Source organism: Erythranthe guttata, chromosome 14 (assembly GCF_056151865.1).
Source record: "Erythranthe guttata isolate IM_541 chromosome 14, IM_541, whole genome shotgun sequence".
Lineage (NCBI taxonomy): Eukaryota > Viridiplantae > Streptophyta > Magnoliopsida > Lamiales > Phrymaceae > Erythranthe > Erythranthe guttata.
The window spans coordinates 16,710,205-16,761,605 of record NC_142546.1 but is presented as its reverse complement, the minus strand read 5'-3'; the positions used below and the strand labels follow the sequence as shown (position 1 = coordinate 16,761,605).

The 51,401-nt window shown below is 34.6% G+C and overlaps 9 protein-coding genes across 11 annotated transcripts; 5 read left to right on the top strand and 4 right to left on the bottom strand.

The window, feature by feature from the left end:
- The first annotated feature begins 2,953 nt into the window (after positions 1-2,953).
- CAO (chloroplast signal recognition particle component (CAO)) lies at positions 2,954-4,876 on the top strand. Its single transcript, XM_012990195.2, has 2 exons — positions 2,954-4,260; positions 4,710-4,876. The coding sequence occupies exons 1-2, from the start codon at positions 3,171-3,173 to the stop codon at positions 4,733-4,735; spliced, it is 1,116 nt and encodes a 371-aa protein (XP_012845649.2). The 5' UTR covers positions 2,954-3,170; the 3' UTR covers positions 4,736-4,876.
- A 1,841-nt stretch (positions 4,877-6,717) lies between these two features.
- LOC105965613 (uncharacterized) lies at positions 6,718-10,055 on the top strand. Its single transcript, XM_088813949.1, has 6 exons — positions 6,718-6,876; positions 7,712-7,867; positions 8,345-8,419; positions 8,792-8,917; positions 9,040-9,132; positions 9,774-10,055. The coding sequence occupies exons 1-6, from the start codon at positions 6,771-6,773 to the stop codon at positions 9,851-9,853; spliced, it is 636 nt and encodes a 211-aa protein (XP_088670075.1). The 5' UTR covers positions 6,718-6,770; the 3' UTR covers positions 9,854-10,055.
- A 3,763-nt stretch (positions 10,056-13,818) lies between these two features.
- Positions 13,819-19,735, top strand: DIS2 (Arp2/3 complex, 34 kD subunit p34-Arc). Its single transcript, XM_012990194.2, is given in 12 exon segments — positions 13,819-14,081; positions 14,422-14,568; positions 15,257-15,323; positions 15,484-15,550; positions 15,553-15,690; positions 16,991-17,160; positions 17,577-17,654; positions 17,729-17,861; positions 17,948-18,039; positions 18,879-18,935; positions 19,190-19,270; positions 19,352-19,735. Coding segments are annotated over 11 exon segments (984 nt in total). The 5' UTR covers positions 13,819-14,081; positions 14,422-14,506; the 3' UTR covers positions 19,391-19,735.
- Positions 19,736-20,122: 387 nt separating this feature from the next.
- On the bottom strand, positions 20,123-22,301 carry LOC105965615 (F-box/LRR-repeat protein At3g26922). 2 transcript variants are annotated; one of them, XM_012990182.2, is made up of 4 exons: positions 22,270-22,301; positions 20,969-22,178; positions 20,733-20,879; positions 20,123-20,648 (listed from the first exon to the last, which is right to left on the bottom strand). In XM_012990182.2, exons 2-4 carry the CDS (start codon positions 21,860-21,862, stop codon positions 20,373-20,375), a joined length of 1,317 nt encoding a protein of 438 aa, XP_012845636.2. In that variant the 5' UTR covers positions 21,863-22,178; positions 22,270-22,301; the 3' UTR covers positions 20,123-20,372. The 2 variants fall into 2 exon arrangements, with proteins under 2 accessions (XP_012845636.2, XP_088670284.1); XM_088814158.1 differs by lacking the exon at positions 22,270-22,301 and having other exon boundaries at positions 20,435-20,648; positions 20,741-20,879; positions 20,969-22,155.
- Positions 22,302-22,341: 40 nt separating this feature from the next.
- LOC148765319 (uncharacterized) lies at positions 22,342-23,182 on the top strand. The gene is made up of 2 exons (XM_088812746.1): positions 22,342-22,551; positions 22,667-23,182. The coding sequence occupies exons 1-2, from the start codon at positions 22,342-22,344 to the stop codon at positions 23,180-23,182; spliced, it is 726 nt and encodes a 241-aa protein (XP_088668872.1).
- Positions 23,183-24,932: 1,750 nt separating this feature from the next.
- Positions 24,933-28,355, top strand: LOC105965632 (PITH domain protein (DUF1000)). The gene is made up of 8 exons (XM_088814661.1): positions 24,933-25,084; positions 25,169-25,255; positions 25,610-25,733; positions 26,708-26,756; positions 26,834-26,891; positions 26,980-27,026; positions 27,102-27,179; positions 28,029-28,355. Exons 1-8 carry the CDS (start codon positions 25,046-25,048, stop codon positions 28,075-28,077), a joined length of 531 nt encoding a protein of 176 aa, XP_088670787.1. The 5' UTR covers positions 24,933-25,045; the 3' UTR covers positions 28,078-28,355.
- Positions 28,356-28,513: 158 nt separating this feature from the next.
- On the bottom strand, positions 28,514-34,902 carry PNG1 (peptide-N-glycanase 1). Its single transcript, XM_012990193.2, has 17 exons — positions 34,607-34,902; positions 34,437-34,490; positions 33,919-34,086; positions 33,368-33,466; positions 33,060-33,146; positions 32,815-32,897; positions 32,261-32,374; positions 31,976-32,030; positions 31,810-31,896; positions 31,027-31,082; positions 30,872-30,931; positions 30,636-30,723; positions 29,768-30,523; positions 29,573-29,633; positions 29,196-29,298; positions 28,903-29,037; positions 28,514-28,831 (listed from the first exon to the last, which is right to left on the bottom strand). The coding sequence occupies exons 1-17, from the start codon at positions 34,682-34,684 to the stop codon at positions 28,729-28,731; spliced, it is 2,187 nt and encodes a 728-aa protein (XP_012845647.2). The 5' UTR covers positions 34,685-34,902; the 3' UTR covers positions 28,514-28,728.
- Positions 34,903-36,816: 1,914 nt separating this feature from the next.
- Positions 36,817-40,287, bottom strand: LOC105965606 (adenine phosphoribosyltransferase-like protein, putative (DUF2358)). 2 transcript variants are annotated; one of them, XM_088814117.1, is made up of 8 exons: positions 40,120-40,287; positions 39,890-40,026; positions 39,000-39,106; positions 38,363-38,428; positions 38,164-38,246; positions 37,988-38,034; positions 37,176-37,254; positions 36,817-37,059 (listed from the first exon to the last, which is right to left on the bottom strand). In XM_088814117.1, the coding sequence occupies exons 1-8, from the start codon at positions 40,174-40,176 to the stop codon at positions 36,970-36,972; spliced, it is 666 nt and encodes a 221-aa protein (XP_088670243.1). In that variant the 5' UTR covers positions 40,177-40,287; the 3' UTR covers positions 36,817-36,969. The 2 variants fall into 2 exon arrangements, with proteins under 2 accessions (XP_088670243.1, XP_088670244.1); XM_088814118.1 differs by lacking the exons at positions 36,817-37,059; positions 37,176-37,254 and adding an exon at positions 37,346-37,560.
- Positions 40,288-41,607: 1,320 nt separating this feature from the next.
- On the bottom strand, positions 41,608-47,638 carry LOC148765318 (peptide-N(4)-(N-acetyl-beta-glucosaminyl)asparagine amidase-like). The gene is made up of 12 exons (XM_088812745.1): positions 47,498-47,638; positions 46,433-46,501; positions 45,301-45,399; positions 44,095-44,181; positions 43,803-43,885; positions 43,411-43,524; positions 43,235-43,289; positions 43,057-43,143; positions 42,808-42,863; positions 42,260-42,319; positions 42,064-42,151; positions 41,608-41,973 (listed from the first exon to the last, which is right to left on the bottom strand). Exons 1-12 carry the CDS (start codon positions 47,636-47,638, stop codon positions 41,812-41,814), a joined length of 1,101 nt encoding a protein of 366 aa, XP_088668871.1. The 3' UTR covers positions 41,608-41,811.
- Between the last annotated feature and the right edge of the window lie 3,763 nt (positions 47,639-51,401).

Genomic DNA, 51,401 nt, shown 5'->3' with positions numbered 1-51,401 from the left:
AGAGAAGATCAGCCGTAAAAGTCGACCTTAGGGACAATTTTGCGATTTTGTGGGCAGCAACACGCTTACTTTCTCTTTTGACAAGGCAAACTTTGAAATCTTCAAATACCGACGAGTCTTTTGATATCGTCAATGAGCTGACCAAAGTTGGAAAAAGACCCTCATTTACATTGGATAGCTGCGACAATGGTGCTGGAATCGCTTTCTAAAACAACTCGATGCATATCATGATCGCGAGTAAACTCCATGGCTCTGAGTGCTGCCATTGCCTCTGTTGTAGTTGCGTATAGACGTTGACTGCAGCAAGAAGAGAACCAATCAACACATTTACCATCGAAAGATCTTGCTAATCCACCTAAACCGCAACTATTTTCATCTGAACCAAGGGAAACATCAAAATTTATTTTTAACACATCCCTAGGTGGCGCCTTTAAATGAATCAGCATTCTACCAATGGCTCGAGACGAATGTGGACTAAGAACAATTGAGAACGCTCATCGCAATTCCATGATGAACTTCTTGGCGAAAACAATGACATCCATAGCTGAATAATGTACTTCCTCGAAATAGCACTTATTTCTTTTATTCCAAATGGCCCAACACAATACAACACAATATTCAAATTGCGCATTATCCAGCTGCCTTTTCATGCGCATAAACCAATCGAGAAAGTTTTGCTCTCTCGGCCAATTTGTCGACCATGGCAGCACATTGGGCAATGGAGAATATCTTCGTCGTCATCACTGCATATGTCACATGTGCCTACCTGAAGTACCCTTCGTTGTACCAAATTCAACCGCATAGGAAGAAGATTTTTGCAACAACGCCGCATTTTCTACCTTCCCGCATCTCTGTTCGCCAACTACCCCTAGGAGTAAAAGGTTTAAAAGTAGTTACTCTCGGAAGCCATTTATCGCCCCATAATGTCACCTTTGCTCCACTTCCAATTCTCCATGGAATACCCTTATCTAACAGAGATATCGCACCCAAATACTTCTCCAAGTGTATGAGGGATTTGATCCTAACGTTGCGCAAAAAATATCAGATTGTGGGTAGTACTGCGCCTTGTATATCTTTTCTAATAAGCTATCCGCATAAACCCAAAAGACGCCAAATATTACTTTTATAATATCAATTGGGAGCAAGAATTTCCAGGAACATTTCGTTTCTGAGCAGAATAGCCGTTTTCAAATAGTGTTCGATCGATTACGTATTAATCTGTATTTTATATTATAATTTATGCCCGACAAAAAACTATAGATTTTCCGCCAATTGCGTCAACAAAATTCAATTTTGCAACAAGTTTTTTCCATTCTGATATGTCTAATTGGGCTGATCCAATGGGCTCACAATTTATCTAATAATTGGGTCCGCTACACGAAAGCCCAAACACCTTCAAAATATGGCTTGGACCCAACAAAACAAACTCAACCCAGTAAACGACATATAAATAGATGTTTTACCCATTTTGTTAAGTACGTTCTATTATTCACAAGTATTCTAGAGCACATATTTTCTCTACCATCTCCACAATATGTACATCTGACTTGAGCGTCGGAGGGGTTTCCGCCGGATCAACCCCCGGCTTAGTTCACGTGTGTTTATTTCACAGGGACCTCAGAACCATCTAATTGGCGAGCTACTGATCCGCTGTGCTATCTCAACTCATTTACCAAACTATCCCAGATGATCTAAGTAATTAGCATCATCACATTCAATTTCCGAAACTACGAATTTTAATCTTTACTAAATAGTTTTGAACATAATTTGTAACTGGGTTGGAATTTGAATAAGTATGAGATTCATATTTCATATTTGTTTTATTTTTTTTTAGGAATTTCATTTGTTTCCTCCAAATATTACTTTTATTATCAATTGCATTATGCATTTTATATTATAGCTGACCATAAACTGTAGATTTTTCCGCTAATTGGTAAAAAAATTAAATTTTGCAACAATCTTTTTTATTCAATTTCCGAAACTACGATTTCTGGTCTTTACTAAATAGTATTGAACCTAATTGTAATTTTTTTTTTCAAATTCGCAACAAGTTTTTTTATTCAATTTCCGAAACTACAATTTCTAATCTTTACTAAATAGTATTGAACATAATTGTAACTAGTTTTTCACCACTGAAAAAAATTAAAAACACTTTTCAGCCAATTGCACAATTTTTTTTTCAGATTTGCAACAATTTTTTTCATTCAATTTCCGAAACTACGATTTCCAATCTTTACTTAATAGTATTGAACATAATTGTAATTATTTTTTCAGTGCCGGAAAAAAAAATAAAAAATACTTTTCCCCCAATTGCGCCAATTTCTTTTTTCAGTTTTGCAACAAGTCTTTTCATTCAAAATCCGAAACTACGATTTACAATCTTTATAAATAGTATTGAACATAATTGTAATTAGGGAAAAAAAATTGCGCAATTTCTTTTTTCAAATTTGCAACAATTTTTTTTCATTCAATTTCCGAAACTACAATTTCCAATCTTTACTAAATAGTATTGAACATAATTGTAATTAGTTTTTCGGTGCCGAAAAAAAAATAAAAAATATTTTCCCCCAATTGCGCCAACTTTTTTTTCAAATTTGCATCAAGTCTTTTCATTCAAAATCCGAAACTACGATTTCTAATCTTTACTAAATAATATTCAACATAATTGTAATTAGTTTTTCACCACCGAAAAAAATTAAAAACACTTTTCCGCCAATTGCGCCAACTTTTTTTTTTCAATTTTGCAAAAAGTCTTTTCATTCATAATTCGAAACTACGATTTCCAATCTTTATAAATAGTATTGAACATAATTGTAGTTAGTTTTTCACTCTCGAAAAAAAATAACACCTATTGCCCCAATTTTTTCAAAATTCCAACAAGTCTTTTCATTCAATTTCCGAAACTACGATCTCTAATCGCTACTAAATAGTATTGAACATAATTCGTAACTAGTTTTTCACAGCCGAAAAACAAAAAATTTAAAAACATTTCCGAACATTTTAATTTTCAACCCGATCCGTCGGATTTGCACCCCATCCATCAATGGATGTGGTTTCTTATCTCCAACGATCTCCCTCCCTCCTTTCCTTCTTCTTTGTGCTTTCTCTCACCACTAACACCAAAACACCCTCCACTTTCTCTCTCTACACTCTAAAACCACCACTCTCCGATGAACATTCTTCCATCTCTCTCCCGCCTCAAATTCTCCCCCACCCCACTCTCCACCACCACCTCCTCCCTTCCTCCGCCGCCGCTCCACCTCCCTATTTCCGTCAGAACCACCACTTTCTCACTCTCCGCCATCCTCGACAGCCGCGATTCACCAGCAGCGGCACTTCCCACCGCCGAAGAAGTAGAACAATTCACCGACTACAATGAAGACGAAACCTACGGCGAAGTCAGCAGGATCATCGGCAGCAGAGCCGCCGCCGACACCGGCCGCGGAATGGAGTACCTCATAGAGTGGCAAGACGACCACGCCCCCACGTGGGTCCCCTCCGACTTCATCGCCAAGGACGTCGTCGCCGACTACGAAACCCCCTGGTGGACCGCCGCCAAAAAAGCCGACGCCGCCGCCCTCTCCCAGATCATCGAATCCTCCGACGGCAGGGACGTCGACGCCGTCGACGAAAACGGCCGCACCGCCCTCCTCTTCGTCTCCGGCCTCGGCTCCGAGCAGTGCGTCCGGATCCTCGCCGAGGCGGGGGCCGACGTCAACCGCCGCGACAAAAGCGGCGGCCTCACGGCGCTGCACATGGCCGCCGGCTATGTCAAACCCGCCGTCGCGAAACTTCTGGTGGAGTTCGGCGCGGACCCGGAGATCGAGGACGACAGAGGGAAGACGCCATTGTCGCTGGCGAGGGAGATCCTGAGCGTGACGCCTCAGCTGCAGTTCGCGAGGAGGATCGGCCTCGACGGCGTGATTAGGGTTCTGGAGGCGGCGATCTACGAGTTCGCGGAGGTGGAGGAGGTGCTGGAGAGGAGAGGGAAAGGCGAGAATGTGGAGTATCTTGTCAAGTGGAGAGATGGGAGCGACAACGAGTGGGTGAAGGGCGGAGTCGTGGCGGAGGATTTGGTGGCCGATTTTGAGGCCGGGCTGGAGTACGCGGTGGCGGAGGGCGTTTTGGGCGTCAGGGAAGGCGGGGATGGGAGGAAAGAGTATTTGGTGAAGTGGAGTGATATTGAGGAAGCTACTTGGGAACCGCAGGAGAATGTTGATCCCGATTTGATCAAGGTGTTCGATGAAATGCCTCAACCAAGTACGTTATTCGAGTCTTGATTCGCTAGTGTGTATATAGTTTCGATATTCGATCGTAGATTACTTCGAACTTAATTTTTTTTCCCTTGATTATTTGAAATCAGAATATGGTTATTGTTAAATTAGAGATGCTATCGAGAAATCACATCTTAGGACAAAGCCCAAGATGTTGTAAGTCTGCGATTCGAACGAAATGCCAAGTTAACAAGAAATCTGAACAACAACTAAGTTCAACGTACGGGCTTCATAATTGAGTCGCATTAGTTGAAGACGAATTTGTAGTTTTACTATATGATAAGGATCATGATTGTGTGGCTACTGAATCCTTTACAAAACGAGGTGAAACCGAATCGAGTCTCGGTTTTGTTGTCTTTGCGTATTTTTTTTTTAAAATTTATATCTTCAGTCAGCTATTAATATTGTTAAATTTGTTTACTATTTGATGTGCAGATTTTGCTGAGCAATCATCATCGTAACTCTGTTTTTCGAGAAAGATGTAGAAAAGAAATGTCCGAAACCCAAAACCTTATTCTGCCTCTGGAATGTAAACTTCACTTGTGCGTTTGTAGCCAGTTTTGCTAAATATTTTTGTGTGAAGGACATGGTTTTATTGTTCACATTGGGTCCAACGGTGCACACCATCTTCTGCACTTCTAATCTAATCTAATATCATTCGGGGTCAGAAATTGGAAAGGAATTTCTTACTTCCACCGATTTTGATCCGAAGTTTTTCAGATTTTGGGACAATATTAAGGATTTTCAGATTTTGGAACAATATTTTTCATTCCGAATCTCGAAAATTTGGATTTCGGTCGATTTCGATCTGAAGGATTTCAGATTTTGGAACAATCTTTTTCATTCCGAATCTCGAAAATTGGATATCTGATTTTTCAGAAACTTGTTGGATTGGAGTTTGAATTGCAATATATACGAGATTCCATATTTCCGATCAGGAAATAATTTGGAACATTCTAATTTTTCCCGAAAATTACACTAATAATATCAAAAAATTCATATATTTTAGAGAGATAAATGTTACGTTGGGTATATATACCTTAGGGGTACAAAATGTATTTTAGACTGAAAATCAAACTAAGTTACTCGATTTTTTTTTTATTAGATTGTTCGTTAAAGCTAATTACAACTTTATTTGTTACCATAACAAAAACAAGTACATATTTTCATTTGACAAGTTATGCAGCTCGAACTCGAGCGTTAGCTTTATTACACACAACAAAAAAACTATACAAATATGAACAAAAAGCGAAGTTATTCAATTTCGATTCGTGTTCGATTTGATTAAAACTCGTTCGAACTCAATTCGATTTGCTTATCAAACAAAGTTCAATGACAAAATAATTTTGAGAGCTTCGATAAAAAATTAAACAAAATGTAACATAAATGCATTTAATTCGACTCGATTCGTTATGCGTTCACACGCTCGAGCCTACGACTATATGAAATATTATCACGACAATGTTTTCCAAGTCAAGTCACATTAAATTGTAAGTCGACCTTCTAGATTCTCTTGTATTTCAAGTTTCACATCAGAAATTCACCTATTTTATACTTACTTTAATTTAATTGGAAGCTTCCATTTTATTTTAAAAAAAAATCCAGAAATTAAAAAGCAGCTTTCCATCTCTGACTATTTTGTACCAACTATGTATGAAAAGTCAAATAAAATCTAAACCTTAATTTATTACTATAGTCTATAGTGAAGAAAACGGTTTTTCTAGACAATGTTGTTTTTTCGTGTTGATTTCGTCTTTGGTGGTAATTCGTCAGTTAGTACTATTATTCAATTTTCTGCGGCGATTAAAGTTAAAGTCGGATGGAACAGATTGAAATTGATCTTTTCGTGAAATTTTTAATTTTTTTTGGTAAGTATAAAACTGATTCCAATTCCAATTTCAAATTCAAAATTTTCGCAATCTAACTCAATTTGTTTTTCTGCAGCGGTTAATTTTTTATTTTTTTCAGGAAAATAACTCAATTTTTTTAAAATTAATTTCGGAGATTAAATCGGATCGAAAATTAGAAATTCCAAATATCTTTTGTACAATTACAATTCCAATTTAAAAAAAAATCAAAAATATAAAAAATCAGAATGGAAAAAGTTGTTACAAAATTGGAATTTTTTTGATTTGAACTAGTTGAAATTCAAAATTCGATCCCAATTTTCACCCCTAGAAGTGGAAAATAAAATAAAAGAAAAATGAAAGTCTAGTCTAGTATGTACATATAAAGTAATAAAACTACATATTTACATTGTTGATAAAATAATACAAGAGAGAAGACTCTTGCTTACAAAAAAAAACTTTTGAAATTTGAGTGATATATTATATATATATAGCCGGACGAAGCTTCTATAGAGAATGAGTCAACCATGCAAACATAGTCCTCAATTCTTATATATATATATAATATATATACACACACACATGTGTATATATATATAATGTAAGTAAGATAACCAATTAGATTATTCATACACATTAATTATTTGAGATGGCTTTCTCTAATATGCAACTCTTTGTGGCGATTTTGTTGGTTTTGGTACCCATAGCAACCAAAGGGGATAACAACATTCCTCCTAGTCTCTCTCCCCTTTTCGGTACTTACTTTGCCCTTATTTATGTTACGCTCGATGAATTTTATCTGATTATATCTTACTATATACGTCGTGATGTAAATTTATTATGAAAATCAAACTATCTGATGTACTTTAATGAGTGTAAGCATCAAGATGATCCTCATCGATCTTACCTTCGTATTTTATGCATGTTATAATAACTATTGGAGATTATTAATAATTCTAATATATATGTAGCAAACTTTCATTTGATTCCTAGTTTCATGCTTACATGGATAAGATGGTTTGCTTTTAGCTACCTTGGATCAATCATATGTGGATTAATTTGAGGGTTTTTTGGTAATTAATCTCTCCAACCTAAAAAGTCTTCCATTGATTGTGACCAAACCTTAAAAGTCCTCTTAAGCATATATATCACACAATTCACTTATCCATGGATCAATCTTTAATTAGACTTTAGTTGAATGATATCGATTTATGTTCACATACACACATACATATATAGTTCGTCTTGTATGTATTCATCGCGAACTTAAAATCTTGATTGAATCGGGTATTCTGCTATTATAGTTACTCAATTTTAGATGATAAATATTGGAGGAAAAAAAAAACCAATCCGACGTCGTTCTTTTTTCTTATTTTTGTAAAGGAGGAATCCAGAATTTATTGTATATAGATGTGCACTGGGTAAAAATATAAACCCTTCTGATACAACATGATCGACTATTAAGCCAATGAGATTGATTTAATTATGTTCTTGCATCACAAAATAATTGTCTAATTAGTAGAGTATGATTTATGAATTAATTCAACCAATTTGATGGATATGTGTTTGTGGAAATTGGGGGTATTTTAGACAATATATGCAATGAGGTGGAGTGTGGAAAGGGAAGTTGTGAGGCAGCTCCCGGAAAACCTTTCAATTACAAATGCGACTGTGAGGATGGTTGGAAACGCACTCGTTTTGACAATGAACAAGATTTACAGTTCCTTCCTTGCACTATTCCTAATTGTTAGCTCTCTCTCTCTCTCTCTCTCTCTCTCTCTCTCTCTCTCTCCTTGGCTAATTACTTTTTTATTTATTAATTAGTGTTACATTAGATTAATGACAAGTTTGACTAAGCTTATTTTAAACAGTTGATAAGCACTTACGTTTGATAAGATGTTATAATAAGAGCTGATAAGCTGTTACAACTTATTTTTACAATTAATTTTTAAAGTGTTTTATAATCTATTTTTACTCATTATAAGATTTTAAATAAAAATGTGGGATAAATTTACTTTAAAAAAAAATCTTATTTTTGTTCTCCAACAGCTTATTTTTAAAAAAAATTAAGATATTTTCTTAGAAATTTACCAAACACTTTGGAACAGCTTATAAGCTCTTAAACATCTTATAAGCTCATTTTAACAACTTACAGCTTAATCAAGCACTCTATAATTAGAGTTTAATTTCCTTTTTTGGTATGTTTATACATTTGATATGCAGGCACACTTGATTATTCGTGCATGCCGGCAGCTCCTCCGGCTCCTGCTGTTCCGCACAATTCGTCCTTCTTCGATCGTAAATTTTCTTATCTTTAACCTTTGTGTTTTTTTTCTTTCTAAATTTTTATTTAGTGAGTTGATTTTACTTATGGAAATTGTGAGAGAAATCCATTACAGTGAAAATACATTACTATAAGGTGATTAAAAAATTAGTACAATTGTGACTCGAGAAATTCTATTAATTTTAGCGAAATATAAAATCGTCGAATCAATAATTTTAGAGAAATTATTATTTAAACGATAAAGTATTAATTTATCGATGTTATAGTGTATAACTAATTAATTTTAGTAATAAGTGAGTTGATTTACACTTCTTCTTCCTCTCTTTTTTTTTTTAATAATTATTAATGTGTTATAACTTATATATATTTTTTAATTGTTGAAATAGCTTGCTATTGGATCTACTGTGGAGAAGGAAAATGCACAAAGAATACAACACGTGCACACACGTGCCAATGCAATCCTGGCTACTCCAATCTTCTCAACATAACTGCTTTCCCTTGCTACAATGACTGTAAGAACTTTTTTTTTTTTTTTTCACCTATGTATAATTGCTGTATTTTCTATTTATTATTTATAAATTAAAATTAATTATAAAATATTTTATACTGATGAATTTGTACTAATTATTTGTAGGTGCTATCGAGTCGGAGTCGTGTGAGAGGCTCGGAATAAGGAGCGCTAGTTCTACTTCGAACCCTTCTTCTAAAAATAATGACAATAATCAAGGTGAGAATAATTAACTGAAATATTAAATGTCGTTTGAATTTTACTAATATTATTTTGACTTCGAGCGAGATTTTGACACTTTTCTAGTGTGGATTTGGCCGAATTCAATGCACGAAAATTGTAGCCGTTTAAGTTAAGATTATAATACAACTTGAATCAGCTAAATTAGATGTTGGGTGAAAAAGTTATGCATGAATGAGTTACATTTTGAATTTTAGATAACTCTAAATATTAATTTTTGGGCAACGTTCATCTATGCATGCATATCTTTCTCATCCGACATCCGACCTTAGTGATTCAAGTTATATTAGAAAGGTAACTCAAATATCTACAAATGATGTGCTTTACGTTTTGCCTAATTCGGAATATAAAATGGTCAAAATCTCGTTTGAAGTTCGAACGGTATTATTAAAACTAAAACGACATTTATCATAAGCCCTTAAATATATTAAAAAATAAATGAAATTTAAATATATATTAAAGAGCATGAAATTAATTAAACCAGACCATTTTTTTATTCTGAATGATAGTAAATAAAAAAATAAAAATAAAATGCTTGACAAAATTAGATTTACTAAATACTACCAAATAAAATATTGAACTGCAAAATGACTATTCTACCCTTTATATTATATATGCAGCTACAGCATTCTCTCTGGGGAAGTTCAACTGGATGATAATATTGCTCGCCACTACTGCTACGATTTTCTTGAAATCATAAGGCGTTTAATTTGTTTTGTTGGTGTATCTATTATTTGGCTTTTACATTTTTGCCCTTACCATGATTTTTTTTTTATTTTTCTAGTTTTTTATTGGTTGAATAACTTTGGATTTCATTCTCTTATTTTATAAATAAATAATACGAACATATCTAGGAAGCTCGTTGTTGTATAAAAAATAAATGAAACATATGTTGTCTCTTATGTTTTAATGTTTTATGCTTAGTTTTTATTTTTTAACTCTCCATATATGACCATAAATTATGCATAATATCAATTTAATTGGAATGTTGAAATATATATATATATATAGGCAATTTACCGATGAATTTGGAGCGACGGATATTTTTTCAGATTGCCAATATTGTAACAAATATTAAATATGTAAGGGTATGATGAGCTTAGCTGCGTGAATTTATTCAAAATAAGATATATACCTAGCTCGCGTGAAAAGCTCACTCGAACACAAATGTGATCTAAAGTGTTTATCGTTATAAAGTAAAATAGCTAATGTTAATTAGAACTACAACTGCACTTTGATGATTTATCATGAAATCAGGTAAGGTGCCAGTTTGTTAAGCCGAATTTGACGAGTTGTTCTCAACTAAAGTGCATAAAGATTGTGATTGTGTCGCCTATAAGATAAAATCCAACTTACTCTCCGTTGTAGCTTCACATAATCTACACGTTCGAAGGTTGCACTCGACACACCAAAAAAAAAAATGATATGTAATTATGTATAGTGTAGGGGAAAATTAGAGAAAGCTAAGAGATCTTTTGTAAACTGTCTTGTACAAACCGTCAAACAACTTTGTCTGACTATAGTAAGAAAAATGGTCACCATAAAGCCTCCAAAATAATTAAATAAAGTAATTTGGGGGATTTCATGTAGGGAAATGATATTTTGATGGTTGCATAATAGTGCTTTAAAATAACCTCATAAAATTCGTCAAATAATTTTTTTTGTCTAAATGCCACCTAATACAATATATTTCTCGCACTAATATCAAAGTAGATTTAACCTTGAAAGAGTGACCATATAATCTGGAATGGGATAAAATGGATATAAATTGGAGAATATTTCAAATAATTTAGAAGATTCCACTAAATTTGACACTACAAAGGTGAATATGTAAAAAAATTCATAGTTGAGGAGGTGACTGCAATTATCCAAACAGATGGGAATTTTTCGTGATTTGACCTTACATCAGGGTGGTTGTAACTTACCCTAAAACCAATGAACAAATAGAGAGAGAAACTTATACATAAATCATACTCAAACTAATCTGATATTATATCGTAGAATCAACGTCTTTTAGGTTTTAATAAGGAGATGGCTAAAATAAATACCGTTTATTTCTCACTTCAATACCATCAACATAAAAAATAGAAAATAAATAGGTAATGATATTAATACCCTCAATAAAATCAAACCACACAAATTTTATATGTGGTATTGATGTTCATTAAGGGTAATAATGTTATTATCTATTTACTATCTATTTTTTTTTTTAATTTTTTATGTTGGTGGTATTGGAGTGAGAAATAAAAAGTATTTGTTTTAGCCGCTCCCTTTTAATAATCTTCCTAATTTTTGATGGTTATATGAATTGGCGAGAAGATTTAGTTTTGAAGTAAATAGTAGGGGTTAGTAACACGTTCAGTTGTCAAGATTTACGCCTTTTCAAATCCGTTATTAAACGCTACTATTTCATTAAATTAGTAGCACCTCTTCTCTATGAGATTAATTTAATAGAAGATGACTAAATAAAAGATCATTTATCCTTCAAACTGCATGTTAATTTTAGGGTAACATTCATTTTCATCCCTGAGGAACGCACTCAACTTCAAATTAATCCCTAAAGTTTTAGGTAGCTTCAATTTCGTCCTTCAGCCCTTATTTCATCACCAAACTTCAATGGAAATTTATAAATTCCAAGAATAACCTTTGCCCATCACAAACAATTTCCTTAAGGCGGGAAATCAATCACAACAGAACATTCCCAAATCACAAACTCTGATCTTTGCGGCAATATCTTCAATTTTTTTTAATAATAATAATAATAACAACAACAACGCCCGATTTTACTAATTTTTTTTTCACTGCCATATCCGTACATGTTTCTGTCGACATTACAAGGTAACTTTTGGGTATTTTTTTAGTTCTAATGATCAATTTCCATCTCAATTCATTTTTATGTAATTTGTTTTTTTTTTTTTTCCTTTTCAATTTATTGCACATAACTGTTGTTTTAGTCATTGATATGCATGGTTTTCGATTAATTCGTTTTTTCAACATGTTTTGTCTTTAGGGGATGCGGTTCAATCTTGAAACAAATATTTGGGATAAAAGTATTTTTTGAAAGATTTGGAAAGTGGCGGTTATGACTAATTATCTTTGTAAAATAATTTTTGTAATAGTGCAACTAGTTATAAAATAGGATGGTTGAGTGAAATGGTTGCAGTACAAAGTTTGTAACGCCTGACACAAGAGATACATTTTTAATTACCACTAATGAACACATAGAAACTCTAATTGCTACTTATCTATCTTTGTATAGGGATAGACGATGTTTGTCATGTGAAGTAAACATAAGTACACCATTATTCATTGAAATTTTTCCAGTGAATGCTATTGTCACTTTTTGTTGAAGGGCACTCTTGATATTTCTTTATCTTTCTTCAAATTTGGCGGTGAAATGGGGTGAATTGTGAGTGGGAAGGACGAAATTGAAGCTAAATAAAACCTCAGGGACTAATTTGAAGTTTAGTGCAAACCTTAGGGATGAAATGAATTTTACCCTTGTTAATTTTATTAAATAGGGTAAATTACACACACATCCCTGAAGTATGTTAAAATAATTTTAAGGTCCCTGTGATATTGATAATTACACTCACCCCCTGAAACATAGTTAGAAACTAGGATGGGATAATCCATTGGATACGTTATTCCGATAGAATTCTAACAGGCTATTACTGTTAGCTAGTGGTGGAGACAACATAGAATTAGAAGGTGACATGGTTCCCAAATCACCAATAGTTTTTTTGTTGTTTCCATCACTTCCTGAAACTAATAGTGCGTTAGAGCTCTATCGAAATAACGTATCCAATGCATTATCCCATTAGAGTTTCTAACCATGTTTCAGGGGATAAATGTAATTGTCGATATTACAAGGACCTTTAAGTTATTTTAGCATACCTCAGGGGTGTGGGTGTAATTTATCCTATTAAATAAAATGTTTTATAGACAAATCACATATAATAACATAATTTAACATATTTAAGACAAGATCTAATATTACATACCATGTACCAAAAGGCGAAATCCCTCGCCCCCATTCCTTGGCCTAACAAGTATTTGATAGAATAATGTAAATCATGGTAACTGAACGGCCCATTAGGGTAGCAAACCCGGATTTAGTGCCCACAAGGAATAACCTTCATTGGAGTTGAAATTCTCACATTGCGGCTGCCACGATCTAATATTACATACCAAATATCATACTAACTAAATAATTAATTAGTCAGTAGAGAATTAATTCAATCTCATATAATTTAATTTATCCAATATAGGTAACCATACGAGCCATAAAATCTATAATTTTCTGCCACTTTGGGTTTTCAAAAGTTGACGAGAAAAATAAAATTTTAAGGGCAAATTACGGTAACTCACCTGAGATAAGATTAAATTACGAAAAAAAAACCCTCTTTTTTTAGGAAATTACAATCACTCCTTCAACTATGTATTATCTTATGAAAAAATCTCTCATTCTATCATTCAGTAGGTAAGTTTGATACCGTAAAAATGAACGTGTAAGACAATAAATAGTTCATGAAATTATTGTAATTAACCAAACATAAGAAGTTTTGTCGTAATTTGCAAAACATTTAATTTGACAATGTGTACCATAACTAAAAACTTTTACTTGTTATTTATTTAATTAATTGAGAAATGATAAATAAATACAAGTGCAGAAATAAATGATTAACTTTTCATTTGTACGATCTATAATGCTACATTTTGGGAACGGAATATCGGATTAACCCCAATTACATTAACCCCTCTCTCTCTTATTTCTCTCTTCTTCGCCACACCATCTGAATCCGACCGGGGCATCTTTCCACCGTCTCCGGCGGCGACGGTTCCACCTCTGTCCCCGGCGGAGGAGTGGAAGCTGGAATCGAGGCATTGAAGATAGTGTAGGATGTCCAATCATCTCTCCGGTGGAGGTACTTTACTTGCTCTCTCTCTCTCTCTCATCGATAATTCAACATACTATGCGATGGAGTTGAAATTGAAGAGCTATAGTAACTTTTGACTGCATCTCTTCCTTTGTGATCTTCACCCCGCTGTGAACAAATTCTAATTTGCGAACTGCGCAAGTTTAATTCGTTTCCGATTAATTTCTGGATCGATTCCATTTGCGTTTATGGTTTGAATTTTAAAATTTATTCCATAATTTGTTTCACAATACCCCAATTTTGCGCAAACACTGCATAGGGATAACCTAATTTCGTGTTATGGTTCATTACAACTTGTTTTTAATATGCTGCCGCCTTCTCATTTCAGCATAAATCTTTGAGCAATTGAGATTGATTCCTGCATTCTGATTCACCAACACCCCCAAAGGATTGGGGCTACCGACTGAATATCCATGATACTGTTGCAGTCGCACTGCAGATATCTGCTGCAAGTCTTGTCTACTCGGGTGCAGAAGTAAGACTCAGTCTTTTGCCATATTTTCATATGAGTTCTTATTAATTGTGTAATTGGTTAAGTTTAAAATTCATGATCATTTTTTTGGTTTATATTATAACATTATCGGAAACTACTCTATGTGTCAAGTTTGTAACACAGTTGATTTTAATTTTAACTGCAACAGAAGAGTTTTCCTGGTTGATGTATTTATGATTTCTCGTCATGTGTTAGTAATGTGTGGATAGAAAGTTATAAGCTATATCTTGCCGATTATGTTAATTGTATGAAAAAAATTAATAGCATATATTTAGTGGATTGGGAGAAATGGCAGTGAAAGCCTATACATACCTATGCTGTAGCTTTTCTGTGTCAAATGCACACATGTGATATTATAAACTCACACACATACATAAATTTGCTTATTTTCCGAATGAAGTTTTGGGAATTTGAGTTCTAGCGATCTTTTGTGCCTTTCTGGGGTGAAATTGTTGTCTTGCTCCCTCTTCTTCATTTTTTCTTGCATTTGTTAGTGTTTACCCTGGAAGGCATTGTTGTATAATGCCATTTCTTTGTCCTTTGGGGGATTAAATCTTACAGTGCCTTGAATTTTGTATAACTTTGACCAATAAAAAGTTGTGCCACTTATATGTGTATATATATATTTTTTATGACTGCCATTTGACAATTGTTGGTATTATATTTTCAGTCTTGAAAAAGGAATTGAATTAGACTGCCAGTGGGTTGAATTTGATGATGTCCGCTACCATATTCAGGTGATACATATCGTTTTCAAAAAAATTAACGAATTTTATCATCAACTAAAAAGCTATAGATAAACACTGTTAGATGATTATATTGCTTTTCAAATGATCTTATTACATTTTAGCATTCTGTAGATGGATTTTCGTTCCTGATCTCCCTACCCTTCTTCAGGCAACTGTAAAGAATCCAAATCTCGTTCTACTATCACTGTCACTACCTGCACCACCTCCAGAAACTGTATTTTTGGGGGACTTCCTCAAGGAGCTATAGAAGCAATAAAAGCAGCATACGGCGTGGTTTTACAAATTCTTGATCCCCCAAGAGATGGTTTTAATCTCACATTGAAATTGAACTTGTCCAAACTTCCTCCAGATGAAGGTTTAGTGAGTTTCCTTTTTAAGGTGTATTAATTATGAGTTTCGATGGTGATGTTAAGTGATTTGGAGCCCCTGTTGTGGAAAAAAAACTGAGTTATTTCCTTCTTTCCTTTATTATACGTCTTTGTTGGTTTGTGTATTTCCATCTACAGTCTATTAACTGGTCAAGCTGTTTAGTGTTGAAGTACCTAATACTGAGATCATATTTTAATTTTTTTGGGATACATTTCTAATGTTTTTTTTGTTTTTATAATTGATAGAAGTTGGAAGTTTGCTGAATCAGAAAACCCTTAAAGTTTACAACCCTAAAGACATTCTGAAGTTTCGAAATGGATGTCAACCTATTACCTTGGACATGTTCGAGCGACATCCTGCAATATAGTGGGTCAATTGATTACAACTTTAGTTCTGATGTGTCAAGACCAAATAAATCACTCAGGCACAAAATTCCATTGTGTGTTATAATTAGACAGCATGTCCTGAAACCTATATAAAGAAGAGTAAACCATTCAGACCTCTATGCTAAGGAAAAAATGTACGCTGATAAAATAATAACTTTTCTGTTAAGAAAAATACTCTCCAAAAGTAGAGCTTTAGTTCTCAGCTATCTTCGGCTCCTCTATCGCATAGACAAGAATGAGCAGATGGTATCCTGATTTATTCCCTGTTCTCAGCTATTTTCCCTGTTCTTCTCCAATATTTATTCCCCTTACTTTATTACTAGCTTAATAGTAATCATTAAGTAACTAATTTTTTTGGTGTGCATGCAAATAACCAAAGCTTGGCTCTGGTGAAGTTATTAAATTTTCATCACTAACTTAAAAGTAGTTTTGATAAGAAGGTTATAGTGGTGTGGTACCTCCTTTTAAATTCCTAGCGAAATTTAGGCATGCAAACTTGTCACCTTATCCTGCAATGCAAGACAGACCGATTGCAACATCATTCACGACTCGAGTTACCATAAGGCTGTGTATTATCTTATTTGGGTTTAGTCTCATTCTGTCTATTCCTCTCTTTCGTGCAATTCAAAAGTTGATAGTTGTTAAATATTATCTCTATGCTCAAATCATGTTTCCTTTCTAATTCTTAATAAGGATACTTGTTCATAAATCAACACCAATGTTTGTGGTCACTCGATTCACCACAACTGTCTTCTCATGCATTTAGAGAAGTAAATGTATGCATTTAATACAGATTTTCATGTGTTTTTGTATCTTATATTGAGACATTGGCTTGCTTGGGTATTTGCATCTTATATCCGTAATATTGGGTTTTGTCTGACTGTGGCTGATCTTCTGTAGAGCAAAAGCAAGCACTCCTGGTAAAGATTGCTTCTATAAGAGAAGTGGTGCAAGGTGCACCATTGAGAGTGATTCTGAAACAACTTGTCTCACGAGGTGTTAAGTCTGATTTAAACCAGCTCGTTTCCCTTGTCCATCGGCCAAACGAGTCATTTTTTGTTATTCCTCAGGTAATTTGTCTAAACTTTTCTAAAATTCATTGTTTTCACTCTGCCGAAAACTATATATATGGAGATTATCAGTTCTCAGCTCATTATTCTGGATAGTTGTTTCCATTTAATGTTTACTTACTGCCAAACTATCTTCATGTGTGATCGATATTTCTGCCCCCCTGTTTATTTTCATGTTAATCGGTTCAGATCTTACACTTATCGATGTTATAAACTGTTATCCACTATACCCTTAGTCTGAGACAGAAACTATTCTTACCACAAAAGATGTACTTAAAATGTGATGCCTGGAATTTCTCGCAAGCACTTTCACCTCGTGTGCTATTTGGGTGCTTGAATGTAATCATATATGTTCTGGTGAACCTGGGGTATCCTATACCTATGGGACCTGAATGTCATGTGTTTGTTGGTTGCAGGCAGAAAAGGTGACCGTGATTTTCCCCATGCGTTTCAAGGATTCCATAGATACTGTTCTTGCTACTTCTTTTCTTCAGGTACATGGATTAAATTACTCGCACGTTTGTTAATAAAGTTCTTTTTAGTCTTCTAAAATCCGGCAACCATTCAGGAATTTGTGGAAGCAAGGCGAACTGCTGGGCTTAACAATGCCCCTCCTTGCTTATGGTCTTCTTCTCCCCCTCAAGAATTGAACGGAGTTTCTGATCAAGCATCATCAGCAAATGCTGGATTCGTCAGTTTTGGTAATCCCAATTTCTAGTTGATACTGTGTTCGATTTTTTGTCTTTTTGTGATGCACTCATATGTTATCTTTCTATCTGATGAACAGTTATATACCCTCGCCATGTGGAAGGCAGAAAGCTGGATAGAACTGTTTGGAGTTTATCAACATTTCATGCTTATGTCAGCTATCATGTCAAGGTGAGAATATCTGTGCACCCCAAAAGTTGTGACCTGTTATCATTTAATAGATCAGTGCTACAGAAGCTAGAAACTGCATGATGGATAATGAAGCTATATAATTACTGCTACTGCAGCAAGTACTTCCATTGTCCTTTTATTCTCTCTCTCTCTCTCTCTTTTCCCGTAATTTGGAGTATTTATAGGTAAATTAAGAACTATTTGTTCTAAAGTCATAGAACAAGTAAAAAAAATAAAATTAATATGTAATATGGTTGGGAAAATTGATAGTAGGTACCAAGTCATATCGCATCATATGATCCTTGGAGTATGCAGATATATTTTTTTATTGCTGTGTGACTGTTACACATATACGTTTTTAACACCCCCTACCCTCGTAAACCGTAGCCAACATTTCATGTACTCTACTCCTATTGTGTACACTCTACACCCTCAAAATTGAAGTCGCGTAGTGTATCTTAATTTATTTATGGTTAATTTTAATACTCAGTCTTATTTAATTCTTCACCTCTCTCCTTTTTCAGTATGTATCCCTTCCATAGGAAGCCAAAGTTCAAATTTGTGTAGGATTTAGTAAGAGGTGCTAAATGCATGGTTCCCCTTATGAAGATAATAAGATATTTCAGTATTTATTAACGTGTTTTCTTCTAAGAAAAACAGGTTTTTGGGTTTCGGGTTTCTTAATGAATTTTCCTTCTCTTTAGAAGCACTCTTTATTTCAAGAAATGTTTTTGTTTTTTTGAAGTTTCTGGTATATCTTGGATTATCTCTCTTTATATCTTTATCTCGTGTCTCCATACATAATTTGTCATGAGATCTCAATGTTTTTGTATATACAGTCGTCAGAGGGCTTCATGCATACTCGGATGAGACGTCGTGTGGAGTCACTGATAGATGTGAGTTTGCTATGCTATTTGGCTTCTCAATAAGTAATTTAATTTAGGATTTCCCATTTGGAATTTTGCATGTCTATCATGAGCTGGTAAAAAAAAAGAAAAAAGATTAATAAAAAAGGTTAAGAGCTGGTAAAAAAAAGAAAAAAGATTAATAATATTTTACATAAATTTCAAAAAAGTCGAGCTCGAGCAATAGTTGACTATATGATAGCCGACAAAATTGTGACAAAATTCTCCCTCTTTGGGCATTATAGGCACTAGATCGTGCGAAACCAGATTCAGAGAAATCGGAGAAAGCCAGCAAAACGGAACAAAATAGATCCTTCAAACGAACGGTATGTACAACGACATATTAGGCACATTCATAATCGAACCCCGACACTTTCAACTTAATAATTTCATTATTCTTAATGCAGAACGTCAGGGACGGCCGAAGCAGTTTCAATTCAAGATGAAATCAGCCGGACCAATAAAATAACTCGACTTACCTGCTGGGATGTATTAGAAAAAAAATGAAAAGTGAGAAATTACAGAGCGATCCCTTTTTTAACATTCTTTTCTCCAAGAAACAAAACCCATTCTCTGTATATCATAGTTTATTTTTTATTTTTTTTAATATTTATTTATTTTCATGTATGTATTGTTAGACGTTCCTTTCCGAGGATGATACTTTTCGTGCTTTAAGGAGGTTTTGTAGAAGTCTTTTAAATGTTGAACTTATAGAATAGACTTCCATACTTGTATGGGGTATATAAACATCAATCTTTCATTCAATATGAAAAATACACACTTCCATGTAATCTTTGTCAAGTATCGGATGATCTATGCTACACCGGATGAACTTCACCGAATATTTTTCACCTTCGATTTGCGCAAAATCATACACATACATATATATACATATGGATGTGAGTAAAATATGAATGAATCTGTACACGTGTATGGTAAGATATAACTCGGAATCCCTGGAATTGGTCAATAAATTTCAGAAGTGAGTTATAAATACAGTACAAGTTTTAACATATTTTCAAACACATTTAAACTGAAACTCTAGCTAGTTGAAAATCGTTACGTTATCATTTGTTAGTTTCCCCCCCCCCCCCCCCCCCCCCCCCCCCCGATAAAATAGTAAAGGAAGCAATGAGTAGCAACATGGATGATCACGACGACTCCGGCTATGAGGGAACTTTTTGTTCTTTGGCGAAAAAATCGAACAATTCTAAAATACCATTTGATTGTTTCATAATTAATATACAAGACATCAAGACTCGCGATGGTCTGGGAAAAAACCGTGGCACACTAGACTATCTTTTTATCATATAATAATAACCAAAAACGAAAGAAAAGAGTGTAGGTCACAGTGCAAACTAGTTGAGAGGATAAATCAGTTCTGAAGAAACAATTAGTCGTGCGATAATATAGGCATCGAAGGGGAGTTTACGACCGAATAAAGGCAACTTCACATGAAGTGGATCCTCTTTGAAAACGTGTGATTTTCTCGAGAATTTCGACCTTTGCATCGGAATCAAGGCATACGCTGTATGATATTTCCATCATCTCCAAGACTCGAGCATTCCTCAAAAGATATCTTATAATTTCGAAATCGTGCTTTCTACCATGCAAGTAAGCAAACTCGACAATTCTAAGATGTGACGAAAGGCATGTGGGCACTTGTTGTGGTGGTTCCATCCAGCCTCGTAGTTCTTTGCAAGACTGATTGTACCAAAACAACATAAGTTAACAAAACCAAAAAAAGAGGCTCTCAGTAACGGAGAAACGACGAAAAAAAAAACAAACCTTCATACTGTGACGGTATAAAATAAGGGTTTCAAGATTATCAGCAGCTTTTAGGAACTTTGAGAGAAAACGACAATCAGCATCCAATTTGAGTTCGGTTAAGTTACGGAAACTTGTAGTCAAAGCAGAGTGTAGTGGGTTAATAACCTGCAATTAAAGAATGCAATTACCAAAGAAAATATAAGAATGCCAATTATCACTAAAGAAACCGGAGAAAGATCGAAAAGCATATATACCTCTCCACTGTTCGATATATTTAATTTTAGGCACTTGACATTGCAAAGCTTATCGAAAAATCTCAGCAGGGGTCGGAAATAAAGAATCTCACAGTCAATGTCAAGACTGATATCTGCTTCGACTAAGGAGGTTAGCACCCCACATTTGATATGATCCAAGAAATAATCATTTATCAGGAGATATTCAAGTGCCGGAGTATTTATCTCCAATCTCCCGGCTCTACCACCATTGCGTTCGTTAATGAAGTTGAGGGCGAGCCTTTTTACGGTAGGCGACGACACGTCACAGCAAACCATGTCATCGAACAACTCGATTTCCAACTCCTCGAGCACCGGACAGCCCGCGAGCATCTCGGGAAGTGACTCGTCGGCTTCGTACTGAACGAAGATCAGACGAAGCTTCTTCAGTCGAGGCAGACACACGGCGGCCGCGTTTAACGGGATGACGCCGCAAGTGTCGAGCGTCAGTTCGACGAGGGTTTTGCATGTGAAGAGGCACGGGGGCAAATCGCCTAGGTCCGAGGAATCTTGTTCTTGGAGATAAAGATCGAGTCTTTCGACACTGCGCGCGGTGGCGAACGCGATCCACGTCTCCAGTTGATAGGAGCTGCAGGGGGTGTCGTAATCGAGGCGGAAGGTAACCAGTGCGTGGGCCCTACGCTGCAACATGACACGGTGGATAATCTCTTGGTTTTGGTATTGGAAATCTAGGGTGGTGACGTAAGCCCAGAGGAACCTCCATCTTCGGGCTAGAATGGCGGTTGCTACGGAGGATTTGGTCGGCAGGAAAGAGAGGATGTGACAGAGGATTGAGTCCGGCAGGTCGCTGATTCGGTCAATTCGAGAGCTAGATTTCCGGCGCCTTACGCGGCGATGTTCTTCTGTTATCGCCATTGACGAAATTGGAGGAATTAGGGTTTCTGGGTTTTCGAAGAAGAAGAGGACAAAATGGAAGACTGTAACTGAAGGGGGTTTTGCTCTGCTCCGAGGAAGGAGATGATGATGGGTTTTCCCCAATCTGAACGCCTAGGGATTTTGACTAGTCGTTGACTAATTGTATACTAGCTTAGTGATACTTTGTATACGTGTGAAATAATTGCAGCACGGGGCTATCGACCGTCGGCTACGTGGAGGAGCATACTTGCCGCACGGGCATACGGATCCGCATTGGGAATGGAAGTTCCACGACGATTTGGGGCGACCCTTGGCTCTTGCGAGAGGGGAAGCCGATGGTTCTCACCCTGAGGACAAATTTATTCAAGCTTCCCCAATTCAGCTTCGGATATTATTGATCGAAACACAGGGAATTGGGATCGTTATCGCATTTTGTCAAACGGGGGAGCTTTACGGTGCGGAGCTGCTATCATAATATAATGGAACGATGGACCCAATGTGGGGAGCCTTTTGACGGACAAGGGTGGAGAGATCATCGCGGGGATTGGAAAATGGTGTGGAAACTCCCCATTCCTCCTAAGATCCGTATATTCCTCTGGCGAGCTTGCTCGGAAACCTTGCCATGCAACTTGGAATTATTTCGCCGACGAGTTGCTCAAGACCCGTTTTGCACCTACTGGGGGAGTAAGGTGGAATTTACGTACCTTGCATGTTGTATTTAGGTGCCAAGGCATTATGGATCTGTGGGCAGGAATGCCATTTCAAATATTTGCAATCGATGAGAAAATGTCCTTTTGGAGCTAGATCGATCTCTTTAAGAAAACTTTGAGTGACGATAACTTCTTGTTGGCATTAGTCGTGTGCTGGAAACTTTGGGATCGGAGGAACCGGACAAAGCATGGGGAAGATGCTCTTGAGCTGAGTGAGATCATTGATTGGTGTTTTTCATGCCTCCACGCTTTTAAAGATGCCCAATTTTGTAACTTGTGCCCTCCTAAACCGAACCACGAGGAGGTGTGGAAACCTCCACCTTGGGGAATCATTAAGGTCAATGTTGATGCTGCTTTTCCACCTGCTAAAGATTTTTACAACATCTCCTTAGTTGCCCGAAATTCCGACGGTCCATGTATTTGGTGGAAGGTTAGGAAGGTCTTCGGTCAAATTCGCCCCGTAGATGGTGAAACTAACGCAGTCCTACAAGCGATTACTATTGCCGGAACATTGCAATGGAGGAATATTATAGTGGAAGGAGATTGCTACAAGTTATGGATGCCTTGCGCGAAAAGACTCGAACTTTCAAGTCCTTTGGAGCTATTTTAGATGAATGTTTTTCCATGTCTTCTTTCTTTTCAGTTTGGCCATGAGTGCCTAATAATGTTTTGGAACTCTACGTTTTATCTTTTCAAAATATAACTTATTGAATATTTTATTATTATTTTTTATTACTATATATATTTAATCAAATAGTACACCCTAATAAATCTATATGAATAAAATAATCAAATTTAAGAAGTAAAATCTAGATTTAAACTACTAGGGTCATATAATTATATTGAAAGTACAAGGGGTTATGTGTGCACAACTCAAAATACATGTGGTTTAAGTGCTATTTACCCGTAAAAAAGTTCAGTTTAGTTAGATACTATGCAAGTTTAGTTCAACTCATTTAAGGACTTGCATGCACTTTTCATTAATTTTTGAAAAATCTATAAAGGATAATGAGAAAAGGCACCACTTCTCGATGGGCGGGAAGAAACTCAAACTCTCTCAATTTGTAATTATGCAAACATAAAGGGTTTTTTTTTTCTTTTTTTTCTCCGTAATGTAATCTTATTTCAGGATGGTGGTCGTAATTTACCCTATTTGTATTTTAATTCCATCAGTTTTGTTTAATTATTTTAAAAAACCAAGTAGTGCACTATGATTCAGTATCATTAAGTTCCTCTGACCAACATCGAGAAACTCCTGATACCATTAGGCTAAAGCTCGGTTGGCGCTCAGATCAACCTAGTTAGCTATTAGGGTTATCTTTATGTTACACCCGATGAAGACTGGACCGAATATTTTCTTACCGTTGATCTATACACACCAATATGAGTTTGGGTGTGTTTGTGTCTAAATGGATGGTAAAAATCTACCCGATGTAGCATAAAATAAACCGGTGTAGTAGTGAGATTCCATCTGTAGTATTTTTTAATAAGAATAAGTCCAACCCCTTTTCATTTATTAGTGATGGGTCGAACTTTTTTTATTCCCAGATTACCCTTCATTTCGTTTCATTTTTCTGAATCCCTTTTTATCCCTTTTTTTCTTCTTCTAGCTGATTCACCAAATTGACAAATTACTACATGTATTATTAAAAACAACTATAAAAAAAATCAAAATCAACAAAAACAATAAAATTCAAAATCAACTAAAAATACATCACCTAAAGTTTTGTTTTCTAATTTTATTTTTCTAATTCATATTTTTTCGATTTTTATTTTTTTTCCAGCAGGTTATATTATTCGGGTTGAAAGATTTTTAAATAATTGCTCATTTATTATTATTATTTATAGTTTTAAGGGTAAATTACAACCACCCCTGAGGTATGGTTAATTTACGAAAAAACTCCTCTTGTTTGCATCTACCCCTCAACTATGATTTTTTCTTATACCTTTACTTTTATGGTGTTAAATTCAACATAATAATCTAGATTTTATGGAATGTGCTCTAGTTTGTACTCATTTTGTGTAAAAATACAGTTTCTGATGCACCACAATGTGATACATTCAAGCCAAAAAACACATATTATGATCATCTTGCTTCAAAATGTGGAGTTCGAATGGGATAAAGCGGGTACAAAAGTGATAATATTCCATATAATCTCGAAGATTCCACTAAATTTGAAAACACCAGGGTGGACGTGTAAGAAGATTTATAGTTGAGGGACAGTTGTAATTACCCAAACAAAATGGAATTTTCGTAATTTGACCGTACCTCAAGGTGGTTCTAATTTACCCTATTATTATAATTTATTTTTAAAATATGTACAACAGCATAAATGATAAAACACAGAAAATATTTTGGCATTTAGCCCCAAATTTATATATTCGTGTTAATTACTCCACTGACCTAATTTGCGGATTCCACTGAGTGCGCCTTCCTCTTCTTCTTCTCCGATTCAATTTATCATCCTTCGCCATGTCCGGCGAATCAGCATCTGTTATTCCGAGAAATCAAGTAGCTACACTTCTTCATTTTCCCTTTTTTTTTTTAAATTATAAACGGTTTACGAATTTGATGAAGAATTTTTGTTATACACAGGTTGATTTGGTTGAGTTTGTGGACTGGTCTTCTGTCGAATGTTTGAATCAAAGCGGCACCCACTCTCTTCCAAATGCTCTCAAGCAGGTCAATTCTTTTATACAAATTCATCTTAATAAATAATTACCGCCCCTTTATTTTTTATTTTTTTTTAATTCCAGTTTGGTTTGGATTTTATCTTAGACTTCTGTATTGATATCTCAAGTGAATGGGTTCATAATCGCTTCAGGTTTTTTGTTAGATTTTTTAATTCAATTTTTATTTTTCTTATTCCGAGATTTTTACCCGATTTAGCGTATAATTTACGATGATTAGAAGTGATGACTTGTGCGTTTTAGCTTCTTGATTGTTGTTGGTTGTTTTGGTGTTGGTATTGGGGCGTAAATGCGGTACAATTTGGCGAAAAATGTCTGTTGGTTTTAACATGGTTTGCAAAACCAGGGTTATCGAGAAGACGAGGGTTTGCACTTGGAGAGTGATGCGGACGAGCAACTGTTGATCTACATTCCTTTCAATCAAGTTATTAAACTCCATTCTATTGCCATCAAAGGACCAGAGGAAGAAGGTAACTAAATTGTTTATTGGTTTAAACTAATTTCGTATTGCCGATATAAACTCGTACGCAGTACATTGTTCGCTTATTTTTCCCGTTTTGCGTCCTTTTCTTATATGGGTATATATGTATTCTGTTGATTCCAGACCAAATCGGCTTTCTCTCGTAATCTCTTTTGATGGTGGTGGAATTGAGACTTAGAGAACGCGTATGAGTTTTATATTTTAGAAATCTATGGGATGAGAGAACACATTGATCATCATTAATCGTAGAAATTTAATTGTATTTTTCATGTGATTTTGAATATGCAGAATAATCTCTTATACACGAGCTGCATTATAGATTGGAAGAAATAATTGACCAGTTAGATATTAATTTATGACATGCAATTAATTATTATCAATATAAGATTACTTTCACTCTCACTACTTACGCAAAACTGCAAAAGTATGCAACTGTTAGAAATGTCGGAAAGTGAGGGATCAACAAAGAGAAGAAATAGCAACAAGTTTTTGGTACATGTTAATTTAAATGACAGGCTCTTGGACCATTCTGTTGTCGTATATCTGTTACCTTTTATTTATTTATTATTTTTATTCGACCCTTTCTGTACTACGGCAGTTGAACGTTGAATAAATTTTTTACATCTGTTTCCAGTCCATCCTCGTTTTTATGTGTTTCTGCCAGTACTATATACCATATGGTTGTTGGGTGTAATATAAATTCTTTATACATGTCCTGGTCCTTTTGCTCTTGCTTCCCAGGCATGATAAATTAGCACTTATGTTCCCTTCGTTCTTAAATTTATGGATCTTATTTTATTAGCAACAGGAAGCACACTATCGTTTCTCTTTGATTTGCACTTCTCTCCTGGTTAATTTTAATGGTTAAATTGTTAGACATTTCCGATTCATTATAATGTACGGCAGTTGCCTTTTGGATCTTTATTCTCTAATAAACTGATGGTCGAAGTTTTCATTTTATAGGTCCGAAAACTGTGAAGCTTTTTGTTAATAGGGAGCACATGGGGTTCAGGTAGTCTTTATATTTAATTATTTATGTGGATGTTCGGTAGTTTCTTGAATTTGTTCTGATTATGTTACTTTACACAGTAATGTCAATGATTACCCTCCAAGTGATACAGCCATCTTTACTGAGGATAACCTTACGGTAAAGCAATATTGTTCGATTATGAAATTTCCTTGGTTGTAAAATTTGTTCCATTGTAGAAACTTAATCAATTGTTGAATCTCTCTAGGGAAAACCTGTCGTTGTAAAGTATGTCAAGTTTCAAAATGTCCGCAGGTACGTTTCTTCTCCTTATGCCATTATATTTTTTAACTAGTTTCATATTCATAATCCATAACTTTCGTGAATCAGCTTGACAATCTTCATCGAGGAGAATCAATCTGGTTCCGAGACTACAAAAGTCCAAAAGATTATACTGTATGGAACAACGTAAGTTTCTAATCGATTTTTTTCCTCACACATGCATTTTTGCTTGTTCAAATTCAGAACTCCATAAGTTGATGAAAATGAAAAATCAGTTTGGTGTTGGGTGGGATCTAGTTACTTAATTTGTCCTTTACCTTGTAGGAAAATTAGAATGACGTAAAAGAACTAATTTTCCCTCTCTGTCATGTTTAATGTTAAGTACGCTTTTGCCCCTCGACTTGGCTACAGTTCTCTTGTAGACTTTACCTTCAGCCACCATGAACCAACATTCTACTCTAAACGTATTCACTAGCTCGACCCTTATTCTAAATCAAGGGCCCAGAAATTCTTAGTATCTTACCATGTTCATGGTAAAGGAAAAACATAATTCTGGCAATTAATTCTTCAGAGTATACAAATTCTTGGTTATGGAAATACTTGTCGTATGGCAAAATACTGAAGAGGACGAGAAAAAATGATGAACATGCAAAGGAGATGTTTTCATCTAACTTTCTTACATATTAGTAGCTCCTATATTTACAGAAATAGTGGCTAAGAAACAACAAAGAAGAGTTCCAAACACCACGACCGGCACTTAGCACTGTTGTTATAAGTAAACAATTTGCAAATAATGATGTCTATACACTAACTAACACTGGCATTTAATATCCAAATTATATTCATATTTTTACGTAATGAGGGAGAATACATTTTGTTGTTTATGTTCTATTATTCTTAGATGTTTGTTCATATGGATCGAGTATCACTAATTGATATTATTGATTTGAGCATGAATGTGAGATGTTTCAGATAATGATTTATACAGTGGATTTGAGTTTTTATATTTTTTCGTTTTCACCTTCTTTTCTGCAGTGTGGAAACTACTGATATGAAAGGCCTGAAGAAAATTGAGGATCACTGACTCTGTAATAATTTGCTATATTGGGAAACTTTTTTAGTACCCGTCGTCGTATTCAGGGATTAGATAAGTTGATGAATTCAACTTTCTCATGCTGCAAAGCTTTAATGGAAGAGAATACATAAACTTCCTTTAAGTCGAAATTTAAAGATATTGACCTACTCCATGCAGTATCGGTTTAAGGTGGCTTTTGGCCTATATGAAGTTTATGAGGTCTACCGATATGGCTTTTGACCTAAATAATCTTTCTATTTACGTTGTCCAATTTAATTTGCACACAATCGCACATGTATATATGTGCAACTTTTTTATACATGTGTGTGGTAGGATATAACTCGGTAAAAAAATCACCGAATGTATAATAGAACAAACGGACATTTAATCATCAAATTTATGAAGAACGGTGCGATATTAGATAGTCAATTAGAAGACTAGCAAATTAGGCAATCCCATTGGAATAAATAAAATGCAGAATCTGTTTCATCAATTAGGAATTAGGATATATTACAATTCACAAGGCAGAATACAGATAACAATCGAACAAGCACCCGATACAGGAAAAGTCAGTTTCTTGAAATTCTTTTGATTTTTATGAGAAAACAGTAAGTTGAAGAGGGTGCAGTTCTTTTAATTTAATTGAATTTGATTAGTATTTTATTTTGTACTAGGAACACCATCTGCCTTCATGTAGAGGTCGATGCTACCTATTTGAAACCGTGAAGTCGATTTTACATCTCTAACTGCTTGAAACCTAAACCTGCAAATTTTATTTATGAATTGTAAGAGTCAGTTGAATGATCATAATTCTGTTTAGAGACAAACTTTAACCTGAAGGCATTTGCCAAGAACGACTGGGATTTGACTTCATATGTTTTTCGCTGGTATCGTTTGTCGAATTTCTCTGAGGTTCGCTTATCCAAAATGTGCCAGCTGGAGCCTCCATCTCCGCTTCCTTCAAGGATCCTACAAGTATATGTGGACTCGCACTCAATTAGTTCATGGATATGAGTTATTTGTTACGATATTTGACTCTTTGATTCACTTCATTAGTTAATAGGGATTCGTGCACTAGGAAAAACACCTAACAATAAATAATTAAAAAAAATCAAGAAATATCGTACCAGTCCATTGGATCTCTCTCGGGAGCATCGTTTGCAGACATCAATTCATAAGAAACTAGCTCGTGCATACGGTTATCAACCACCTTATAAATGATCCAACAGCCTACATGACCAAACACATTGTTATATGGTGCAATATAGGTTGAGGCAGTGAAGTAAACATAAGGTTTTTTTTTTATTATTATTTTTTTATATAATTTTTAGAGTAGAGAAGGGGAAATCGGAATATATTTACTAATTTTCTTTTAATCTTGAGTTCGACAGAGCAAAGGTGAACCGAGGTCTTTTCTAAATTACTTGCATCTAGAAAAGTGTATACATAAATGCCTCATTCTTCTTGATATCCTTTAGGAGAACTACAGAAAATACGTCAATACCTGTTGCACCATTTGGTTCCTCCCACTTTGACATACGAGTTCCGTCAAATGCCGATGTAGCCTGATTTATTCCCAAAAACGAAAATCGAACTTTTAAGAACACAAGAAATATTATTGTTGTTAAGGAAATCAAGATTAAAAAAAAAAAAAAAAAAAAAAAAAAAACTCTACTCAAAAGTTACAAAAGCTACTTACTATTCCAAACGGAAGCTCCTCGCCGCTTGCTAGTACAAAACCAGAACATATTCTGTTTAACTTCACAAGTGGCCAAGATATAGTTTCTTTGTTCAACTTATCACAACTATTCAGATTAACGATCAAATCATCGAGCGCGTGAAAGACTACAGGCAGTGCCAAAGAAGTTTTTACAGGATCTGAAGCTAAAGATATAGAAATAGCCCCATTAACACCCAAATCACTCTTCAATGACAGGGCATCGAATAATTGACCGAACGAGGGAAGCATCTTACTGAACAACGAGCTAGTCGGCACAGCATTTACTGCAGTTCTCCTGGTTTTGAAAGGAGAATTCCTTAGAGAAACCAAAGTCCTTTTGAAAAACTCTACAAGTTCTTTTGCGGTGTATTTATCAGATCCTTGCTCCACTAATTGATGAATGATTGGGGAAAAAGCATTGTATATTTTTGTCACGTGCTCGTCTACACATTGGCGAACTGGACAAGAGGAAGAACTCAAAGAGCAGTGCTCGTCGGAGCCAAATTCTGATCGTGATATTCGCCATTGCTTATCCCCACTTTGCCTTCCAGGGAGTGAGATTGAAGCATCATCTTTCGAAAACAAGTTCCTCTCGAGTTCTTCTGCTTCACTCTTGTCACGCTCGCTAAGCTTTAAAAGCGTCTCGGAGTTGAAGTTCTTACGTTGTTCTCTTGTTATATCAGTTATTATACTAGCCAGAGCTGGCTCAGTAGTTATGACTCGTCTAGACAATACCTACAAAAAAAAAAAAAAAAAAAATATATAATAATAATAATAATAATAATAACCTCGGAACCAAGTATTTAAAGATACTTTTCACCAAATCGTATATTGAAGACAGGAGTACCTCATGCCACTTCCTAGTGTAACGCTTAATGACATCATAAACTCCATCTCTAGCTAAAGCAATTACATAGTCCAATTTCTTGTTCCAGCTTCAAAGGAAAAATTAGAGGTTCATATTAAGGTGGTGACCAGAGCATTCATGTATGATTGGAAAATACGAGGATCTAAACAGCATGTCGATAATCCAAGATCATGAAGATTTGAACCAAGTACAGAGCTGCCAATTAAGATATTTACCCTTTCTCATACAGTAGTGGATTGTCGTATATTCCTTCACAAGGATCAAGATGCATCCATCTGCATATGTTTGTTACTGGAATATTAGCATGTGATGCTATAATAGTAAGTGCGGAGATTATAAGGGCAAGGCATCAGCAACGAGAAAAGTTCACCTTCTCAAATATGGTGAGAAGCACTCTGTCCAAACATGATCGGTGAAGTCTAAGACCTAGAAGCGAAAGGGAAACATTACAAACAGCATTGAATCAATGAAATATTCTTTGATATAACAAATTTCCCGTAACATAAACCGCAAAAATTCACATAATTAAAACAAACATTATGAACAGTTATTAGGATGAAATTTTCGTAAGTCTCGTTTATAAATTGCTAAAATATGAACAAGCAGGAATACTTACATCTCAAAATATGACGACATTCTGATAATTTCTACAACAAATAATTTCTACATGTGAAAGTAAAATGAAATTTGAAATTTGAATCGGTGCCTCAAACATTGAATGTAATAATGAGAGAGGGGGGGGGGGGGGGGGGGGGGGGGGGGGGGGGTTCCAATAATCCTCAAAGAAGTCGTCAAGAATAAATTGACTGGCATACTAAAGATCAAAAGACAAACTACCAACCGCAATGAGCTACAATTCCCGAGTTCCCAATATCAGGTGGAGTGTGAGAAAGGAGTCAAGATGACTCGAGAAAAGAGATACTTTCATCACAGTCTAGCTTAACAGTGAGACAAGGAACCATCATAGTTTGACTATGTCTAATTTGGATTCCTGGGATTCAAGAAAATAAGCTTCATTAACATCTCTTCAACTAAAAGATACTGTTTGCTTTCATGGAGATTGCATTCAAACTTGCTGGTCACTAGGAAGAAATTAATCAATTTCAAGATTGTACGCAAAACACTACGGCAGGGACGGAACTTTTTAACTCACCAACCGAGATTCATAACCAAAAGCTCGACAATATAGTGTGAAGCAATTAGCCCATTCCCCACATCGTCCCTTTCTTGTTTCTACAAGCTGCATAGAAATAAAATCTATTAATGAAGAAAATCACGAATTAAAAAAAAAACCTTATCGTCATCACAAAATATCATACCTTCAATGGGTCATTATATCTAGGAAAACGGGTAACACTAGAGCATGTCTTGCAGCTGTAGAATTTGAGAAGAATGTCAAAATAAGAGTAGCTTCAGCAAATAATTCATGGAGCTTGGTATTGCATGTCATGCATCGGCTTCATATATAAAGCATGGTACAAAAGGGAAATAGAGGAAAGCCATTAGAAATTTCATAGGTTCATTTGCAGCAGTGAGGGACAAAACGTAATAAAGTGGTACAAGATTAGAAAGAAAGAAAAAGTACAATTAACATCAAGAGATACCGGTAAAGTTCAACTCGAGATGCTCCATAAAGTGACTCTGAGTGATTTGCAACTCCCATGCCTTGATTGATTGTCTCATTATTGCAACTGTCACAAGGAGGTGCGTTTACCCACCTAGAGCCATCAATGTTGGAAGTGCATTATTATGTCAGAATAGAGGTATAATAACATACGGAAAGGAATATCTAAGAAAATATGCAATATAATATCATAATTGGTTCGACAAAACATGTAACATTTTAAAACAAATTTTGCGAAAAAGCAAAATAGTTCCATTCCGTAGGTGCAATCAGGAGAGGCGTAAGCTCACACATTGAGTGATTATATGCTTTTCTTCTTAGATATGTCAAGCTAAATTACCCCATTATGTAAAGAGGACATTGCAATGCAAACGAAGAATCCTCTATTTGAAATATTTGTTCCGAAACGAAAAGTTGGAGTCAACCAATACATAGCAAGTGAAAGCACACCAGAGAATATCATATTGTTTTTCCAGCAAGATCTAAATAAGCCATCAATTAAGATTAATGGGAATACAATGGTTTTTTTTAGACCTGAATGACTGCTTAAACCAGAAGAGCAACTGCAACAGGAATGCGTGATCAAATTCATCTTTTGCTGGTTTGAGATTTCCCTCCTAAAATCAAGCATATAAATATGATAAATTCCAAGTGTCATCATAGTAATAGAACATTAGAAAGAACAATAACTATGATTTTGAGCCAATAAAAAAGACATACACAGGTAAGCGTGTTTCAATTCAGATGATTGGATAGTTTATAGAGTTAAATGCCCTTACCCTAGCCAATGCAACCATTGCTTTTTCCTCAAGCTTGTCCACAGGAACTGTCTTTCGAGCTGCCTCCTGCCTATGTGGATCTTCGTACTGCACCGTGTCATACCAATAACAAATTTTGCTTCATTTTTTTTCCAGGAAGAATAACTTATAAGACTGTTTATAAAATTAAGAAGCAATTTGTTAAGTACTTTAAGTTCTAATCTCACTAAATATTGTGCATTAAAACCACTGCATCTGAGATAGTAGAGGAAAAACAACTGCGGATATTATAAAATGAAGGACCAAATTAGTGGGAAAACAATGATTACCATCAAAACTTGACTAACATAAGGGCGAATCCTCTGCTCAACCTGCTCTCTGTTTTCACTAGTCACAAACTGTTGCATCATTAATGCGTCTTCTTCTGCCTAAATAAAAGCAAAAATATTTGTTAATAATTTACGAAATTTCCATTTCAAAATGGATTTACTTTGCTTGTTATACTACAATGCAACTTCAAGATATTACTTACTGTCAGTATATATTGAACATACAGTTAGTATAGGAACAAATGATCCGCCAATGAGACGGAAAAAAAAAACAGAAGAGTCCTCTGAAAATACCACATGAAAATATTGAATTTTTTTTGTTAAAGGAGTCAAGAAATTATTGTCAAAAACTTATCTACCTAATTCAAAATAAAGTTAGAAAAGATTTTCTATGTGATTTCTTAAATCTTCTATTTTACAACAATTTACAACAATTCATATTCTAAATTATGTTTTACACCATGTTCAACTACATTGCCAAAGGTCAGCACTTCAACCAAAATTTGAGACGACTGGCTAAAAAATGAATGAATTAGGTAACGAGCAGAAACCTGCAGTTTTCGTGCCAATTCTTCATCAGATATTACAAAATCATCTGCAGATTTGTCCATTTCTTTTGATGTTTCGCCCTCATCAATCGACACCAACCGTAGCTTATCAGAAATCGATTCGAGATCAGACTCATCAGATACTTCACGATTATCATCAGTTCCCAATATCTGATGCATTACAAGTCAAAGTCCCACCATTAAATCAAACACAACATGCGTTTACTCGCAAAACCGACATACGCAAAACGAGCCACGTAGTAAAATTTAATACTGCAAAAAAAACGAACGACAGCAATTACGTCATGCCCATTCATATGATTGCTTTATGATACTAAAATGATTGATGCTGCGGTATAAGAAAAATTTCATGATATAATTCCTTATTGGTGATTGTTAATGAAATTACCAAATGGAGGGTACAACTCCACAAGCACAGAGTACAACACACAAAAACCGTTAATCGATCAAATTAAAATCCAATTCGTATTGATTGATCCAGCATAGAGAAAGAAGATTACCTTTTGTTGATCGGGAGGGACGGAGGTTAGAGAGAAGAGCTGGAATTTGAGCACCTGAAAAACAAAATCAAAACAAAAAAGAGCAGAGAAAAATCGTTTGAGAGTTGCGAATTTTAGAGAGAGGAGAGAGAAAATTGAAAAAAAATAAAAAAATCGAGCGAAGAGCGAACTTCGAAGCCGTCGTCGGTGTCGTAGTCGAGGTCGAAGGCGGAGCCGTCGTGATGAACGACGAATTTGCGAGCCACCATTTTCGCCGATTCAATTTCTCCGCTTCTGTTCTTCTGTTGTACTTTGTTTATGCCGGAAAAGAAATAAAAATAAAAATTGTGAACTGTTAAATACTGGTTAGTGGTTACGGTGAAGACTTTTCAGGCAAATGTCAACGGAGGTGTGGTAGTGTGAAACGACCAATGAGTTAATTTGCAATTTAGTCCCTCTTAAACTAGATTATTGCAACAAGCCCCACAATAAAACCATGTTTTATGAAGGGGAAATATGCTATACACCATTCATTTTTTGAAATATTTTAAACTAAAATCAACTGACTTTATAGAGTTTTTCTCTCACTCAAATTTTACTTTTACCCCAATTGTTATATCCCTATTCTACCCTTTATTACAAACCCTAGTTCACCCACACTTTTTAACGTGATGCAATTTTCATTTTTTTTTTCTCTCCCTTACAAATTCTCTTTTCTTTTTTTCTTAGATATATAACCACCGTTGTCGCCCTCCTTCTTCCTCTTTGTTACACCACCGATGTAATTTGCTCACCCCAGCCACAGACCACAGCCGTCGCTTAAGGTTCCGCCGTCACGCCTCGCTATGATGTCAAATCTCCCCAAGACCACCTATCGCTGTCTCCCATACACCACCCCTTGCTGGACTGGTGTACGAGGGAGAACGCCGACGAAAATTATGGGCCCTAACATCACAAACCCTATATCTTTCCTCTCGATATCTCGTGATGTCGACGATGAGAGGCCGACGATGGTGTCCGGAGAAGCGGTGCAAATCGGCGAGCGGTGGAGAATCGGCGATTGTGCGGAAGGCGATGGAGGAGGTTGGGGCAGGGAGATTCAGACCTGAGGGGGCGTTGTTTGTTGAGTCCTCTGCCGTCGCCGCCGAGTTCAGTAACTTTCTCTCTATTCCTCTATCTCCTCTCGATCTCAGTCTGTTTTCTGATGAAAAATTAAGTTGCAGCCAAAAAAGTCGATGATGTTGAAGAAGATGGGTAAACAATATGCCAATTGAAAAGAATCAACTCAGTAGTCATACGTACTCGTACATGGCCTTATATAAGATCCATATGTTTTTTTCTAATGTATAGTAATGCTGATGGTTTTTTTTAGTTGAAGAGATACATGTGACTTGTTGGATCTATTTGTGTGGTTACCGGTTGATTTATAATAACAAGAGACTCTACTACACTATATAATCGTGATTTTTAAATTGAATATATAAAAAATGGCAATAGAATGAACGAATGTGATTACAGTTAATATGGTCAAATATAGTTATATTAGACTATAGGCAAATTCAAGACTATAATCATATTCAACTGTGGCAATAGAATGAATGAATGTGATTACAGTTGATGTGGTCAAATATAGCCATAGTAGATTATAGTCATATGCAAGACTATAGTCACATTCAACGGTAGTTATATGGTAGTCATATTCGACGTAGTAAACTTATCAAAAAGAAAAATTCAGAAGAATTTGAATTTTTTTTAACTATTTTTATAAATTAAAAAATAATAATAAAAATAATAAAATCAAAAATAATAAATTCAGCCCAAATAATAAGTGAAGGGTATTATGGGAATAAAAAGTATTGGGCATCACAAATGATGAATTTAGGGTTGCATTTAGTTCTATGTCTTAGCGTTTTGAGGGGTTTACAAAGGCCCCTTTTATGAATTAAATTATGTTATAATCAACATTTTATTTATACTTGTTAAATTACGTTTTAATTTTTGTAAATTATTAATTCCAGCGTGAATTCTCCATAATTTAAGAAAAATCCAATTTGAAAAGTTTCTCATAAATCAGGAGGAATCACCATACAAGAGACGTAAATCACACTAAGCTAACCATGTGTGATAAACTCGACCAAGCGACCGTTGACAAGAAAATTCGAACTTGGTTCAATTGACATAAGTTCACTTGCTTCAACCACTAAGTCATCGTTTACCGGACATTTTTCAATCTTTAAATTATGAAGAGTTAGTTACTTTTTATACAAGACATAAATAATGATAATGAATGAACACGACTAAATTTACGCGGGAAAAAATAACCCTTTACATTATAGTATATATTCTATTTAATATTGTAACGAATCATGTATTTTAAAAGCGTAAATAAATATTTTCAAAATTAAGCACAAAATTAGAACTTTTTTCATCTCAAAATGTATGATAACAAAAAAATGGACTTGCTCGAAAAATATAATAAATTCTCTTACTAAAACAATAGTATTTTGAGGAATTAAAACCGAGGATGAAGAACGAGGATAAATCTTGTTAACTTTCATCGGCGTGGTTTTTCGGAGCTAGGAGTAAATATCTGAATAACTGCTTCAAGTGCAGAAATGTTCCAGCTCTCAGCATGCCTAACGATCTGTCAAGACAATATTTTTTTCAAAATAGTGAAACATTTTAGGACAAGTAAAAAATCAATCTTAAACAGTTTCGTAAAAATTATATTGTCCGAATGAAATCATTTTTTCGGCTTACTTTAAATGCTGCATCCAAATCATATATCGTTTTCCCGTCGATGGAGATAAGTGGCTTCCACGGAAGTTTAAGGTATGTTCTGCACATGAGATTGAGCCCTATATATGAAAGATTTCAAAACAAGAACATATAACATTATAAATTCAAACAATCTTTCTCATTAATTGCATCCCAAAATCAGCTTATAATGTAATATTCAAATATTAATTGTGGATTAATACTAAAGGTAAATTCTAGTTTCCTCCCTTGTACTTTGGCTCGATATCACTTTACCCCATTAGACTCTTGATTGCATCGATTTGTCCCCTTGTACTTGAAAAATTGTCTCAATGTGACTCCGCCGTTAGTTTTCAGACCTTTGACATTAACACCGTTTGATCTAAGTCTGAAAATTACAAAAAAGCTACCCCTCCCAGTTTAAATAATTATTAAAAAAATAAAAAAGTAAAAAATAAATTGAGGCTGGCATCATGGACTATGTTTTCTCATTGTCTTGAATTTTTTATTATATTTCTTTTGTTTTTCTAATAATTATTTAAAATGGGAGAGGTGGTGTTTTTGTAATTTCAGACCTTAGATCAAATGGTGTTAAGGTCAAATGTCTGACAACTAACAAAGAGTGCCACATTGAAACAATTTTTCAATTGCAGAGGGGCAAATTGATGCAATCAATAGTAAAAGGAGTAAAGTGACACCGAGCCAAAATACAAGGGGGAAAGTGTAATTTACCCTAATACTAACTACGTGTGTGACGATAGTAATTAAATTGGTTTCGAAATGGAGAAATTATAGCTATCGATATAATCAAGCACCTTAATTTCCAATAAGCAACTATGAATTCAGTTCCGGAATCAAGAACCTGCATATAGAGCACATCAACAACATTATTATTATTTACGAGCTTATTGCAATTAGTACCCCTGTGTTATATCGAAAAACGATTCTAAGTGTTAACATTACCAAGAACTTCACACACACACAAAATTACCTTCTCTATGTTTTTCAACTGGATTGATGGACTATCGAAGAAAGGTACAAGCAGTCTCAAGTTGCGCTCGTATAATTCAGTACCTGCCACCAAAAGTACGAAGCCGGATATATCAAAAGCTCGTATATCATATGCTCTTTTTTACCTTCTTACATCGTAAGAAACGCAACTTCAATCGAGAGAAAACGGCTCCTCTAACCTTGAAATTTGATAGTCGGATCTTCAAATGTGCAGTCTTCAGCGTAAATTGCAGAAGTGAAAATTCCTACATCCACAAGAATACAACCAGTCGTCGTCACTCAACTCCTCGTCAGCTCAGCCAGAAAAAAAATCTATATATATATAGAAAACTTTTTATTTATTTTTTTTCGTTCGGTCACAATAAAAAGACAATCGACGTATCGAAAAGTGAGGTGGTAAAGGTTTAATTGAAGTCCTCCTTACACGAATAATTAAAGATAGTATGTTATTGAATATAAAGTCTTTTCATTCAATTCAGCTTTACACAGTTAAATTCAGGTTTAATTGAAGTCCTTCTTTACACAGTTAAACCTCAATAAATTAATACAGTCGGGACTGACAAAATTCTAATAATTTAGTGAAATATTAAATTATCGAACTAACAATTTAGTACGTTTTTAACGAGCCAGGACTGAAATAAATTATTATTCAAGTGATGTTATTAATTTATCGAGTATTAACTTATCGATGTTCTACTGTATAAAGAAACAAAGATAAAGATGTATGGTATCAAGAACTACTAGCATCTCGATTTTGACATCGATTTTGACATCCCGATTTTTTTAATTTTTTTAATTTTTTGGGAAGATGGATACCTGTGACGAAGTAAGATTTCTCGTAATCGGATCTGATTACGGAAAGAACGTCGTCTATATTGGATACGGGACATTCATCCTCCAATTCATTCCCCACTAAAACTGTCCTGAAATCATGAGCTTGAACAAGTACAGTGTTATTAATGTACTACAGTACAACTATACCAGTCTTCGTGAATCAAAGCTCGCTAACAAACGTTATTTCGAATTAATGCATTTCTCTTCAAATTAATCATTAACATTACTTACTCTATATCAAAATATATTCCTTTCCTTCCCAAGAAAATAAAAATAAAAACTATCACCGTATATACATATATAATATAGGGTAAATTACACCTACACGGCTACACCCATGGGTATGATACAATAACTTTAAGGTCTCTGTGGTATTGGTAATTACAGCCACAGCCACACCCCTAAAACAATTATCGGAGCCAAGATTTCATTTTCACTACCATAAACTAAAATTTATAAATCTAATATAAAATAATAAGGATCTAAAAAATGTTAGGAGTGCCATGCATGTCACTCCTTAGCTTTATGTTATCTCCACTGCCTGAAACTAATAATCTGTTAGAACCCTAATGAACTCTAATTAACTGTGATCGAGTTTTTTAACAAAAAATGTGTGTACAGTCTATGCTAAATATGTGAGAAATAAAAGAAAATATCCGAAATTGTGTAAAGTCTATTCCCTGGAATAAAAAGATCCGTGAAAAGTCACACCGTTAGGGGTTGGTGTAAGGCGGAAACAAACCTCAGGGGGTTTTGGTAATTACGAATAGGTGGAGGTGATTTTTGTAATTTAATCAAAGTTTAGGGGGTCTTCGTAATTTACCCAATAAGCAGAGGAGAAAGATGAGAGAAACGACAAACACGGGAGATACCTTTGTCGGCCGGCGGGAGAAATTAGCCGGAGAAGCTCCGTCGCACCACTGACGGCAATCTTCAACAGCTGTGGCGTTTGGTTTCCTTTACTTTTGCCGTTGGGCGCGGCGGAGCAGCAACGGAAACCACCAACTCTCTGAATACATATATATATCAAATATATTGGCTGGCGGAAATAAACTGTGAGAGAGAGAGTCTAGAGAGAGAGAGGGAGAGGAGAGAGAGAGACCGTATTGGTTGGCGGTAAGATGAGTAATGAAGGTGGACAAGTGGTGCAGCTGCCCATTCGAAGTTTGCTGGACTGTCGGAGCTAACTGTGTGCAGGTAAACAAACTTATTTTCAACCACTTAAATCAATTTCAATTTCAATTTCAATTGTTATTTGTTTTTTATAATTAAATCAATTTTCAATTTTGATTACGTCCCTTTGATCTATATAATTAGAAAAAATAAAGTAAAATATGTAGGAGCTCAAAGGAAAAAAAAAAAAAATCTAAATTTTATTTAACCCAACTCGGCCAATATTAATACGGCTAACTTTGTACCGTTCAGGGGCAGAACCGAGATTAAAATGTAGGGGGGGCGCCCCGAAAAATTTTTTAGGTGCACAAAACCTTGTAAAAAATAAATTTATATAACTAATTTTTAATTAAAATATCATATATATATATATATATATATATATATATATATATATATATATATATATATATATATATATAATATATATATATATATAATATATATATATATATATATATATATATATATATATATATATATATATATATATATATATATATATATATATATATATATATATATATATATATATCATATTTTAATCATCACAAAAAATTCTAAATTAATTCAAATTATTCTAATAATAGCTGCACTTAATATTTCGGAGATTCAAGGCACGATCTCATCTTTTATTTTTAAGGCGTTAGATAAAAAAAATTCAAAAATAAGTAATATTCATAAATTTTATTTAAAATAATACAAGTTTTAACCATCTTATTTTATATTTTATATTAAATATGATTATTTATCTATAATTTACATAAGATTTTGGAGAAAAAACAAAAAAAATAATGGGTCAAGATAAATATTTACAAAAACTTTGGGGGGGTCAAAAGTAATATTCAAAAAATTTAATACCAAATATCTAAAAAAAATTTTTTTTTCTTCTAGGGGGGTCAACGGCCCCCCATGCCCCTTACATGTTCCGCCACTGGTACCGTTACATATTCTATGTAGGTGGTGTTTGCAAACGCTTTTTCAAAGTGATTCTGAGCATTTTTTTTGTTCATAATCAGTTTTTTATTTAAACATTAAAAAGCTCATAATTACTTTGAAAAAACGTTTGCAAACACCACCTTAATCTATTTTACAAAATTCGGATATTTATATTCATGCAAGAAATTAAGAATTACTTGAAACAAAAAAATGGACACGACAAGAAACCGAAACTCCATGACACATGCCGGAAACCTTTTGGGATGGGGCCATTTTCATAAATATTTAAAAGCTTCATGGACGTTTTTGATAATAGTGAAAAAATAGAAACGCATTTCGACCCAAAAAAAAATCCAACACCCGTTTTAAATAAAGAAAATCATCGGAAACTTTGCAATTGTTCTGGTTCCGGACATTTCATAAAAAAATAATGAAAACATAAAAATTTCGTTACCATCACATTTAAGTAATCATTACAAAAAAAAAAAAAAACACAACAACAAAGATGGCCTTAACAATGGCCTTATAGCAAACACGCGCACAGCAGGAATCGAACCCATGACCTCCCCCTACAAGAATGGAAGAGGTATCACTCAACCACAAGGAAATTAATAAATACATTAAAAACAAATTAATAAAAATCATTGTAGCAATACAAAGAGAAATCAAATTGAAGCATCAATCAAGCAAGCAAGTTCCTCTCGAATTCTTGTGCTTCACTCTTGTCACGTTCATCAAGCTTTAGAAGCGTCTCGGAGTCGAAGTTCTTACGTCGTTCACTTGTTATATCAGCGATGACACTAGCTAGAGCAGGCTCGGTAGTTATGACTCGTCTAGTCAATACCTACGCAACAAAATAAAAAATCTTGGAACTAAGTATTTAGATATAGGTACGTCTTCGCCAAATCATAAATTGAAATATATATACGAGTACCTCGTTCCACTTCCTAGTGTAACGCTTAGTGACATCATAAACTCCATCTCTAGCGAAAGCAATTACATATGTCAATTTCTTGCCCCAGCTTCAAAGGCAAAATGTAGACGTTCTAATTAATTAAGGTGGTGTGACAAAACATTTCATATATAATTAGAAAAAAAAAAAAGAATATATATGAATTAAGAAAATTTACCCATTCTCATAAAGTAGTGGATTGTCAAATACTCCTTCACAAGGATCAAGATGCATCCATCTGCAATACATTTTTTTTTTGTCTTAACTCTTATGAATATAAACATTTGATTGATATAGCTTATTCCTTAATTAAAATAAAAGGAATTACTCTCATTTTACATTGATTTATTAGTAAAAAGCTCTTGTGAGCTTTCATCTATTTAATCTTAGTATAATCAGCATTTGAAGGTACGTGAATTTCTTATTGACTTAATCGCTTTCAAGTATTGAGTTAATTATCAACACGCGACATCATCTGATTTAAGTGTCGGAGTGTAATCACCGGGGAACTCCCGGACGTGTCACATAGTGTGTTAAGTGGTTTTGCAGGAAAGACGAACAAGCATCATCGCATACTTAAGTCAACGCAAAGCTAGTGGTATTTGAACCCGCATTCCTAAACAATTCTCCAATTCAACTTTGAAATACTCATTTCAAGTGACCCCGCATTGCTGATGATTTAATATCATAAAATGTGAAGCGTCAGCATAATGAAACAAGTTTTACCTTTTTAAATATGGTGAGTAGCACTCTGTCCAGAGATGATCGGTGAAGTCTAAGATCTAGAAAACGACGGAGAAACACTAAAAATAAGATCGAAGCAAACGAAATAAACTTTGATATTACAAATTAAACAAGAAAACTAGTCGCACTCTATTTTTTTTTTGCAAAGGCCTTTACTTATAAGAACTGAGAAGGGATAGAAAATGTGGTACGCGAAAGAAGATATGATCTCATTTGAAAACAAGAACTCACCATCCGAGTTTCGAAACCGAAAGAGCGACAATATAGTGTGAAGCAATTAGCCCACTCCCCACATCGTCCCTTTCTTGTTTCCACAAGCTAAACATAAAAATTAAAAAAATTAAAAAAAAATTATTAAGAAAATCAAGATTTAAAAAAACTTAATTATCAGCTTCGTAAATTATCATACCTTGACAGGGTCGTTGTATCTCGGAAAACGGGTAACTTTTGAGCATTCGTTGCAGCTATAGAATTTGACAAGTAAAATGTCAAAACAACTATATATTGTATCTCTCTTCAATGGAGAGAGAGAGAGAGAGAGAGAGAGAGAGAGAGAGAGAGAGAGAGAGAGAGAGAGAGAGAGACCGGTAAAGTTCAACTTGAGATGCTTTATAAAGTGATTCAGAGCGATTTGGAAATGTTACGCCATGAAAGCTTGTGCTGTTATTGCAACTGTCACAAGGAGGTGCATCCACCCACCTATACAGCCACCAGAACCTCGATAAATTAATAAACTCGTTGAATTAATATTTTTTCTGGGTCTCAACTTGAGGAGAACGCGTTAAAAGTTATATCGTTAAATTAATATTACGCTAAATTAAACTAATTTGACTGCTCATGTCTGTATTAATTTATAGAGGTTTAAATGTAATTAATTGTTTATAACAATAGATATTTGACCACGAAAAAATAAAAAAAATCTTAAATAAGCAATTAATTCATGATTAATGGGAATATATGTACAATTGGTTATAGACCTGAAGGAGTGCTTAAACCAGGAGAGCAACTGCATCAGGAATGCATGATCAATTTCATCTTTTGCTGGATTTAGATTTCCCTCCTAATTAAATTCAAGTATATATATAATAAATAAATATCAGAAATGCCAGGTGTATGTTGATATATGTTGAATGATCATATCAACCAAAAGCTTAAGCTGTTAGCGAAAAGTTAAAAATCGAAGAGTTGAATTATCCCATTAACAATATAAGAAGAGTTAAATCGAAGCAAATATATAGGTATTTCTATAAGTAATTTCTCGAAGTTTACCTCAGCCAATGCAGCCTTTGCTTTTTCCTCAAGCTCGCCCACAGGTACCGAATTTCGAGCTGCCTCCTGCCTATGAGAATCTTCGTACTGATTTTGATTCATTATTGTTATTATTATGAGGAACAATAACTTATAGGGTAACTTACGAATACCCCCTGAACTTAGGCTAAATATATAACGAAAAACGCCTCCACCTATCCGTAATAACCAAAATACCCCTCTAATTAGCTGTTGGTCGAGTTTTTAACCAGAAAATGTGTACAGTCTATTATACCTTATGTTAAATAGGTGAGAAATAAAAGAAAATATCTGAAAATGTTAGGGGTGAAAGTCGGATGGATCGAATCGGAATTAGCCTTTTCGAAAAATTTCCAAAAATTTTCGGAAGTACAAAATCAATTCCAATTCCAATTCCAATTCCAAAAGACCCGAAAATTTCGGAATTTCGGTAAAATTTTAGTAATCAAATAAGTTTCAAAATTTCAAAATTTAGTGGAAAATTTCATAATTTTTCCAAAAATAAGAACAACCACGTCGATAAAAGTAAAATCAATAACTACTGAATTTCAGTTCAAAAAAATAAACCACATCATAATATCCAATAAAACTTCTAACAACAATTCTATATATCAAAATTCTAAAACAAAACTTAAATCAAATTATTGTTTTAGAAAACAAAAACAAAAAAAAACTTGAAATTAGTATTGTATAGTGTGTGTGTGTGTGTGTCTATATATATATATATATATACATATAGGTTTATTTTTGGGAAGAAAATAGGAAGTTTCCGGAATTAATGTTGGAAATGAAATCGGATCGGAAATCGGAAATTCCAATATTTTTCATATAATTCCAATTCCGATCCAGAAAAATCAGAAAATTTCGGAAATTGGAATTTCGGAAGTTGGAATTAAAAAGGTTGTTCCAAAATCGGAACTTTTCGGGTCGGAACCGGCGGGAAGTTGGAACTTCTGTTCCAACTTGCACCCTTGTATAAAATCTATCCCCCGGAATAAAAAAGCAAATCGTGAAAAGTCATATTCTAAGGGGTTGGTGTAAGATTGGAAAAAACCTGAGGAGGGGTTTCGGTAATTACAAAAAGGTGGGGTGTTTTTCCGTTATGTAGCCTAAGTTCAGGGGTATTTTCGTAATTTACCCTAACATGCATCTGAGATGATAAAGTAAAAACAAAGATTAATTAATTACCATCAAAACTTGATTAGCAGAAGGCCGGATCCTCTCCTCAGCCTTCCTTCTGTCTTCACTAGTCACAAGCTGTTGCATCATTAATGCTTCTTTTTCTGCCTAAATAAAACCAAACGTTGTATACTTTAAACATTTCTCCCAAAATAAATAAATAAAATAAACAAACAAACAAACAAAAAAGAGAGAGAGAACTGATAAATCAGTAGTGTAGGCATAATATCGCGGTACGATACGATTTCTATGGAAACAATGCAACTCGGCATATGTATCGATTGTAATCAAATACTGATAAATATCGCTCACCGATATGATACGATAATTTCAATATTTATTTTGGGGGTGATTTGTCGGTTTTCAGCACAATTAAGGGTGATTCGTGCGATTTTCAGCCTATTTGGGGTGACTCGTGCGATATTCAGCACAATGGGGCAGTTTGTGCAATCTTAGCACATTTTTTTGTATAACAATCTTGTGTTTTTTTTTTTTTTTTTTTAATTAAGGCAAAACAAAAAGAAATTGCTTCTCATAAATTTTATTGTTCTTCCCGTGAAAACCAACAAATTGTTTCAACATCACATAAATCAAAAGTAATTTATACGAGCGAAAGTAATGAAACCGACACTCACATATCTGAAAACTACAACTTTTGTCCTAGTTAGTAATTTAATGTTAGAAACTTGATTTTATATATATTCTGAAGGAATGGTTTGACTTATTAGATTTTACATGTTTATTTTATTGTTATTACACGATATATATTTTGTACTATTTGTACGGTACGATAAATGATGTGGTCAGTGGTCGAGCCACCCTTTGGCAAGGGTGGGCTCCAGCCCAATGTGAATTTCTAAAAGTTTCTACTATATATTATAGATATATCTAATTAGCCCCCAAACAATTAACTTAGCCAACCCAAGTAATTTATTTTAGCACTCACCAAAAGAAATTTGTGTTATTAGTTTAAGTTTATAAATTTGTAGTTATTTTGTGCTACTTTATGTGAATGAATTATAAAAAATTCTCGGAGGCGTTGCCCCCGAACCCCCGTAAATGTTAAGTCCACCCTATTTGAAAATTTTGGCTCCGCCACTGGATGCGGTACGATATAGGAATTAGGTATATGAACAGATACCTGTAGTTTTTGAGCCAATTCTTCAACTGCAGATTTTTCGACTTCTTTTGCCTTTTCATCCTCATCAATCTACACCAACTTTAGCTTATCAGAAACTAGATTTGAGATCGGAATCATCCGATTGTATTACAAGTCGAAAAAATGGCACCATTAAATTAAACACATGTAATTAACCACTTTTTCGAAGTTTGTTAATTAAATAATCCAAAAAAAAAGGCAGCTAATTATGGACACGTCGAACTCATATGACTGCTTATGATACTAAATTTGAACACAGTCGCACGGAAACTGCTGCAAATTTTGAAAAGTTAGAAACATGTTTGAATAGCAAATTTCCAAATATTTTTGTTGTTTCCTTACATAATATAATGATCACTTGCAAATTAATAGTTCATAATAATATTTATTTCGATTATATTTGTACAAAAACATAAATTTATATATAAATGAAAACTTACACATGTTTATATAACATATTTATAAATATACCCCTATATTTTTAATATCGACACGTTTTTCCCAAGTTCCTATATTCCCAGGGGGCGGTACCAGGCATTGCCGCGGGTGCAGCCGCCCCTGCAGAATTTTTTTTTTCCCTCTTTTTATTAGGTATAATTTATTTATTTATAAACTGCAGTGTATTTGGCACCCCTGAGTAATGAAACACCCCACTAATAACATGATTTATAGGCTTAAATCATTTAAATATTGACATATGGTCATATTATTTAAAAATTTACTTATTTATTATTGCTCTTTCAAAATCATCTCTAGGAAAAAAAAAAAAAGCGGGGCGTTGCTCCCGAATCCCCATAAATGTGTAGTTTATTTTTCCCCGATTTCTCGCCCCCCCCCCCCCCCCCCCCCCCCCCCAAAAAATGATCCTGGGTCAACCCCTGTATATTCCCATTTTTGGGACATGTCCTTCCTTGTTTTCGTGTCTGTGCTACATAGATATATAGTTTAGGGAAATGTAAACTGTTCATCAAGCATATCAATAAACATAAAATTAAGATAACCAAAATGATTGGATTCGTATTCATCGATTCACCAGAAAGAAGAGACCTTTTGTTGATCGGGGGATCGTTTGAGACCGAAGAATGGGATGAGAGAGAAAATGTAAGAGCCGACCGAATAGAACTTCGAAACCGACGTCGGTGCGGGTGTCGTAGTGGAGGTGGAAGGCTGAGCCGCCGTGTTGTCCATTTTTAAAAGTAAAAGATAAATAAAAGTAGATTGATGCTGTCATGTATTTATAGTTGTCGCCGTGAAGACTTTTCAGGCAAATGTCAACGGGGGCTTTGGTAGTGTGAAACGAACAATGAACTTAACTGCAATTTAGTCCCCGTTAAACTGGAATATTGCAACAAACCATACAAGTTGTGTAAAATTTACTACGAGTGAGTGAGTGACCAACATGTTAGAATAATAGTATAATTAATTCCCCCACAAACAAAATAGATTTATCTTTTACTATGCAGTACGGACACATAAACAGTGAAAAGAAGAAACAGGGAAACGGACACTGGGAAACGGCATGTCTCAAAAAGGGGATACGGGAACTTGGGGTTCAACATATAAGTATTAAAAGTACAGTGTTATATTAATAAATATGCTATATAAAGTATAAACGTATAAACATATAGCATATATATATATATAATGTTTTTAAAAATACGAGGGGTATCTATGTAATTAGATCTAACCTCAGGGGAGGACAAATATAATTTACGCACTATTTATTGGTAATGGGTTAAAAATAAGTATTAGTTAATATCAAGTCGACTAAGGTGATGTTTGCAAAAACTTTTAAAAATAGATTATGAGTTTTTTTCTGCACATACTCTGTTTTTAGGTGTTTGCAAAATAAGTTTTTCTTCTGCTTCTCTTAAAATAAGCTTATTTAAGTTATAATTTAATTTTTTTTAAAATAACCTGTTTTTTGTATTTTAGTTAATTTTCCGCTAATTTGGAAATACCACCAACTTTTAGAAATAAACACTTATTTCCAATTTAACTCACAATCACTAACTTTTCTTTATTTTAAAGGGTAAACTACAACCACCCCCTGAGGTATGGTCAAATTACGAAAAACCCCATCTTTTTTGGATAATTACATCTACCCCTCAACTATGAATCTTCTTACATCCCCACACTTATGATATCAAATTGAACATAAACATCTAGATTCCATGGAATATCTCTAGTTTGTACTCGTTTTGTGTAAAAATACAGTTTCTGATGCATTACAATCTAATATATACAAGCCAAAAAATACATCTTATGATCATCTTGCTTCAAAATGTGGAGCTCGAATGGAATAAAACGGGTGCAAAAGGGTGGACGTGTAAGAAAATTTATAGTTGATGAGGTTGTTGTAATCACCCAAACAAAAGGAGGTTTTCGTAATTTCACCAAACCTCAAAGGCCGATTATAATTTACCCTATTTTAAATAATCTTTTGCAAACACCATCGAATACCAAGTCGACTAATATTTAATAAGTTATTGTACTAATAAGTAATAACAAGTCGACTAATATTTAATAACAAGTCGACTAATACCAAGTCATCTGAGTTTTTTGTTTAGTCCCACTAGTGTTTTTTAATTAGTCTGATTCATGTCTTCTGCACATCCTTAGGCATTCATTGACAAATTGGTCGACTAATCAAAATTATTCACAGAAAAGTTACTGAGATTCTTTTCTTGTGAGCAAAAAAAATAGTTTTTCCGTAAATTACTGAGCTTTTTTTTTTTTTTTGGTTTGCAGTCTGTACATTCGAAATTAGGTTGCAAAAGGGTAGAGAAAAATAATATTTTAATTTGATATATTTTGCATTCTAAGAAATACCACTAAAAGTATAAGTTTTCCTCCTTAATTTTTAAAAATTTAAATTATGCGCTGTATTATGAATGATTTAATGTGTTTCGATGGTGCACTTATATCATTCATAATGCACCATCTTACAAGGGTAAACTTGCAATCAAAAAATTCGGCACTGTACGACCTGATTTGCACTCTAAGTCAGTCGGTCCAATCAACAATTCTTCACACACACGTATGGCATCATCATTATATCAAGTAAACAGCAACAATCACAAGTATGCAGCGGAAATCAAACAACACGTACAAGCAATTTATGGGCAACGCCCAACCTTCATTAATCAACTCACGAATAATACAAGAAAAGTCATTGGTGCACACAATGAATCCTCACAACAGATGCTAACAATTGCAATATGAGTCCCTCTATCGGAATGGATCGGATTTGTGTACTCAAGGGCATACAAATACAAGGTACAATGGAGTTTATACACTAACCTGCCAAGGGGCACATGGCAGCACGCAGGCCAGCCATTTGGCTAACTGTTACAACATTAAATGGAAGCTTTCTAAGTACTTGCTGGTGCCGACCGCTCCGCAACTGTCTTTCGTAACTTCCCAAGTCAATCAACTGCCCGACCTGTCAAATCGGCGCGCACGCGCTCCCAACGGTCGATGTTGCCCGCAAGCGTGCTAGTCAGCCCGCTTGCCTTGCCCACACTTGCCGTCCGAGACTGCCGAGACTCACCTGTACCAGCCACCAAGTCTTGCCATGTCTTTCTCGGCCAGTTCTTGGGCTACACCCATGCCAACACTCAAAAATCGTTGCCTTGCTTTTGTCGGCCAAGCACCCCAATGCTTGCCAATCACTTAACCACCATTTAGCCTATGTACATCATGTGTTGTGCCAACACATCTTGGCACCATTTCAACTATAACTCGACCACACTCGAGTAAATAGTCGATGTCTCTGTCTAAGGAGATAACACACCAATGGTGCAAAATGCTATAAAATTTATCTATAATTATAAATACCTGAAGGGTTTATTTAGTAATTCAACTTGGCTTCATGTTCAGGTAACTTACTCAAAGAAAGTTAGGCAGGGCCAGATATTTTCATATGTCAAGTACACTACTTAACTGAAATTTGTTGCCATTGATGGATCAAACCATAAATAATTCAGACAAGGCAGGTATAGCGGGGATCGTATCATTCGTAATAGCTCCTGAATTTTAGCTATGGCGTTTGAAAAAAATAACTGGGGTGCTACTAACAAGTAACAACAAGGCTGAAATATGGGCGCTTTTATTTGGACTGAAGCGCACAGTTGACTTGGACGTTCATTGACATAGAACGAAAGTACGGTAAATAATTAATTGCACAAATTAATTCGAAAGAACACGAGAACTATGGAATCCACCAGAAAATTGAGAGAAAACTCAGAAGTTTTATTGATAATAAACGATGTTGAAAAATAAACCTATAGCAACTACTTATAGTAATGAAAACGGAAAACCCCTATCAAACTAGGAAAACGAGAAAATTACCGAAAAAAGGCAAAAACGAAATAACTCTTAAATCTAATAGAATACCGAAAATTGGAAATATCCCAACTCGCCGATTTCAAATCTGAATTTTCTAGAATTAATTATGAATTATTTAAAACTTTCCTAAAACGAAAAAAAACGGTTCATAATGCCCCTCGTCATTCCGGTTCGAAAAAACTTGGTCTCGCACAATCCCGCCTCCGTTGCCTATTCATCATTCATAATCTTGTGTTTGAATCATGTCTCAGTAAGAAGGTAGCTCATCACAACAGCCTCCAAACGCTTCTTCAGAACATATGAAACATAATACGTAAATTCAAGCAAGTTGTGTAATCTACCCTAATCCTAAATATCATACATATAATCAATAAGTGCAATCATAATTTCGTAGGATAATTATTTTTCGTAATCCGACCTTATCTCAATAGCATCCTATAATATATCCCCTTTTTCTTTATTTAATTTTGAGGGTATTATAGATGGAGTTTACATATTGTCTATTAAAAAAATATGATCAACTTTAGTCATATGGGTTTTTTTTTAATAATTATAGGATAAATTACGAAAAACTCTCTCCTGGTTTGGATAACTACAATCA

Bases quoted from the DNA above. Each gene is read 5' to 3' on its own strand.
- CAO (XM_012990195.2), top strand. From the start codon at position 3,171: ATGAACATTCTTCCATCTCTCTCCCGCCTCAAATTCTCCCCCACCCCA. The intron at 4,261-4,709 runs GTACGTTATTCG...TTTGATGTGCAG, and splicing joins CGATGAAATGCCTCAACCAA to ATTTTGCTGAGCAATCATCA.
- LOC105965613 (XM_088813949.1), top strand. From the start codon at position 6,771: ATGGCTTTCTCTAATATGCAACTCTTTGTGGCGATTTTGTTGGTTTTG. The intron at 8,420-8,791 runs GTAAATTTTCTT...TTGTTGAAATAG, and splicing joins CAATTCGTCCTTCTTCGATC to CTTGCTATTGGATCTACTGT. The intron at 8,918-9,039 runs GTAAGAACTTTT...AATTATTTGTAG, and splicing joins TTTCCCTTGCTACAATGACT to GTGCTATCGAGTCGGAGTCG.
- LOC105965615 (XM_012990182.2), bottom strand. From the start codon at position 21,862: ATGGCGATAACAGAAGAACATCGCCGCGTAAGGCGCCGGAAATCTAGC. The intron at 20,880-20,968 runs GTATATATGCTT...CTTTAATTGCAG, and splicing joins ATATATCGAACAGTGGAGAG to GTTATTAACCCACTACACTC. The intron at 20,649-20,732 runs GTTTGTTTTTTT...TGGTACAATCAG, and splicing joins TATACCGTCACAGTATGAAG to TCTTGCAAAGAACTACGAGG.
- LOC148765319 (XM_088812746.1), top strand. From the start codon at position 22,342: ATGGAACGATGGACCCAATGTGGGGAGCCTTTTGACGGACAAGGGTGG. The intron at 22,552-22,666 runs GTGGAATTTACG...TTTTGGAGCTAG, and splicing joins GCACCTACTGGGGGAGTAAG to ATCGATCTCTTTAAGAAAAC.
- LOC105965632 (XM_088814661.1), top strand. From the start codon at position 25,046: ATGTCCGGCGAATCAGCATCTGTTATTCCGAGAAATCAA. The intron at 26,892-26,979 runs GTAAAGCAATAT...GAATCTCTCTAG, and splicing joins TTACTGAGGATAACCTTACG to GGAAAACCTGTCGTTGTAAA. The intron at 27,027-27,101 runs GTACGTTTCTTC...TTCGTGAATCAG, and splicing joins AAGTTTCAAAATGTCCGCAG to CTTGACAATCTTCATCGAGG.
- PNG1 (XM_012990193.2), bottom strand. From the start codon at position 34,684: ATGGTGGCTCGCAAATTCGTCGTTCATCACGACGGCTCCGCCTTCGAC. The intron at 34,087-34,436 runs GTAATCTTCTTT...GTAATGCATCAG, and splicing joins TCCCTCCCGATCAACAAAAG to ATATTGGGAACTGATGATAA. The intron at 29,299-29,572 runs GTATTGACGTAT...TTGGTCATGTAG, and splicing joins GGAACCAAATGGTGCAACAG to GCTGTTGGATCATTTATAAG.
- LOC105965606 (XM_088814117.1), bottom strand. From the start codon at position 40,176: ATGGGCAGCTGCACCACTTGTCCACCTTCATTACTCATCTTACCGCCA. The intron at 39,107-39,889 runs GTATCTCCCGTG...TCATGATTTCAG, and splicing joins TCTCCCGCCGGCCGACAAAG to GACAGTTTTAGTGGGGAATG. The intron at 37,060-37,175 runs GTAAGCCGAAAA...TTGTCTTGACAG, and splicing joins ATTTGGATGCAGCATTTAAA to ATCGTTAGGCATGCTGAGAG.
- LOC148765318 (XM_088812745.1), bottom strand. From the start codon at position 47,638: ATGGACAACACGGCGGCTCAGCCTTCCACCTCCACTACGACACCCGCA. The intron at 44,182-45,300 runs GTAATTAATTAA...AATCAAAATCAG, and splicing joins CTGCTAATCAAGTTTTGATG to TACGAAGATTCTCATAGGCA. The intron at 42,320-42,807 runs GTAAAACTTGTT...AATGTATTGCAG, and splicing joins TACTCACCATATTTAAAAAG to ATGGATGCATCTTGATCCTT.